The following is a 65,541-nucleotide window of genomic DNA, read 5'->3' as shown; positions in this document are numbered from 1 at the left end:
TTTATTGTGTAAAGTTGCATTGATATTTTTGTGAAATAAATAAATTGCCTAGCCATTTAAAAAGGTAAAATGCTTATGTTGGAAGAAAGTAATTTGGAAAAAGAAATTAATAAAAGCTTTCCTTTTGACTTTTGCTTTTGCATTTTAATTGTTGGAAAGAATTATTATTTTATTTTGGAAAAGAAATCAATTTGATTGCCTTTTAGTTTAAAATATTTAAATTTGATTGGATGAAAAAAACTTTAACCTAGAAGCTTGGGTTAAAAGATATTTTGGGGCTTCCATTCTGGGCATTCACGACAGGAGAAGAAGAGAATTTTTGGAGAGAAAATTCTAGAAAAAGCTTCCTGAAGGAGCTAGAAATTTGATCTGGCTGCAACACTGGAGTTTCCTCATCCCCTTTGCTTGCTAATTGCTTCAAGGTTGGAGGTTTCCTTCCTGTTTTGATTTTATTTTGTAATTTTCAATTTGCTTCCTGTGCATGGAAATTTGTTCAATCTTCCTGTAGATGTTTGTGGAATGAATGAAATGGAAGAATTAGTGTTTATTACTGCTGGTTTTGTGAAATCTATATCATATGGTTGTATTCAGGAAAGAAATGGTTCATTTCTCTATTTGCTATGTGTTTTGTTCTTGGAAATCAATTTGTTGATTTACCTCTTCTTTTGAAAGAAAGAATTTTAGATTGGGCTTGCTGGGTGCATCCTTGTTTCTATTATGTCTTTATTTGTCTATCTATTCTTTCTAGTATGTTTATTTCACTTTTTTCCTTGATGGTAAACTCTCCCTTGAAATTTTGGAAATTAGCATTGTATGTGTGTGCCTGTGAAATAATTCTGGAAGTGGAATGTTTGAAGTGGTAAGCTTTACCGGTTTGAAGTGGTAAGCTTTATCGGTTGAAGTGGTAAGCTTTACCGGTTTGAAGTGGTAAGCTTTACTGGTTGAAGTGGTAAGCTTTACCAGTTTGAAGTGGTAAGCTTTATCAGTTTACAGTGGTAAGCTTTACCGGTTTGAAGTGGTAACCATTACCGGTTTGAAGTGGTAAGCATTACTGGTTGAAGTGGTAAGTGTCACCAGTTTGAAGTGGTAAGTGTCACCGGTTTGAAGTGATAAGTGTTACTGGTTCAAAGTGGTAACTGTTACCGGTTCAAAGTGGTAGTATTACTGGTTGGTGGTGGCAGTGTTACCAGTGGTAGCAGCTCAACTGGTAAGTGGTGTCAGTTGTCCAGGTAGCAGCACAATGGCGGGTTGGTTTGACCCCCACTTGGTTTTGAGGTCTCACCGGCCTCCAAACTAGTTTGTGTTAAGAACTTAAATTTTATAATGGAATGTTAAAAGTGGTTTTGTGTGACGTAATGTGATTTTCATGTGATTTTTTTATTATGTGGTTAATAATTTTATCAATGGAAATCAAGGCATGAATTAGAGATTCAAATTAGTAGATTTGGATATATTCTGAAAATAATTTAAATGCTTGTTTGGAATTCATGTTATAACCAATTGAATGTTTAAATGTGGATTTCTTTTCCTGATGGAATATTGATTTGAGAATTTTATAATGTGACTGTCGCAAGAGTGTTATATTTAATTTCAATCAATGATGTCGCAAGTGCTTATGATGCTGATATTCTCAAGGATTGTCTGAGTGTGGATTTGATGTATTTAGCTATCCTTGCAAGTGTGTACTGTGATATTTTGGTTTGTGGTTTAGTCATCTTAGGGTGGTGTAATTGGTACCTTTGACCAAGTGATATATGTTGGCTCTGTTGTCTTAACCATGTAGTGTCTTTTCCTTATGGTTAGTCAAGAGTCAGTATGTCCTTGTTTGACCACTTGTTTTCTGATAGTGGTGTTATGGTTGTCTGCTTCGGCATAGGGTCTTCGGGGAGTGACCATGCTTGTGTAGTGTCCTTTGAGAGAGTGGCTTTCATTTGGGGGTTGCACCCAAAGTGGTAGGCATTACAACCCAGCGAAAGTCAAATAATAACTAGTAATCTAATGAAATGACTAGGTGGGTAGTATCATAACATTAATAAAGATAATTGTACCACGTGCATAGGTGAGTGCTAGTACAGGGCTCATAATGTTCTGAGAAGGCCTGGAATGGCAAACCAACCACCTTGTCTTCACGAAAGGTTGGTAGGGTCTGCATAAGACTTAGTTAGAGCCAGACAGTCGGTAGAGGTTACCAGGATAGTGAGCCGAGACCTATGGAGACTGTAGTAGGGTAACCATCTTAAGCTATGCAATGACACTCTCTCATTTCGTTCACTTGTGTTTTGTGATGTCACTTCACTGGTGTTTGTGAAGTTGAGTCACCTGGATTCTTGTGGAGTCTTATTGTGCTATCATGGAGTCGTATTGTTTAGTCGACCATGTCATGTTTATGCTTGTTTGAGGGTCCTCAGCCATCTCCTAGCATGGTGGGGTGATTCCTCTTGGGAATTACATGGTCGGGTGGTAGTGCCACTTCCCATCAGATGTTCAAATTTGTGCCTTCATGTGAGGATTGGCTTCGCAAGTGTTCCTGTGGTTTGTGACTCATGCTTCATCTCATGTTCTGAAGATTATTGGTATTTGTAGACCTATGTGGTCATTGTATCATTGTAATATTGATCTCATGTAACCTTGTAATTGGATGAGATCTATCCTTTATGTTTATTGAGAAGCTATGTATTGGAAGAGCAATGTAATCGTATGTTTGGATGTTTTTTTCAAGTTTCCTTGATGATGTTAGTAAATGCTTATTGAAGTGGAGATTATGTTGTATCCTTTCAATCTTTCTATGATGAATCTTTATTTGCTTATGGCTTCTTGTGATCATTGAGTCAATGATGCATATGTGGATTTATGATGTTGTGAAAATTATTCTTAAAGTTAGTTCTTCGGTTGTAACCCTTAAGGAATTCTGGTGTAGGTCTTCCACTTGTGTTATCGTGCATGTTGTGTAAATGCACTTATGATGTTTATACTTCAAAAAAAAAAAAATGTTTCACCCTTGTTGTGGGTTTTCCTTCGGGGTTCCTGGCAAAGCATTACATTTGGTATTAGAGCCCATGTTTCAACACTGGGTACTCTGGGTTTGTAGTGAGCCCATTTGCCTTGACCTTTTTGTGTAGGTCTTGTGGTGTGACTTCCTTGTGTCTTTCTCTGCCTTTGATCTGAATTTTTTTTCGTCTTGTGCAACGTTAGGTCATGGCTAGCAAAGCCAAGGGAGGTGGCCGCGTTGGTGGTCACACCAAAGGCAGGGGAGGAGGAAGGGGTCAAGGTTCTGACTGCCATAGTCCTTCTACACCACCCACTCATGCGAGTGTGGATATAGAGTAGTTGGTTCATCAGGAAGAACCGCCTTCAGTAGAGAAGGTTCTCGATAGGGAGGAGCTGTGTCAAATGTTTCAGGAGGTGCTAGCTAGACTAGGCCCCAGACCTGAGATGGATTAGCCCATCCATGGCCGGGTAGAGGAACCGCTTCAGCAGTTTCCAGAGAGAGAGAGAGAGAGAGATCTCCTACAAGGAGAGAGGTCCTAGTGGACCCAGATCCAGCTATCTTAGGGCACATGAGGGACTTGATGAGGTCCAATCCTCCCTTCTTTGATGGAAAAGGTACCGGTCTCGAGGTAGAGACCTGGCTTATCAGTTTAGACCGGTGTTTTGCTATGTATCCTTATAGTAGCAACACCAAGGTGAGATGCGCGATCATGCATCTTGAGAGCTTCGTATCTATCTGGTGGAAATTAGAGGAGGAGAGAATCGGTGTGAGCATTAACACCACATCTTGGGAGATATTTTTGGAGAGGTTCAGGCTATGATTCCTCTCACCCCCAGTGGAGGCAATTGCAAGCAGACGAGTTCTATGCTCTGTGCCAGTTTGGGTTGTCAGTGGATCAGTTTGAGCACAAGTTCTATGAGCTCAAATAGTATGCCGAGATCGGCAATGATGAGGCTATGCTGGTGCAACACTTCTTGAGGGGTCTTAATGACCGTATCAGTGGGGGAGTAAGAGTTTTTGAGCCTTCTTCAATAGAGGTAGCCGTGGCGAAAGCCAGGTTGGTAGAGCAGAACCTTAGCCGTGCTCATGGTGGCCAATCTGGAGTTCAGATTGGGAGTGATCCTTTCAATGGGTCTAGAGGTAGAGGGAATCAGTCCTAGACTGTTGCACCTTTTAGGGGTCCTCAGATGCCCACCAAGGGTGGACAACAGTAGCAGCAACCGCCAAGACCAAAGCAGCCTCAGGGCCATCAGGGTGGCATCCCTCAGTCCCAGAAGAGCAAGAGATGGCCGAGGGGTAGGTAGACCTTTCCAGGACAGTCTTCTCAGGGAGCATCTCAGGCCCCTAGTGGGCACAGCTTTCACCAGTCCAGTGGACCATCTGGGAGTAGAGGACTTGGCAATGGAGCTTGCTTTACTTGTGGTCAGCTTAGCCACAAGGCTGCCCAGTGTCCTCAACGTTCACATCAGTCGGTTAGTCAGAGGCCAGCCACATCAGAGCCGACAGTGGGGGTTGCAAGTAGATCCCATAGAGTTTTTACGGCGGTGGATGACCGCCAGGCTGAGCATCAGAGTATTGTGATTGAGACCACATGTGTGTTACGTGGAACCCCTATCTTTGTACTTTTTGATTCCGGTGCTTCAGATTCTTTTATTTCTTCTTCCATTGTGGAGTGGTGCAGGCTCATGTCAGCTAAGCAGGTAGATAGGTGGCAAGTAGAGTTGGCTACTAGTGTGTGGGTGTTTGTAGATGCCTTCATTCCTAGCTGTGAGTTGGACTTAGGGCCCTTTGTCACTTCAGTGGACCTTTGAGTCATTCCTTTGGGGTCCTATGGAGTTGTGTTGGGGATGGATTGGTTATCATCTCACAGTGCTCATGTGGATTGTCATCAAAATATAGTAGAGTCTGTAGATGACCATGGCAAGAGAGTGGGGATCATTGGAGTTCAGCGGTCGATATCCTTACGTATGATTTCTGCTATGCAACTTAGGCGGTGCATGCATCAAGGGTGTCAGCTTTTTGTAGTTTCTCTTGAGGATGTGGATGAGGGAGAGAGTCGAGAAATCGCTCTTGATGGTCACCCTATTCTTCAAGAGTATGCATATGTGTTTCCTTTGGATATTCCTAGTATGCCTCTGAAACGAGACATAGATTTTCACACTGACTTGGTTCCTGGAGCGGAACCTATTTCGAGAGCACCATATCAGATGACTACTCAGGAGTTGAGTGAGTTGAAGTTGCAAGTTGAGGAGTTGTTGGCCAAGGGATTCATTCACCCTAGTGTTTCTCCTTGGGGTGCACTGGTTATCTTCATCAAGAAGAAGGATGGTTCTCTTCAATTATGCATTGATTATCGACAGTTGAATAAGGTAACCATCCGGAACCGATATCCGTTGCCTCGGATTCATGATCTCTTTGATCAGGTGAAGGGAGCCAAGGTGTTCTCTAAGATAGACCTGAAGTATGGGTATCATCAGTTGCACATTCATGAGGCAGACATTCATAAGATGACATTTCGTACTCGTTATGGTCACTATGAGTTCACTGTGGTGCCATTTGGGCTGACGAATGCGCCTTCAGTGTTCATGATTCTTATGAATGGGGTTTTTCGCACCTACCTTGACCACTTTCTTCTTGTTTTTTTGGATGACATATTGATTTATTCTAGATCTAGGGAAGAGCATGAGGGTCACTTGTGTCAAGTATTGCAGTGCTTGAGGGAGAATCAGCTTTTTGCGAATTTGGCAAAGTGTGATTTCTTCTAGTCAAAGGTGGGCTATCTTGGTCATATAGTTTCGGGAGAAGGTGTATCCATGGATCCTTCTAAGATCCAAGCCATTGTTGATTGGCTAGTGCCAACCAATGTTTCTAAAGTTCATAGTTTCATGGGTTTGGTCGGATATTACCGTCGCTTTGTTCAAAGCTTTTCTCAGATAGGCCATCCGATTACTTCTCTTCAGAGGAAAGGGAAGAAGTTTGTTTGGACAAAGAAGTGCGAATTGGCTTTTCATACCTTGAAGGAACTCCTTGTTAGTGCTCCGATTTTGGCATTTCCTGACCCATCCAGAGATTTCATTGTATGCACAGATGCCTCTTTGGAAGGTATAGGTGCGGTGCTTATGTAGGATGGACGTGTGGTTGCCTATGAGTCTCGCAAAATCAAGGATCATGAGTTGAACTATCCAGTTCATGACTTGGAGTTGGCAACAGTAGTGTACACATTGGTTCGTTGGAGACATTTCCTGTTGGGGCTTCGGTTTGAGCTGCTAGTGATCACCGCAGTTGCAGTATATTTTCACACAACTGAACTTGAATGCTCGACAGCAAAGATGGATGGAACTCCTCTGTGAGTATGATTTTGAGGTTCGTTATATTTAGGGGAAAGAGAATGTGGTGGCAGATGCTTTGAGCCATAGGCGGCATGAGGTTGCAGCATTGTCCCTTGGTGTGGACTTGAGTGAGAGAATTCTAAGAGTTCTTCCTCAGGACATTTGGTATCAGGATGTTAGAGCCGTGGTGGAGTCTAGAAGACCATTTGAAGGTAGATTTTTTGGATATACTCTTGAGTCAGATGGTCTTCTTAGACATCTTGGATGGATCTATGTACCTCCATTGGAGGGCCTTCGTGTTTTGATCATGACTAAGGCCCATCATGCACCTTATTTGGCACACCCTGGTGTCAAGAAGATGCACGCAGATCTTAGATAGATATATCATTGGGCTGGTATGAAATGTGACATTGCTGATTTTGTGTCCAAGTGTTTGGAATGTCAGCGGGTAAAGGCGGAGCATCAGCACCCTGCAGGGCTTTTACAACCGAATTTGATACCGGATTGGAAATGGGATATCATTTCCATGGATTTCATAGTAGGGTAGCCTGTTTCTTCACGGTGTCATGATGCCATCATGGTCATTGTGGATAGATTGACCAAAGTTGCTCATTTTGTTCCTATTCGATCATCTTATACCACAGCAGTGGTGGCACAAGTCTTCTTAGAATACGTGGTGAGGTTGCATGGGATTCCAAGGCAGATCATTTATGATAGAGACCCTGTCTTTACTTTGGCCTTGTGGACCTCACTTCAGCATGCTTTGGGGACCCAGTTGAACTTCAGTTCGGCTTATCACCCAGAGACCGATGGTCAGACTGAGCGTGTGAATTAGGTCTTGGAGGACATGCTTCGCATGTATGTTATGGATCAGCAGTCACGCTGGGAGGAATATCTTTGCCTTGTGGAGTTTTCTTATAATAATGGATATCACAGCTCTATAGGTATGTCGCCCTTCCAGGCATTGTATGGTCATCCTTTCCGTACTCCTTTGAGTTGGGATCAGTTGGAGGATAGGGTGTGTTTAGGTCCGGATTTGCTTCGTGAGATGGAGTAGTAGGTTGAGCAGATTCATGGGCATTTGGTTGCTACCCAAGATAGGCAGAAGAAGTATGTCGATGCTCATAGAGTCGATCGCCATTCTTCAGTTGGTGACCATGTGTTCTTGAGAGTGCGTCCACGGAAGAGTCCAATCCATAATGGAAAGGGTTCTAAGTTGGCGCCTCATTTTGTATGCCCTTTTGAGATCCTTGAGAGGATAGGACCTATTTCCTACCATCTTGCCTTGTTGGCGAGTCTATCCCGCATCCATGATGTCTTTCATGTTTCTGTTCTTCGGCCTTATCATTGTGATGTGACCCATGTTCTTGATTGGAACGCTTTGCAGGTTGAGGACGGCAGCTATCCATGGAGCTTGTGCATATCATTCAGCATTGGGATTTGACCCTCAGGGGTTGCACCATCGAGCAGGTAAGGGTCCTATGGGACCCTAGAGATGAATCTTCTATGACTTGGGAAGATGCAGCGAAGATGAGAGAGCTTTATTCTTATCTGTTTTAGGCTTCCAGGAGTAAGCCTAGGCTTGGGGGGGAGGATGTAGTACCCCTCCTTGATCAGCCTCTTTTGTATGTTTTGAATTACTTCAGTGACTGTTATGTGGAACATTATTGTATTTTGATTCGAATATTATACGATGTTATTTCATGCTTTATCTGGATCTATGGTGTATGATTTTATGCAGTATTTCAGTGCTTATCATTAATGTTATTTTATGGATCATTATCATGTTGCGTGTTTGTAAGTGTATTGGGATGCGAGGGGATGATTTTCCTTCACTCACTCCGGTGAGACAAGGAATGTCACGATTCTCCTTCATCGGTGTGTTCACCGTGTCTATATATATATATATATATATATATATATATTGGTCTATATGCACATGTGGTTCTTTGGTGCAGGATATTGCAGGTACTAGTACTGGGAAGGTACGGGGTATTGACTCCACCTTGTTTCACAAGTCTGAGCATGCCTTATATATCCGATGGGAGTGGAGGAGATAGTTGTTGTACCCTAGCTTGACCGCAGTTACGCTCATGTGAGTGTTGTCAGTCGATTGTGTTTCCCCGTTTGGCTATTATGCGTGTCATGGTGCCTTGGTTTGGTCATTTAAGAGTCGTCATTTGATATGTCTTGGTTTTGCGTGTTTCCATTATTTAAATGGTTATTTAATTTAAATGGATGATGTCATCTTATGTTGGTATAATCATTTAATTAATATGCTTTGTGATTATTGTGTATTTAAATTAATGATTGCTAGATTAAATGGTTAAAAGGGCTTAATTTATTGTGTAAAGTTGCATTGATATTTTTGTGAAATAAATAAATTGCCTAGCCATTTAAAAAGGTAAAATGCTTATGTTGGAAGAAAGTAATTTGGAAAAAGAAATTAATAAAAAATTTCCTTTTGACTTTTGCTTTTTCATTTTAATTGTTGGAAAGAATTATTATTTTATTTTGGAAAAGAAATAAATCTGATTGCCTTTTAGTTTTAAAATATTTAAATTTGATTGGATGAAAAAAACTTTAACCTAGAAGCTTGGGTTAAAAGATATTTTGGGGCATCCATTCTGGGCATTCATGGTAGCAGAAGAAGAGAATTTTTGGAGAGAAAATTCTAGAAAAAGCTTCCTGAAGGAGCTGGAAATTTGATATGGCTGCAAGACTGGAGTTTCCTCATCCCCTTTGCTTGCTAATTGCTTTAAGGTTGGAGGTTTCCTTCTTGTTTTGAATTTATTTTGTAATTTTCAGTATGCTTCATGTGCATGGAAATTTGTTCAATATTCCTGTAGATGTTTGTGGAATGAATGAAATGGAAGAATTAGTGTTTATTATTGCTGGTTTTGTGAAATCTATATCATATGGTTGTATTCAAGAAAGAAATGGTTCATTTCTCTATCTGCTGTGTGTTTTGTTCTTGGAAATCAATTTGTTGATTTACCTCTTCTTTTGAAAGAAAGAATTTTAGATTGGGCTTGCTGGGTGCATCCTTGTTTCTATTATGTCTTTATTTGTCTATCTATTCTTTCCAGTATGTTTATTTCACCTTTTTCCTTGCTGGTAAACTCTCCCTTGAAATTTTGGAAATTGGCACTGTATGTGTGTCCCCGTGAAATAATTCTAGAAGTGGAATGTTTGAAGTGGCAAGCTTTACCAGTTTGAAGTGGTAAGCTTTACCAGATGAAGTGGTAAACTTTACCGGTTGAAGTGGTAAGCTTTACCAGTTTGAAGTGGTAAGCTTTACCAGTTGAAGTGGTAAGCTTTACTGGTTTGAAGTGGTAAGTTTTACCGGTTTGCAGTGGTAAGCTTTACCGGTTTTCAATGGTAACCATTACCGGTTTGAAGTGGTAACCATTACCGATTGAAGTGGTAAGTGTCACCAGTTTGAAGTGGTAAGTGTCACTAGTTCAAAGTGGTAAGTGTTACCGGTTCAAAGTGGTAACTGTTAACGGTTCGAAGTGGTAGTATTACCGATTGGTGGTGGCAGTGTTACTAGTGGTAGCAGCTCAACTGGTAAGTGGTGTCTGTTGTGTAGGTAGTAGCACAACAGCGGGTTGGTTTGACCCCCACTTGGTTTTGAGGTCTCACCGGCCTCCAAACCGGATTGTGTTAAGAACTTAAATTTTATAATGGAATGTTAAAAGTGGTTTTGTTTGACGTAATGTGATTTTCATGTGATTTTTTTATTATGTGGTTAATAATTTTATCAATGGAAATCAAGGCATGAATTAGAGATTCAAATTAGTAGATTTGGATATATTCTGAAAATAATTTAAATGCTTGTTTGGAATTCATGTTATAACCAATTGAATGTTTAAATGTGGATTTCTTTTCCTGATGGAATATTGATTTGAGAATTGAATAATGTGACTATCGCAAGAGTGTTATATTTGATTTCAATCAATGATGTCGCAAGTGCTTATGATGCTGATATTCTCAAGGATTGTCTGAGTGTGGATTTGATGTATTTAGCTATCCTTGCAAGTGTGTACTATGATATTTTGGTCTGTGGTTTAGTCATCCTAGGGTGGTGTAATTGGTACCTTTGACCAAGTGATATATGTTGGCTCTGTTGTCTTAACCATGTAGTGTCTTTTCCTTATGGTTAGTCAAGAGTCAGTATGTCCTTGTTTGACCACTTGTTTTCTGATAGTGGTGTTATGGTTGTCTTCTTCGGCATAGGGTCCTCGAGGAGTGACCATGCTTGTGTATTGTCCTTTGAGAGAGTGGCTTTCGTTTGGGGGTTGCACCCAAAGTGGTAGGCATTATGACCCAGCAAAAGTCAAATAATAACTAGTAATCTAATGAAATGACTAGGTGGGTAGTATCATAACATTAATTAAGATAATTGTACCTTGTGCACAGGTGAGTGCTAATACAGGGCTCATAATGTTCCGAGAAGGCCTGGAATGGCAAACCAACCACCTTGTCTTCACGAAAGGTTGGTAGGGTCTGCATAAGACTTAGTTAGAGCCAGACGGTAGGGAGAGGTTACCAGGATAGTGAGCTGGGACCTATGGAGACTGTATCAGGGTAACCATCTTAAGTTATGCAATGACACTCTCTCATTTGGTTCACTTGTGTTTTGTGATGTCACTTCACTGGTGTTTGTGAAGTTGAGTCACCGAGATTCTTGTGGAGTCTTATTCTGTTGTCATGGAGTCGTATTGTTTAGTCAACCATGTCATGTTTATGCTTATTTGAGGGTCCTCAGCTATCTCCTAGCATGGTGGGGTGATTCCTCTTGGGAATTACATGGTCAGGTGGTAGTGCCACTTCCCATCAGATGTTCAAATTTGTGCCTTCATGCAAGGATTGGCTTTGCAGGTGTTCCTGTGGTTCGTGACTCATGCTTCATCTCATGTTCTAGAGATTATTGGTATTTGTAGACCTATGTGGTCATTGTATCATTGTAATATTGATCTCATGTAACCTTGTAATTGGATGAGATCTATCCTTTATGTTTATTGAGAAGCTATGTATTGGAAGAGCAATGTAATCCTATGTTTGGATGTTTTTATCAAGTTTCCTTGATGATGTTAGTAAATCCTTATTGAAGTGGAGATTATGTTGTATCCTTTCAATCTTTCTATGATGAATCTTTATTTGCTTATGGCTTCTTGTGATCATTGAGTCAATGATGCATATGTGGATTTATGATGTTGTGAAAATTATTCTTGAAGTTAGTTCTTCGTTGGTAACCCTTAAGGAATTCTGGTGTAAGTCTTCCGCTTGTGTTATCGTGCATGTTGTGTAAATGCACTTATGATGTTTATACTTTAAAAAAAAAAAGAAAGTGTTTCACCCTTGTTGTGGGTTTTCCTTTAGGGTTCCTAATGGGGCATTACAATATGTGTGTATGTGTATGTATGTGTATGTATGTATATATGTATATATGTGTATACGTGTATATGTATATATATGTGTATGTGTATGTGTATATGTATATGTATATTTATATGTATATATATATATATATGTATATGTGTGTGTGTGTGTGTATATATATATATATATATATATATATATATATATATATATATATATATATATATATATATATATATATATATGTATGTATGTATGTATATGTATACGCATATGCATATGAATATGTATATGTATAGATACATATGTATATGTAATTATATGAACATGTGTATATGGTTCTATTTATAGACTATCTCGTATAGAATATTCACTTGGTTGAACTGGGCTAACATAAATATTTGGGTTTCATTTAGTTATCAAATATTTTTGATCTAGAATTTGACCAATTTCTTTTCTCGAAAAATCTCATTCATTTTCTTGTTTAGTATAAATGAAAAATACCTTCATAAGAATTTGATTGACATCTTGTTTATTATTTTTACTTATTTGCCACACCTTCATACATAGTGTATATTATGTATTAACTAGCATACCTATATTTTATAAATAAAATTTATGTAGATGACACTAAAAGATATCAAATTTAAAAATTATTTACCTTTAGCATAGATTAATTAATTTCATATGGTTAATATATATTAGATTTTAGTCTTATTTTAGAATATGAAATGATTTGCATGCAAAAAGATAAAGTTTCTTTTAATTATAGATTTAAAAACATAATTTTTTAAATTAGAAATTTCTTTTAAATCTAGATTTGAAAATATAAGTTTTAGAGTCTTATCTTAGAATATGAAATGATTTGCAGGAAAAAAGAAGAAGTTTATTTTAAATATAGATTTAAAAATATAAATGTTTTTTACATTTAATAAATAATAGTAATAATAGGAAGTTGCCTTTTAATTTAGATCTGGTTCTTTTATATAAATATAAATATATATATATATATATATATATATATATATATATATATATATATATATATATATATATATATATATATATATATATATGTTTCTTTAATTTAAATTTTAGTCTTTAACTTATTTTTAAATTATCCGCTATCTAGTCATAATAAATAATAATAATAGAAATTTGCTTTTTAAATTAGATTTTAGTCTTTAACTTTTTTTTAAATTATCCACTATATAGTCATTAAAATTACACAGATAAAATAGCTAAGTGGGTGCCATTGTAGTGTTACACCTCCCATTGTAATTAAGAATCCAAAAGCAATTTAAATTGGATTTCCGAATAGCAATATCTCTTTGTAAAGACACAAGAATTACAAACCACTGGTGTTTACCATTTGATCACAACCTCTAAGCCCTAAAGGGATAGTAAAATCCCACAAACTAAATAATATGAAAGAAATAGGAGCCATGATCAACCTATACAGTTTTAAGAATCTAAAGGATTTATGATGAATGATTAGGGGATAGGGACTCCAAATCTAAAATAGTCCATCTACAATTTTCTTAAGAAGCATATTTCATAAGATAATATGTCATAACAATTTGTTCGCAAGAAATATGAAAAATGAGATAGGATCAAACTTTCAAGAAAAGTGAAGAAACTACCACATAAAATATGCCAAATACTAATGCGAATAATTAGAAATCACTTTCTTCAAAAGAGAAGCCAAAATCATGGATTTTATCTCATAAAGTATTTTTCCAATCTAAGTCATAAGATTTCTCCAAATCCACAAGGATAGCACAATCTTGTTTCTAATTTCAAATATCAAACCTTATAGTAGAAGGAAAAATAAGTGAACCAAACCATTATGATCAGACCAAATACTACCAATCCTAGATTCAATAGGATTGTATCACTTTAAAATCACCTAATGATGGAAGACACCATTTACCAACTCAATTAATATTAAGAAAATATATATTCTATGAGCTAGAAGGATTAGATGGCACAAATATACCTTCTTCAAAATCAAAATATTTAAAGGAATTATGTCTTATGAAAATATCATTTAGTAATCAATGTTTCTTAGTCTTAAATATTCCACCAAGCATACCCAATAAGACTAATATCCTTTAAAAGAAAATGATTCTTCTTCAAGAACACTTTACAATGCATAAATATTGGACCAATATCATAGGCAACCAAGAAGAAAGAGGTAAAAGTTCAAGGGTTCTCCAAATGAGCTCTAAAATCAACATAGTAGAAGAATGAATAAAGTGTGGGTTCCAAAAATATGCTACCATTCCTTTGAAAATCCTTAGAATAAGGGTCGCAAAATAAAATATGAGACACACATCCCTCACTAACTCAATAGAGAATACATTTAGAAGGGCCTAATATTTCCTATTTCTAGTATTGTCTTATGTAAAATGTTTATTTTGTCAAAGTTATGAAAAAAATAAATTAGACATGGGTGAACAAAAATTTATTCCAAATATTTTTCCACCATCAAAAATCCACAAGCCCATCCCTTTCCTTTTCAAATGACTCGTACCTAATATAGTGCAAATAAACCCTTTTATAGACATAGAACCAGGTCAAATCATTGGCCTCCTGTAAAGAGCAACATGGTCAATCAAATAGGATAGAAGCAAGTCTAGCATGAGACTCCCAATCTCCTCCCACAGGGCAACAACTCTTGTCTTCGTAGTAAAAAAAGAATTCCCGTGAATAATAAGCCTTAAAATAATAAGCTTTAGACCAACCAACAACCGAAATGAACTTACTCAAAAGATTAAGAGATCTCTTTTATATAAATTGGACTTAAGGTAAGTGCATGGGTGTGAATAGCATCGATACATATATAATATGTGAATGTTAAATTTAAAAAGACATGACCTAATTATTTCTTTAATATGAAATATTAAATTTAATATAATATACCTTTAATTTTATAATGTATTGACATTAAGTACAAATTGATTATCTATAAATTCTATATTATAGTTATAGTGCATCCTAAGTGGGTCAATTGACAAGTTCCAGTCAACACTTCTAAATGACCACTTAAAAGCCAAAACAATAACTTTAATCTTTTAAATTCTGCCACGTACAAAATCTAGGTAGACAAATTCTCTGTCCACTTCCATGTCAACAGGTTGTTCCATGAACTATACGTCATCAACTCAACATTGCCTCTAACTTAGGGTAATACATGTATCGTTCAAAGTAGTTGATCACATAAACTATGAGTACCCATGATGGTGGCATCTCCTTGATTGCTTGTAGAATTAAGCCATTATATTTTGTACATCTGGCAGATTTAGGGGCAGTTGCGTACAACACAGCAAATAAAACTGTCGAAAATATTAGTTAAGCAAAAAGAATCCTATTCTGGACGAAAACATGAAAGCTAACTGCTATTCTTCTTAGATCTTTAAACTACAAGCTGCCTACTGGTACCAGAAATTCATTCGATTAGCCCTCACGAACAAAAATTCAGGATCAGTTTCGATGGCATCTAGATGCTTCTCGGCCATGTGCATATACACCACCATATTCCCATCTCCAAGGGGGCTCGCCTGCAACATTACATACCCTGCTGTTCCTCCCCATGGAAAATATGCACTTGAAAACGCAGGCTTTCCACATCCCAAGTCAAATTCATATAATGGGATCCTCACTCCGGATGACACCACCAGGGCAGACCCTTCCTCCCCATAAACTCTCGCTAATATCGCTGCTGGTCTCTTCTCCTCCACCCAATCCACGACGGACCTGAAATACTCACTGTTTGTTGAAGCACATATAACATTGCGTACGATTTCTGCTATCTCGCTTAATGGCTGCTCCAATATGTCCTCTGCATAACTCTCCTTGAAAGGAATTGCTATCGCGTTTCCGAAGTAGGAGGGAGGGAGGTTCAGGTATGCACGCCCGTCAATTGGAATGCCGATTCTAGTTGCTTCTGAACAACTCAAAGCCTGCGCGCGAGCAAAGACTTTCCAAATGTAGGCAGAGACTGCCTCCATCTTTGTTATGGGTTTGCCAACACGGGGTTTTGCTTCAGTTTTGTTAGCAAGAGCCTGCAATTGAAGAAGCGTAAGAGCATCCAAATGATAGATGCGCCCAATTTGGGGTTGAAGAGGGTGAGTGTGAGTGAGAGCAGAGAAAGGCAATGCCATGTAATGACTATCAATCTCAGGGAGTGCAGCGGCGTGGAGAGGTTGGCGGGGATTGATGAGTGAGCGTTGAAAACAAGGCGTAATGGAAAATGAAAGACCTCGAGCAGCCTCCGTCCATGCATTAAACAAAATACAGCTGCTTATTCCATCTACTATTCTGTGATCAAAACAACAACTCACTACAATTCCATCACACTTCATCCTCGTCACCTGCAAACAAATCATGCCCGATTAGCTTAATATGCTCATGCATTTTCTAAAACACTAGTTAATATGGATTTGGTCGACATAAGTTGTGATTAACTATGGACTTACCTGTACAGCTAGAACAGGAACAGAACGAGGGGATTCTCCTTGGAGAGGGTGCCTCGTAGGAGTCAGTTTAGCTACAGATAAACTTGGCTGAGAAAAATCGAGATCCTTAATGGAAGCGTCTGCTTCAGCTTCAATGAAGGGCACTCCTTGATTATTGCACTCTATCTCAGGCTCACCATTATGGCTGATGATAAACCTTCCGGCCACTGGATAAAACAATACTAATGTCTGAGAGAGCGCCTTCTTAATCGAGGTTGCCATCTCTTGGTATGTCTTGTCTTGCACTGCTTTGTGAACAAAAAAGTGCCCCGGACTAAGGGCGGGAACGGTGAGATCTATGTTGGAACCTTTTAGCGTGCAATCTTTTGTGGGTACAGGCGATTGCACGATGGTGGTTCGAACGATCTCTACGCTAAAGTCTTTCAACATCGCTTTCTCCCTGCTAATTATTAATGAGCACCCCTACTGTAATATCTAAATAATTCAAATGAGAGATTGAGGAATGAGTAGAATATATGACGACAGATGAATGGTTGGATGCCAGTGGTAGAACAAATGATATATATATAGTGATCCGCAGCTGCAGAGATGAAGAAGAAAAAGTGTTCGGTGGTGCTCGCCTCACATAAACAGCGGGTAGCACGCAAACTGATTTCTGAATCTAACGTCGAAATTACCAGTGACAAGGCGAACTTCAAAGTCAAAAATTTAAGTAAGTGTTTCCATCTTCTAAGATGGAAAACAAGGGGAAGGGATTCAATGGGCATTATGAGCCCAGTCAAAGAAAGGGTTCGCAAAAGTGTGACTTGACTGCCACTTTCTCGCATGATAAACCCTACTATAATATAATTGAAATCTCTCTGTCGGAATATGTGTTGAGACTTTTGTAGTCAATTAACATGCAACAGTGATTAATAAAGAATATTATTTTCAATATGTTTGATAGTTGATGATACAAATGTATATATTGTATGGTAAATTTGTAAGCGTCCAGTTCTATAAAAGATCAATGTTCTTTTTTATTGAATAAATGTAATAATAATAATACAAATAAGGGGCAGGAACAGGGTGTCATGAACGGAAAAAAAGATTATAAAGCGGCACATTTAACAAGAGGCAGTACAAGATTGAACCTTCAACAGAAAGCAAGAAACTGAATACAACCAAATTTGACCATTCTATATCTGCATATTAAAGATCAGTGTTAGTTTAATTCAGTCAAATAATTTTTTTACTTTAAATTAGTATATAAATAAAAATATTTATTAAAAAAATTTGTTTAATGATAAGATTATTGTGTAAATAGTATCATTTTTGTTATCTATTATTGATTAGAAGTTTGTTTTCTTAAATTTAATTTGATTGTTTAGTAGTCTTAATAGATGAAAATTTTAAAACCTAAGAAATAGTAGTTTACAATTTATTTGAAATCTCTTTGTGGATTCATTCTATCCTAATTATCAAATAAATAAAATTTGTTTTGAACACATTATTATAATTTTTGAAAAGTTAAATTTTACTATATGTGAGGTATGTATGTGATCGGTTTAATTTTATGAAAAAAGCTCCACCCACAAAATTTTGTAGTGAACTAGCTTCCAAACATGAATTATGATTATTCACCTGCTTAGAAATTTCATAGAAAAAAAGCATAAACATTTCATTTTTTTGAAATTTGGCAATAGTAGCTAATAAACATGTCAAAAAAAGAATTGATAAGTATTTTTACCATTTGGTCATCTCCATCTTTAATGATGTTGTAAGGAACTAGATTGGACATCTTAGTGAGGAGGCTATAATCTATCAACTTGATCCACTCTTGAATATTTTTTTCTCATTATTGGTGATATTGAATAAGGATGTAAGATAATTTTAATTATCTCTATTTTGGAATGGAAAATCCCAAACATCGTTAGAATCAATAATTCTTTGTACTATAAGGTATTATGAAATATCATACCAATCAATTAGAACCATTGATATCCACCATATAAATTAAATCTAAATGTTACGATTCTATGTAGGAGATCAATTATTATAATAGTTTTTTTAGATGTATTTAATGTACCCTTTAGCACACCAATAATTGTAGTAATGTCTTACAAATTAGATCATTTAACAAACAATATATTCTATTGTACACATAGGCTCTAATGGAAGAACCAAATTAGTGGCATAAAATGTAAACCTACACCAAAATAAGCTCCACTAGGGTTTATTAGCCCTTATGATGAATAGTATTAAGTTTGTGACTAAGCATGTTTTGCAATCTAATGCAATTTCCATTCTTTTCACTTTTAAGCTTTTCATCTACTTCTAAGAACTTGAATCATAGATAGTGTTTCTATTAAAAAATTTAACATAATATTTTATGCCTTTGGTACAATTTAGAAAAATATTAAGAATTGTTAGTTAGTGTGCTATGAGCTTGAAGAATAAAGAAAATGAAAGGTCAAAAATAGTAATGAATTTCTAAACAGTTATTCATTATAATATATTACCATTATAATAGAAATGGGTCCCAACATATCTTGAAAAAAATTTCAAACTATCCAGCCTCCAATCAAATATTTTGTAGAGATGATGAAAGTTAGCACATCCTTTAGACAGCAAGTGTAATAATAAAAATACAATGTTATACAATAATAGCATCTATGAGCTACATATAAGAATCATATGTGTTTGTGATAACCACTATTAAATAAATCATAATGTTATTTATGATTGATATGTATCATATTAAGATTTTAAATATGTTTATTCATATGATCTGAGCATGACTATAATAGAACTCATCTTGTATATCTACTTTATTCCTATCACATCTGTAACCCTTAAAAAAGTCTCAAAAAGAGATATAAATAACTATTTGGACATCCAAAATTTATGGATCCAAGAAATTTATAATTAAATAATAACGTCTTAAACCCATTATAGCTGGGTGAATCAATTTAGTACCACATTTGAAAATATCAACTCTAAAAGTTCATTTATTATAAATTTAAAAGGGTGTAATAATTAAATGATTATTTAAAAGATACACCTATTTGCTAAATCATAATGCTAGGTCTTAGGATAGGACATGCACTAAAAAGGTCCTAATGACTTCACTAATATTAGCCATATGTAGACCCTTATGTTATTGTAGTTTTATTCTTTGGGAAGGGGTTGAATTCTCTTCCTTTTCTTGTAATTATTTGAGTTCAACAATTTGATCCTAAAACTGTTGATCCTAGACCATAATTGAAAATACTTAAAATGTTTCTTTTTTCTATTTTGACAATTTATTTTTCTTTATTACTTAATATTGGAAGTTGTTAAATAAAATTATGATAATTTGAAATGTGTGTAAAAGTTAATAAAATAGAAAGGATTAATAAGAGCTATTTTTTGTAGAAAGTTTACAACTATGATTTAAGAGTAAAAAAATAGCTATATTTTTATAAGTGATTGGATTTAAACAACACACACCAAGTGTGGACCCACTTTTAAAAATATAATCTTTTATTGGTGGTCTATCTCTATCATTACATCTATTTTCAAATATTTTCCTAAAATTAAATGTGAGCTCTTTTTTATCTAAATATTGTTAATATAATGACACGATACATTGTGAAATGCAATTTGTGTTGTATTAAATTATTAATCTTGAAGAAGGAATGAAGGACTTACTTCTTTTTTTTCCACATTTGCTACCTCATTATAGATGTTCACTCAAGAATTAATAAATTATGAAATATTAGCTGCACATGATTATTTATTTTTTCATGTTTTAAGTTGTAAGAAAACTAATTGACATGCATGAAAAATGTGGCACATGTAGAAGATACATGAATTGTTCAACATCATACATCATGTAGGTATAATATATTTAATTATAATTAAAGTATTCAAGAAAGGAAGGGAATAAATAAACCACAAATTTTAGGATTGCCTACTGCCTTTGTTATAGTAGTAAGATCATTCTATGATTATGGTGAAGATCATACGATGTATTCTATAATTTGATGAATAGATCATTGTTATATGACACAATTATTATTTATCTTTTCCAACATTGGTAAATGTCACTTGTTGGAAGGAATAGGAATGACCATTTAAAATTTTTACCACTCTTATTTTCTCTCCATTTCTTTATGACCAATGATAAAAGTGATGCCTACAACATTATGTAAATAACATTATGTAAAATTTAATTTATTGTTGTAATTGTATAAGTAATTTTTTATAAATGTTTATTTATTTTCTTTATGCTATCTATTCAAATATTTATATTTGTACATCTATTATCAGTTATGAGAAAAATAGGAAAAAAAATATTCTCTTTTTATCCTAACCTATAAAAGATTAATATTACAATTTTGTTAAATATTAAATTGAGCCATGGATAAAGAACAAAATAGTGGTAGTTTACAAGATTATGGATTTGATGGAAAGGCACCTCCTCTTTGGTATGAATCTTAAACTAGATATACCAAGATATTATGATAGGTTTAAGTGAGACTTCCTCTTTAAAGTCTTAAAGAAATTGGAGTTCTAGGAGCCCTAAATTAGCCTTATAAGAGAATATGTGACCACAATTAAGTAAGTTTGTCCTTTTAAATTGGATTCTTAGGGGATTATTTGAAGACGAGGGTGGTGTTATATAAGGGGACCCCCTATCTCCATACTTATTTATATTGTTGGTTGAGTTTCTAGGTAGGAACATTATTAAGCTTATTGTTGGTGGAGCCCTTAAAGGTGTCAAGATTGCCTCCACATGTTTCCTCCTTCACCTCTACAATAATTATTGATGGTACCATCCTTTGCAACATTGATTATGTGGTGGAGGCTAGGACGTGGAAGAAATGCCTATCTAACCATGTTGAGGTCTCAAGGTGATGTATCAATTATGGTAAAAGAAAGGTCTGCCTCTTCAACACCAATGCTTATTTAAGGAAGAAAATTCAAGATATTCAAGGTTGTTAATGTGTTGAAATCCCTATAGTTTACTTTGGGCTCCCCCTCATTGTGAAAAATTGTTCCCCCACCTAGAACTCTATTGCAAAGTGTCTCTGAAAGAAACTTCCTAGAAGGAAAGGAAAACTATAAACAGAGGTAAATTAAAACTCCTCAATGCCTCTCTCAAATTTATCCCAATCTACTTCCTCTCCCTTTCAAACTATTTGTCTACAATGCTAAAACATTTGAAAAATTTCAGAGAAACTTCCTATGTTCTAGCATTGAGGAATGAAAAAGATTGGCTTTGGTAAGTTGGGATAAAGTTTGCATCCCTAAAAAATAGGGTGGGCTAGGGATTGGGAAAATCCACCACCTAAATAAATTATTGATGTTAAAGATGGTTTGGTACCTAATGCAAAATAAAAAGATTGGTATACTATAATGAGTGTTAAATATCTCAACCATAAAATATTTCATTGGGTGTTTTCTTAACCAGGCTTCTCATGTGGCTCATGTATTTAGAGCAACATTCTCAAAACTTAGGACTCATCGAAAGACTCCTATAATACCTCTAAAGGATCCCACTCTTCTCACCCTACCACTGAAAGAGAGAATAGGCCTAGATTCCCCAAAGACCTCGAACTTGAAGATCATTACTTTAAACTGGACCAAGAATTTCTAGATGATATCTTGTCAATTTCCAAAAATGGCGTTGTGGATTTTTTTAGGGTTTTAAATTGGGTTTTCCATGAAATAAAAGACATCAATTTAAAGAATAGGGCGGTGTCCAACAAATTGGATGAATTGATAGAAAAAGGGTAGCCTCAGAATGCTAAAGGGGCAGTGTGGATTGAAGAAGAGAAGTTGTCGATGGTAGACTATCTCCAAAGAATAGTGGAACTAATGGAAAAAATGAAAAAGGAAAATGAGAAAAAGACCATGCAACTTGAAGGGGAAATCGGTAAAAATAGGGAAACAATGAACGCCCTTATGAAGAAAAGCCATAAAATTGTGAAGAACTTTGCGGCCACTATGAATACATTGGTGGATAAGATGGACAAGTCCCAACAGGGTTCCCTGATTGTGGACCTCAATGCTAACAGAGAAAAAGGACAGAAAGAGGAGTCTTGTCCCTCTAAGAGAACCTTAGCCACCTTAAGAGAAAGGCGAAGTCCTCCACTCAGGATTTCTAAGACCTAAATAAGGAAGTGCAAGAGATTAACATCCTTGAAACTGAGATTGCTGAGACTTTAAAGTATTTAGGTTAATGTGTTTCTGGTTTTAGCTGTTGGTTGTCTTTTGGTTAGGTTTGCTATCTTTTTGTCTATTTGACAACCTTTCCATTTATGTGGACTTTATATGCTTATTTTATTGTAGCCTGTAACTCGGTGTTTTTGGGTCCCTATAAAACCTATTTTTTCCTTAATAAAAAACATTCTCAAAACTCAAATTCTAATCTTCTCAAACTTCGAATGGAAGTTGGGAAATGGTCATCTCATCCATATTTAGGAAGATAGTTTATTGATTGACCAACCTCTCATCATCCACCAAACTTAAAAGGATCTTCATGACCTAGAGATAAAGGTTTTTTCAACCATTTTCTGTCAAACTACTTGTTGAATGACAGTTGTTGGAAGAATCATCAAATGTGCTACTATGATCAAGGTAACTTATTCCAAAAATATTTGAGGCTCCAAAAAGATCTTCAAAGGATCATGTTCCCTCTCTTCCCTAAAGTGGATCATTTATTTTGTGCCAAGTGTCCTAAGGGAAAATTTCTTGTCAATTTTTTCTACAATATGGTAATAATGGGCACAACCATAGTGTTATCTAGATGAGAGTTAGGAACCGTCAAATCCATAAAAGATTTTTTTTCTAGTGGATGACTATACATAAAAAAATTATAACACAGGACAATCTCATCAAGTGTGGCTTCCAATTACCAAATAGATGTGCCCTTTGCATAATGGATAAAGAAACGGTCTTCCATATTCTGTCACAATTCTTAAAATAATTTATAAAATCAAATTAAGTATTTTATATAACCACAATCATAAAAGTAATTGTAGGATACTTAGATCTAGAGTAAAATAATTTATATTCTTATTTTCTATGATTTATTTTGTGTCAAAAATTTTGGTGTAGTTATTGCATAAATATTACTTGTCTTACTTCTAAGACACCTACACTTTCTTTTGTTAATGAAATGTACTTTCATACAAATAAGTTAGCTGAGAGAAGTGATATATATATAGCTTTGGAGTGGTTTGGTTGGAGATGATATGTGGGAGAAAAGCAATTGATCCAGATCTATGTGAAGAATAACAAAGCCTTTTGAAATGGGTGAGCCTTTATATAAATCACATTTAAAATCTACCAAGTTTTATTTCAATTAACTTGTATCCTTTCCAATATAGGTAGATTCAATAAACTATGCGTGTATGCTTTTTATGTTCTTTTGTCAATTAATGCTACATGTCAATGGGAATGTTATGGTGGTGCATTGACAACAATCATAGATGAAAATTTGTGCATGTTTGATGTCGACGTGAAATCTCTTTGTCATATATTTAGTCTACCACTTAAATGCACTCAAAATGAAGTATCCAAGAGGCCGACAATAACTCACATACTAAAGCAAATGAAAGAATCCATAAATATAATTTTTTTAATATGAAATATATGAAAACTCCATTTCATTAAATTTTAAGAAATTATAGTAATATATTTATGTTCCCTTTTTCTTTAACTTTATTGTTATATTTAGTGATATGTATTTTATATTAAATATTTATATTGAAGAAAACAATAAAAAAAATAACAATACAAAGTGTAAATTATAATCTAATTGATCAAAGTCATGGTAAAAAATTCTTGAACTTTACCTAAATTAATTTGTTTCTATCTCTCATGTTGTAGAAATTGGTAACATGTTTTTTACTAATAAAACAATTTGTATAACCTAAGTAGTAATGAATATAAAGAAAAAGAATTCAATTTAATTATTTTGTTAAGTTCTAATTAAGTAAATTGAGATAGAGTCTGAAAGTTTACATAACAGCCAACTAGGTGGAACAGAGGGATCTCATGAGTACTGAGACAACCAATAATTGAAAAATCCCATGTATTTTTTTAAAAGAGAGGCTTTTGATAGAAACCAAAAACCAATTAATTGAAGAGAGAAACTCATGAGAGGTGAGATTGAAAAGAAGGAGAAGAAGAAGAGAGAGGGAGCTTTTGACTTAAGCTGGGAACCAATAGGAGACAAGGGACCCAACCTTGAACAACAAAAATATATTTCACTTATCCCAAAAGAGTAAGGGGAGAACGAGAAGGACCTTTTCTCCTTTGATGAACAACCATGCAAGCAATACTATCGTCCAACCCCCGAATAGTAGGAGAAACTAGAGTTGATCCCACAACTAGAGGTTCAACAACAACTAGAGTGGAGCCAACAAGAGAACAAGGCAAATTAGTGACCACCGAAGAAAGAAAATGCAAATACTTGGAATATTTCTATGTTTAGTTTGATTTAAAATTGATAGTGTAAAGTTATATGCATGCCTATGTACAAATAACAAAATATTTATTTACAATTAAATGAACACATATGCATACTTACATTTCTAAATTTATTTATGCACAAATTATTATTTTTGTTGATTTTGGCTAACAAATGTTTTTGCTTGCGATTTAGTTATGGACAAACATTTTCTTATAGATTATCATGTATTTATTTGATAGCAATACATCATACATTAATTTTGTTAATGTAAACTATAACCTTGTACATTTGATCTTCATCTTGGTCATTATTGTTACTCTTGCCACCCATTTTCTAAGGAATGGAATTTGCATCACATGTTATTTAAAGTTGGATGTAAAAGTGCAAAGAATTTCTCAATTGTATAAAGAAATTCATTACTTGAATATAAAGTTACAATCAAACTAGGATGAATGGTGGCCATGAAAAATTCTCCACACATGATCATCTAAGAGGCATCCAAGCACATTGATGTATCATATGTGTAGATAACAAGTTGTTGAAGAAGACACCTATGTGTAGAGGAGGGTCTCTAAGTCATAAAGAAGAAACTGAAACCTTGAGAAAAACATATATATGAATTCAATTTAAGGTAAGCATATATATGTGAATGGATAAAATATACAGAATAAGTAGAGGTTCAAATTAGGAAAATAATATGACTTGATAATTCTATAATGTGACATATTAGACTTGAGATAATACCCATGTAATTTATAATGTAACATATTAAACTTGTGTAAAACTTATTTAAAATACACTTTGTCATGTGGTCAACCAAAATGTTTATCTAGAAGTCCATTCATATGGATCTGTGACTATCTTTTAGATTCGTCAATATCGATAAAAGATTTTGGAAATTTTTACCATTGGTTGGAAAGCATGATAATTGTAACCATCAATGCACAAGTTGCAATCAGTTTTGACCACTTAACAGTCCATATCTATAAAGTGACTCGCATCTTGCGTCAGATATGAAAACAAGATTGTACTTTTTAAAAACTTACCATACCCAAAATTAGGGCATGTGCTATTTCTATAAAATTACTCACATCTTAACTCAGATACCAAGACATGATTTTAATGTTGAAAACTTACAGAGCCAAAATTAGGTTTGTGTATAAATGACCACTTGGAGCCCGTATTTATTAATTGTGTGTGAGTAATATATCCTCCCCCTTAAACCAAAAAATTTGTTTCATTAGTTATCAACTCGACGTTGTCTCTAGATTGGGGTACTGTATGTCTCATGTAAACTGGTTGATGGCATAAATTATCATTAATTATTCTTAGAAGTAAGCCATTATATTTCTGCTATTTGAGTGATTTGGAGCGAGTTACCAAATTTATTACAAAACAGTGGATAAAAACTGTCGAAAACATTAGTTTAGCAGCAAGAATCCTACTGTGGAAGAAACGCGAAAGCCTACTACAGTTACTGTTGGATCTTTATACTATAAAGTCCCTAGCACTACCAGAAATTCATTCGACTGACTCTCACGAACAAAAACTCAGGATCAGTTTCAATGGCGTCTAAGTCCTTCTTAACCATGTGCATATACACCACCATATTCACATCTCCCAGGGGGCTCGCCTGCAACATCACATACCCTGCTGTTCCTCCCCATGGAAAATATACACTTGAAAACGTGGGCTTACCACAACCGAAGTCAAATTGATACAATGGAGTCCTCACTCCCGACGACACCACCACGGCAGACCCTTCCTCCCCATAAACTCTCGCTAACATCGCTGCTGGTCTCTTTTCCTCCACCCAATCCACAAAGGACATGAAATACTCACTGTTTGCAGAACCAGTTATAACGTTGCGTACAATTTTTGCTATCTTGCTTAATGGCTGCACTAATATGTGCTCTGCATAACTCTCCTTGAAAGGAATTGCTATCACATTTCCGAAGTAGGAAGGAGGGAGGTTCAGGTATGCACGTCCGTCGATCGGGATACCGATTCTGGTTGGTTCTGAAGAGGTTAAAGCTTGGGCGCGAGCAAAAAGTTTCCAAATATAGGAAGAGACTGCTTCCATCTTTGTTATGGGTTTCCCAACACGGGGTTTTCCTTGAGATTGGTTAGCCAGAGCCTGTAATTGGAGAAGCGTGAGAGCATCCAAATGATAGATGCGCCCAATTTGGGGTGCAGGAGGATCAGTGCGATCGAGAGCAGAGAAAGGCAGTGCCATGTAATGCTTATCAATGGCACCAGTGTTGAGAGGGTACCGAGGATTGAGGAGTGAGCGTTCAAAGCAAGGCGTGATAAAAGAAGATGAGAGACCTTGAGCAGCCTCTGTCCATGCTTGAAAGAAAATAGTGCTGCTTATTCCATCTACTATTCTGTGATCAAAACAACAACCCACTACAATTCCTCCACACTTCATCCTCGTCACCTGCAAACAAATCATGGTCGCTTAGCTTCTTAAAATGCTCACTGATATTCTACAACACTAGTTAATTTTTGTTCTATATCCTATAGATGGAATTGGCGGACATTTATTGTGAGTAATTATGTATTTACCTGTACAGCTAAAACACGAACGCAACGGGGGATTCTCCTTGGAGAGGGTGCCTCGTGGGAGTCAATTTGGCAACAGATAAACTTGGCTGAGAAAAATCCAGATCTTTAATGCCAGCGTCCGATTCAGCTTCAATGAAGGGCACTCCTTGATTATTACAGTCTATCTCAGGCTCACCATTATGGCTGATGATAAACCTTCCAGCAACTGGATAAAACAGTACTAGTGTCTCAGAGAGCGCCTTCTTGATCGGGCTTGTCATCTCTTGGTATGTCTTATCTTGCACTCGTTTGTAAACAAAGAAGTGCCCCGGACTAATGGCAGGAACAGTGAGATCTATGTTGGAGCCTTTGAGCATGCATTCTTTTGTGGGTACAGGCGATTTTACGATGGAGGTTCGTACGATCTCCACGCTAAATCCCATCAACATTTCTTTCTCCATGCTAATTACTAAGCACCACACCTACTATAATATCAAAATAGTTCAAATGAGAGGTTCAGGAATAAGCAGAATATATGAAGAGGGACTAATGATTGGTGTAATGGATGATACCACACATTCATATATATATAGTAGTCTGCAGGATCAAAGATAAAAAAAAAAGACTTTTCATTATCTTCTCTAAAAAGATGCTATCATGATTTCTGATTGCATTTTCCGCTTTGAAACGGAAAACAAGCCCACGGAATTCCAATGGCTTTAGGTAATGAGTCCAGTTAAAAACTATGTTCGGTTTCGTCGAAGGAGGATTGTCACGTGGCCAATATCAGATGTGGCAAGACTTTATCACTACTACATAGAGGGGGCATTTGAGGCGTTTATTTAAGACAATATATTATTATTGTCTTAAATACACGTTTTAAGTTTAACTTATACTTTTTATTGTTTAATTGTCTTAAATTAAGACAATAGAAAAAAAATTTCCCTAAAATAAAACGTAATTTTCCCTCTTTACTTCTAACTCACTCATCAACGCATCTGTCTCTCCTCACCCGACGGTAGGGGCATTAGTCTCTGCTCGCCTGACGGTAGGGCAATAGGCGGGAAATGAATTTTTGGTATGTAATTTCATTTTTTTTTCCATTGTCTCATTTTCTTGCTCATTGTAGGGTTTTGTAAATGTTGTCACAGAATGCGAATGTCTTCTCTTCTTCTGCTCCTCGAAAGACATTTGTTGTGTCGACTCCCAGTGAGCCCAGGAAGATTGCCATGTATTCACCGGCTTTCTTTGCGGCCTGTGCAATGGGAGGCATTCTCAGTTGTGGTCTCACTCACACTGGCGTACCCTTCTTGATCTTGTCAAATGTAATATGCAGGTAGATGCTTAAATTTTGAGTCTTTTGGATGGGAATGTGTTGTTCATATTAATATCTTGCAAGTGCAGATATCAAATTCTTCTTTTTTCATTTGAGGAGGTTTTGAGATCTATTAGAATTTAGTATTTCATCTGAGCAGGTTGCAAATCAGTTCTTTTGATTATTGGTATTTTCTGATGTTCTGTCGGTGGAGATTCAAACTGATTTTTAATTCTATACTTGGTTTGGAGGTTGAGATCTATTTTAAGTCAATCTTTTCATGCTGTGTATGTACACCAATTTCTAGTTTATGGGTAATTTATTCTTATTTTTTTGTTGAGGAATTCAGATTGATTTGTTTCATGCATATGCATATGCGATTGAGATCCCTGTCAATTAAATTTTTCATTTGGGTGGGGACATAAGCCAGAGTGTTTCCTATGATTATTTATAAATCATTTGTTGATATCAATTTTTTCTTAAGGGTATTTGATAAGCTTTGAAATCTCTGTCGAAATCTATATATGGTTGTTTGGGTATGCTTTTGAGATCTATGCTTATTTTATTTGTCACCTGGGTGGGTATGTTCAATTTTTGTTCTTTCTTATGAGCTTTTGGTGTCTCGGTATTTGCATTTGGTAAGTCGTTGAGATATTTGTCTATTCAAAATTTTATTGGTGTGGGGATTTAAATAAGTTTTTTCCTTACGGGTTTCTATAAATCTTCAATTTTATTCATAATTCTGCTATGAGAACTTGGGTATGCGCTTTTGGTTAGGTCATTTAGATACATAATTTGATTTTCCAAAAGAGTGGGGATTAAATCTATTTCTTCTTCATTTGTCAAGTCTCTGGTTCTCTGTTAAATCTGAATCTGGGATTTTTGAAATCTAATAAATATTGGATCAATGATCTGTTTAATAATACTTTTTTTTTTCACATTGCAGTTTCTCAATATGGATTTGTTTATATGACTATGAGACTGTGCAAGATACCTTAAATTCTGTTAAGCATTCCTGGACATCCTGGTGAAGAATCATGTCATTTGATACAATTAATCTTAAATAACTCATTCCTTTTTCAGGGCTTCTATTTCCAGTTATTTTTACATGATCTTGCAAATTATGGAACCAAAAAGTAATTTGGGCCGAACATATCCATGAATCTCATCAAGGTGGGTATCAATGGCCATTCTAGAACAAGTGAACAATGGAAGCAGATGGGAGATGCAAAGAAAAAGGTAGTAGTTAATTCAGAAATAAAGTGAATTAAGGAGCTTATAGGGAATAGTACTTATTCACTGTCCTTTGTTGCTTTCTGGAGTTGGTTTTGATAGCCCTTTCGGATCCAAACCTCTCATTCACTGTCCTTATCACCTTTAGGACAGTCATTTGATCATTGTCATACTTTTCTTGTGGGTGATTGACTGTTATATCAGAGAATGAAATCTTTCTTATGGTGAGATAACCTTTGATCTCTGTCATGATCCAATGTTGTCCTTTGTGAATTTGAATCTGCCTTTATACCTATCTTTGATAATGAAGCCTGCATATACCATTCCTTTTTCATTCAACTTTGGCGCTTGGAGTGTTCTAATGATTGTATCTTTGCACTTGTCAAGATTGTGACTATATCTGTCTAAACTCCCCATGCTTTGTGTCACCGCATCTTTGAGTTTGGTCTTTTATTTTTGATGTCATATGATACTGTACTTTGGATGCATGCCATTCTCTTCTATGGGCATTGTCCTTTGAATATATCACAATTTTACTGTCAAATAAAGCTTTCTTTGCTTTGCAATATACTCACATCTCCGCTCGACATGGTCTATCTTCATTGGTATCAAAAGCTACAAATATGAATTGAGGGTATCATATGGGACAATATTTGTTAGTTATTTCGTTTGGTATTTTTGTCTTCACAAAGGAAAGAGAGCATGTGCGTTTGGTATTTAATTTTTTTTCGACTTAAAAATACATATTATTCGCAGAAGATTGTCAACACTTTTATACCATTCTATTTAATTAATTTTCAAGTCAACTGAGCTTGGTCATAGCTTACATCGTAGAAATATTAAAAAAGCGCACTCTGCAGAGTTGTCTCAGTCAGATGTGATTCAATTTGTCACATTCTCAAAGTCAATAGATTACCATCAAGCTTACGTTCAGGAGTTTCCATGATTATCACACCTTCGTTTTTCATTCGTCTAATTGACAATTTTTATCAGACATCCACCATTTTATAGTCAGTCCAAGGACCATGAGGCTTTATGGTTCCCAATCAACATATTCAACCAAGAAGTATAGCAGACATGGGATCCTTTTGGCCTTTGATGAACAAAAGAGATTTTATGACTGCTATCTTGTACCTCTGTTGTACTGCATTGTGGTGCTATGACTATGATTTTTATGAGGCTGCACATTTAAAGAAATGGCACGTTGTTTGATCTTTTGCTATTTAGGATAGTCACAAACTTGGTATGATATTTTCACTGTTAAAGTTACTCACTCTTTGAATTCATTGATAGTTCTTGGGACTGCACAGTGAATGTAGACTATGTTCTTGGTTGGTGTAAGGCTCTCTGATTCATAAAACTCCCATCACTACCATTAACCAGTTTGACAGTTTTTGTTGCTTTTGACCAGAATCAAGGTCTACTCTGTGTCTGAATTTGCTGTTCATTTGAGTTTTTCTCAAGCCTGTGACTGTCCTGCTGTTGGCATGCATGTCTCTAAGACTCCCTTGTATAAGGTTGTGTCTGTCAATAATGCTGCAATAATCCCTTATGGTTATTCTTCATCTTGCTAGCCTTGTTTTGAAGGCTCTGAGCAGTTTGTTTAGGAGGATCTTGTGGCCATTTGCCCCTTGAAATTCTTACAAAATTGTCCATGGTTGGACTGTGATTCTTCTCCTTAATCATATAAGGTTGTTCTATTCATTATTTCTCTAGGTTTACCCCATGGCTGCCATGAAGCTTCCTTAGAACTACCAAACTGCTCATATTCACTGTTTTTTTAAGATCTTATGGAACTTTAAACTCTTCTAAAAGCAAAAAATTACACGTTGTGATCACTCATGGTGCCATTCAATGCTATGACTAATCTCAAAAGTAGAAGATACAAAACTTCCATTTACACAAGAGATTGAACTTTTCTTTAAAATAGTAAAGCGAGGGTTAGAAAAGAGAAGAAATAGACCTTTTTAAAAGTAGAATAAACATGTTCCTGCATGAACCCCTTTGGAACATTTCTTTCTACGTGAAAACTCCTCATTATTAGGTTTTTTTTTTCCCTCTGATGCATCTACTGAAACTCTTCTTGAACTGTTGTAACTGCACAATAAAGCTTTGAGAACTTTGCACAAATCCTTGCATGACTTATAAAGACTACTTTTTGATGATCTCATTGGCAGTGTGATTGAGTTGTTGGAATATCTGCATGAGGCATGGGATCAGCTATATGTTTGCATGGAGTCTTCAATATATTTCTTCCTGCAACCTAAGAAACCCTTGTCTCCACATGAAAGATCATGATAGAGAGGAAAACTTCTTGTAAAGCTCGATATAAGAAAACCTAAAATTGCAATGTGAGAGTTGAAAATCTAAACTAGTAGAGCCCTCCAGAACTCCCTTTTAAACTTTAAACATCATTTCCTTCAAAGTGCGTTGATTTTTTTTTAACAATATAAAGCTTTCCTTTAAAGGATTTCACAATGTATGGAAACAAAATGAAATTAGTTTGCCCTCTTTTAATGATCTTAAACTGCCAAACTTTACTTAGATGAAACCATAAGACTCAGCTCAAACTATTTTAAACCAAGATGGGTAAAAATAAGTAACAATTATGACTGTCTTTTTGAGTGTTATGCAGGTACAAACTCAATTAGTCAAAAAAGATTTTTTTAGAAAAATATTCATTCAATCTACATATTATTTCAATTCTGATTTTCCTTTGTGTTTTTCCATTGCCATTATTATTTCTAAACTTTCAAAATATAAGAGCAAAGTAAAATTTAGCATAAGCTTATCATGAAATTTCAAACATTTCATAAACATTATTACTACTTCTAACCTGTACTACTCAGCCAGTAATTATGTTTTTGATATTTTTACATTAGCATGTATGTAGTAGTAGATGTTAACATTCAATGTCTTGTTGTTATCTTGTTAGTCAGTTTACATCCAACTAGTTTAGCATCACCCTTTGCAGGTCAATGATTTGAGTGTAAAGAATAAATTAAACTAGTTAGGGGATGCTAGAAGATTTCTTATATGCTTTGAAGACTTTGTTTATCATCCATTTTAGGGAGCAAGAGGCTTGTTTCGTTTGAATGGATACATCGGTCCATTTTAAGACATTCAGTTATGGATACGTTCTTTCTTTCCTCAATTATTCATGACTGATGAATGTTGATATGATTTCAGTGTATAGACTGTTTATTCAATTTCTCATTTATTTTAGTAATTTCTTATTGGAGTTTGGGACAATCGTGTATTTGTATATAGCGTCCTATTCTCATGGCAACTCATCCAGAAATTGCTGGTACTCACAATTCATTTTGTTATCCCCATTGCATTAAATAATACTCTTTTGAGGCAAAGCTTGTTTGAGCTTTCTTTTTTATTGTCGTGATTCATTAAAATAAATTTGTATAAATATTATTTGTTTTATGACAGCTGAGCCACTTAAAAGTTAAACTAATGGAAGAGAGGTGCTAATTAATAAGGGCATTGTAGATCCATCAATGTGACAAAAAGTATGCTACCCATCAGCCTGTCTTTCAAATTGTCTTTTGGAATATCTTTCTGTTTTCTTGAAAGACAAAAAAGGTTCAATTACTAAACTAAAGTCGAACATAGGTTATAAAGAAATACATATATATCTTTTTTGCAGATATGATTGTCTGTAGTTAATTTTTTCAGGGTTTGAAGCATCTGATTTTGTGTTTGACTTTGTTAGATTATACTTTCTGGAAAAGTTTTAGGAAGCTTGTAAATTGTCAACTATACACATTCCAGACAATTATATGTGGCGTAACAAACTTTTATGGAGATTGCAAGTTGGCAATTAATCTGAGGAAAGCATTCTTTGCTAAATACTTGGGAGGGGCATGGCAGTTCTAGAGTTTACATTATGTGGCTTAGAAAGAAATCTTTGTGGGGAAAGCAGAAAATCATGGCATTTGAATGGTAAGAAAGATGCTAACAAGAATGCTTCCATTTTTGCTATCAAGCCTCAAGATACATAAACAATAGGCATTTCTACTATTTCAGCATTTGATAGTGCTAGCCCTAATAAAATGCTAACTATTACTTGGCTGGAACTTGGCAATACAGAATTAACCTGCGCTAATAAGATGCACAGAGCACATGAAAGGTGTAGACACAAAACAGTTTTCTTACAACACCAATTTAGAATTCAGGTGATAAAAATGCTTAAACTCTACCTCTGAGAACGTCCTGGTCCCTGGATGCCCCGTCCATCTTAACGATATTTATAATCATGAGCGAGGGGTTATGTCCAATCAACAGATACATTGTGGTGCGAATCTTGTGTCAACCTTTAGAGGATCTGAAGTTGACTTTCCCTTATAGGTATGCTAAGCCTCAACCTTATTCTGTTAAATATGAAGATTGTTTCTACGTTCTAGCACTTTTTATGTCATCAAAGACAAAAACAATAGTGCCCTGCCGATAGTTTGAATGAGTTTTACAGCTTGAGACTTGAATTGTTTACCCTCTTTTAGGAACTAAGTTGTTTTTTCAATCATGTTTATGTAAGGCAAATACTTGGATTCGTAGACCATCGTCAGCTCTGTGCTTGCTAATGATTACTCGTAATGGTCTGGAAATTCTTTGTTGGGAAAAATATTGCCTAAAGATTATTATAGTGATGCAAGAGTAATGCAATCATTTAATAATAAAGGCATCCAAGGAACATATACTTGTTGGATGTGTTAAATTGAGGCTTACCAATGTGGAATAATTAAGCCTGGGGACTCAGAAAGCTACTAACGACAGTGAGAGTGCTGCTCTCTTGGGTGGAGATCCAAGGAGTAATTGCCAGATGTAAAAACTATGACTTTGGGCTGAGATTAAACTCATGTCCAGCTAAACTCCTGCACTAATTAAACTGGTCAGAAAATGGGGCGGATCATTGCCCATCATCAACTGAAACATTAGTAACTTTGACCTGGAAGGCTTTGATTTTAAACATTCATATTTTATATGCTTCATGCAGTAATCTTGTTGAATGCTAGTCTTTGTGATACATAGTATAATTATAATTTATTAATAAGGTCTTCTAATATGAATTTCTGGATGAAAGTGACCGAGGATCTGAAAAAGCTTAATCTCGCAGTAATAAATTCCCTTTTGGGTGGAGAGTGGAGGAAGAATGATGAATGTCGGTTGCATCAAATTCCATCTTGGGTGGGATTGCTCATCTTGATCGACATGCGAATACCAATTTAACTTGTGATGAGAGCTTTGGTTGGACATTGTCCTTTCATACATCTAAACTAATACTCTGGTGCGAATATTTTGTCAGCCAACTTCTCATGCAGCTATATGAATACACCCATCATCCAGTTTTAGTGGCATGGAAATACTTTATTCCTTTACAGCAGTAAGCCCAGCTGGCCTTTGGTTGTTATACTTTATATTAATTCAAATGGCATAGATTTTTAATCTAGCCACCTGAATTTTGGAATGTTTGCTCCAGTGCAGGTTACAGTTAACAGTTCCTAACATCTTCGAGTGTCTACAAGCACAGCCAGAGGAGAACATAAACTGTGGTTGTGGAATCTGGTTTTACACCTGCCAATTGCATTTGCTTGGAAGTCTCTAAAGCTTTTTCAACAAGTCCATTTTGTGCACATCTTACAATCATTGCAGTCCTTGAGACCACATTTATTTCAGGGATACCATTGTGCCCTGTCTTCTTCCACATTTTGCAAGCATGTCTTCCAGAACAGTTGCAACTGCAGCATATGACAAAAATCTTCTATCCTTTATGCTTTGATGGATGTCCATACCTTGTTTCAGAGCTCCCATTTGGCATGAACAGAGAGGATTTTAGCAAAGGTTGTGAAATTTGGCTTTACACCTATCAAGTGCACTTTCTTGAAAGTTTCTAAAGCCTTTTCAAACAGCTCAAGGAACAGCAAGATCAACATGTAAATTTGGCTCGTATAAAGTTGGAAATTGTTGAAAAGGAAGAGAAGCATGTATTACAAAGTGATTTCAGATGCCAAAATATAAATGAATCAATGCTGGCACAGCATATAGAAGACTTGGCAATTATAAACCTAAATTTTGTATCATCATACTTGTTTAATGAATACTTGTCAATTTATTCACTCTCAAGCTCTTCCTTAAGAACATGAGTTCTTGGTTGTTTCTTAAATAATTATCAATTTTTTATAGCAAAGCAAGCTTATTTTCTTGGATGAAATTATAGTTTGTTATGGTATTTTGTTCATTGTTTTGTAAGAAATTAAATATAATTATTTTGAATATTGTATTGCTATTTGGAAACATTTTGGTTGAAAACTACACAAAAAATATTTAAAATAAGTTGTTTATTTTTTTTGTACTTTTAGGTTGAAAACTACACAACAAATATTTAAAATAAATTTATTTTATTTTAATAAATTTTTTTATATTGTCTCTAGAGAGACAATAGTTGAGATCTTAAGACATATTGTCTCTCAATCCCAACTATTGTCTCTCTAGAGACAATATGTCTTTAAATCCCAACTATCGTCTCTAAAGAGACAAATGTGAAATTGTCTCTACAAAGACAAAAAAAATTACGTTTTATATTGTCTTTATAGAGACAATATTTTAAGACGATAATTTGAGACACTCGGTTAAAGATGATATTTAAGACAATAAGAAACTTTTTTTTGTCTCAAGTTAAGACAATTTGCTCAAATATTGTCTTAAATATTGTCTTAAAAAACCCCCCAATGTAGTAGATCTTCACAGAAAGGATTTGTTTGACTATTACTTCAGGGTAGTTGGATTGATTATTTGCATTATATGATCATTTCTATCAAAATTATTTTTGCATGAAGTCCTCTCTCTAAACTACTAACTCTACATTGCACAAAAGTTATCGAGAGATGAGAACTATTTTGTTCATAATAACTATGGGGTTTCATAGATGCTTTATCCTACCACAAATCACATGAAAAATCATTTGAAAAAAGAAAAATTATGTTTTTATTTAATGATATTTTTTAAATTAATATTTTGTGAAATTTAGATGTTGCTTATCATTACACTATTTAGTTAATTTCTCATTAGTATGATAAGTTGATTAATTACATTGTATAAATCATTCGAATAAGGTAATATTTGATGCAAATATTTATAGTAAATTCATGTTTTTTGTTGGCAATAATCTTGAAAATATTTGTCGTAATTTTATCGATCATTTTATAGTACTCATGCACTATTATTGTCATAACCATTTGAAAATATGTAAAGTAAGATTTTGTTTTGTATCTACAAATATATTTAAATTTTCTTTTTAAGCCTCATGCTATTACATTCTTTTCATCTTTGTTATTTTCTTATCCTTATTATAAATTTGACATCTTATTCTATTTTGGTTGAATCTTGTAATAACAGTCATAATGTCTTGTGTAAAATGTACATATCTTCCAGATACGTATATTATGGGCACACTCAGTCTTTATATTTTAACATTAAAATGTGTGCTAATATGTAACCATTAATATGAGTGAATTATTTTTCCTATGTGGTGATAAAAAACTAAATCTTTATTCTTGTTTATAGGGAATACATAGTCACATTGTACTCTTCTGCTATATAGTGAAAAAATTCGATGAACAATTTTTATTTTTATTTTTTTCATTTAACCATGTTTCTATATGTATAGTACAACCTAGAAAATCGTGTTTTGAATTTAGTTAGATCATGTGTATTAAAAATGATTACTTCATCAATATAATTGAAATGGTGTGACATGTTCAAATGGTTTTTATGAAGGCAAAATGGTCAAACACGCATTTTATTTCTAATTGTACATGTCTATTGACAAAGCTAGTTTTTTTGGTCTTTGATAAGTTGCACAAGCTTGATCATGACATTGGATTGCTAACTTGACACCATTCTACACACATTTGACATAAATCTCATATTTTATTGGTTAGTTGATTTGTGTATAGACATATCCAATGGATTAAAATGGCATGAACCAATGGTAAGCTTCCATGTGATTCTAGCTTTCATATGCTATGTCTACCCAAAGTTGTTCTTCTAAAGATATATTCTCTGCAATTGATTTATAACAATATTTTCCAATTTAGATGTGTATGTACAAGCAATTTGATTTAAAGATAGTTATTTATGATAGAATTAAGATATAATGTGGCAAGACGACACTAGGATGGCAAACCTATCTATCCATTGTCAAATTTCACAAATGCTTTTTATGTCCATGATTGTAATGGAAGTGGACAATGTGCTTGTTTATGATTGGAATGGGTAAAACTCAAGAGCCATCTATATGATTCCTCCATTTCACCTAGGCTTCATGGCAATATAATTTTTAAGATGTATACAATCAATATTTGTTTTTTATTACTTAAGCAGGGAAAGGGTCCTGATCCCTCACAAAGATAAAACATCAAGTAGCAACAAAACAACAACTAACATCACATAGCTAGGAGCCCAACAAAATTCATGAAACTAACTACCTATCAAGTAATCAAAAACACTTAAACCAGAAACCCAACCTTCTCCAAAGAGGCTATCCACCCAAAATAATAGCATATAATCATAGACATTTGTATAGAAAACATATAAGAATACAATCAACTTATGTTAGCACATGGATGGCTCTAATTGTTCTAAAGACTAATGCATAGGAGTTCTAAGGAAGACACTAATGCAACGACTACTATGTGGCATGACGTCTTGGGGTGGTGAAGATGGTGGGCGAGTTCAAAATATATTATAATACCACTTATTAAAACAAGTCAACTATGACATGTCTAGTTCCCATTAAGAATAAGAATACTAATATAATAAGATATCTTGGATTTTCATTTCCTTCTCTTTTCTCCCTTGGAGTATAGCACCTATAATGTAAAAAAGAGAATTTGGGATACAAGCAACACAAGTACTTGATTTCTACTCGTGGACGGATAAAGTATATAACAAAAGAGGGTGGTTTTTTCTATCTAAAATGAGAAGATGTCAAATGGTAGCTCTCTTTCTCCATTGTAGACTATGAATGGTTCAAATGATAGGTTGAAGAAAATATGAAGATAGATGAATGTGTGGATGTGTATGGTAGTCCAAAGATAGAAGAAGACAAACAAAAACATTACAAAGTCTTACTCTTGTGCTCGCCTGACATAAGCATCCAGTCACTCAAAATTACGTCAAAATTACAACTCGCCCACAACTTCCTCGTTTTTCCCTCTTAAAATGGCAAACAAGGCCAAGGCATTCAAAGGACATTAATGACTCCACTCAAAGACACTGTTAGCAAATGATTATGCTTCCTTTCTACAGTATAGATAATGTGAGATGTTGAATTCTAACAAAGACTTTTTGGCTTTCAATTCATTTGTTATTGAATTGCATGTGTGAATTGATTTATCTCTATTTGCGGCTGACAAACTCTAGATAATTTTAATCGACACCAGATGTACTTTTTAAAATATGATACGTTTGAAATCTCTATATGATTTAACATGTCATTTTCCTTGTAGTAGTAAGTCTCTACTTTGGTGAGAGTTGTTGTTATGGCTGACAAACTCTAGATAATTTTAATCGACACCAAATGTCATTTTTAAAATATGATACGCTTGAAATCTCTATATGATTTAACATGTCATTTTCCTTGTAGTATTAAGTCTCTACTTTGGTGAGAGTTGTTGTTATGGTTAATATCCTTCAAATCTGTGTTATCTTTTATAATATAAATTAAGGAATGTTGAAATATTAGGATAGGCAAGAAATTTGTGTTAGTTTAATAATAGATAAAATAAGGCAAAAAAATTGTTTAATTATATATTTTTTAATGATAGTATTGTTGTTTCAATGTTTTTTATTTCTTATTGGTTTTGATTAAGGATAAACAGGTTTTGAGGGGACCTGAAACCCCATACAACAGGTTTTGAAGGGATCTGAAACCCTCAAATTTTACCAGGATTTGGAACCCACAATACCACGCTTCTAAAAGGTGAGATCATCAGAAAACCAGTAGCCAAATCACAAACAAGGCGGAAAACCACCCCAAAAACAAGAAAAAGGGTTTTACAGAGGCTCCCTTAACCTACACACAACACCATGGGTGTTTCTAGACACCCATACACCCATAACCTTTAAATAAGTCAGATTACAATAGGTTGGCATACAAACACAATATGGACACAAGGGGTTTTGAAAGGCTCCCCTAACCTTCATCATGGGTTTTTAACTGGCACCCAAAACCAGCACAAAAGGGTTTTCCAAGGCTCCCTCAACCTGCAACAAAAAACTCTAGATGCCTAAGGAAAACCAGTCCTTAACCAAAAACAAAGACAACTACTAGCCGAACTGGACCCTTGAAAACTAGCAGCAACCTACCTGCCTATGGAATTAATCAGGCTCCCACAATCTAAAATTAAAAAACCATCTGATTGGTTCCAAACGGAAATAGGAGGGATTTGAGAGGGTCCCTCAACCCACAAAAAAATATGGGAAGTAAGGACATAGAGGACCCAGACCTTGCCATGAAGAGACACATGAGAGAAATGAAAGACAACTTCAACCAACAACACAAGCAACAACACCATCTAAAAGGCCTCCTCACACCATCTCCCCACCTCAATAGGGAAGAGGTCCACCTCAATAAGACAAGAGAGAAGGCGGAACATCAGCCCCGAGAACCCTCTAGCAACAAGCTGAAACCCAATTGCTCCCAACCACTGAATCTCCACCTCTATAGGAGAAAGGGCCACCTCAGACAGGCAAGGAGAAGAACAACCCAGAAGCCCAAAGATTTCAATCATAGCCCAACACAGAGAAAGTCCCTCCACCTCAATAGGAGGACAAACCAAATCAGAGAAAAAAAACCCAAGACACTCGATCTCCCAAAAAGAAAACCTTAGCAGCACTAGATTCGGCCTCAAGGGCACAAGGCATCCCAAAGAGAGAAGGAAAACCCAACACGCACAAAAGAAGAGACTAGAAAAACCACCTGGGTCCCAAACAAGAGGAACCACCACTGCACCCAAGGAGGGAAGATCCATCAAAACAACATCAACCTCAGCAACACCATGCTCAGAGACCCCAAGCTGACATCATGATCGACAACACCTAATACCCCTAGAGAAGAAACCCCCTCCACCACCATCACACGACAAAGCAAAGACAAGCATGGAAAAAACATCATCTTGCCTGAGGTCAAACCCACACACTACAAAAAGAGGCCAAACACTCAAATCCAACTTGAAAGAGGCCTCCACACCCACAAATCCACCATGCAGGCCCATGAAAACCCTGTAACCGCCTGCCAAGAATAATGAATCCATGCCAACCACTTCACCACGCCCAGCCTTGACACTCACCATATTGCAGAATACAGGACAATATGCAGAATGACGAGAAAATATCAAACCCACACTAGTTTAATTTTTTTGAGTTGATTTTCAATAGATAAAGAATTTTAAAAAAAATTAGTAGTTTTCAGTTTGTTCTAAATTTCTTCACAATTTTCCTCTTACACAAATATATAATATTCAATTGTCTTAACTTAATGACTAGTGCTTTACTATCTTTATAGATCCTTCTAGCTATATAGACAAAATTAGTATCTAAAACAGGTTAAAATAAAGCATTTGACGAGGATTTAATTGTTGAATACATGAATACATTTGTATTTTTATAATCAATTAATGATTTTTCATTTGAAATTGTGTGCCACTATATTTTTTCATATATTTGCACACCGAAAGACAACCATATATATTATTTAAACAAAATAAAAGAAAAATAATTGTGAATAGTCATACAAATAAAATTGACTCATTTGCATTTCCATAGTATATGTTTGAATGATTCAATTTTACATGTGAAAGCATATGATGGGTGCCTAATAGTGAGAACATTCCCCCAACCACATGAATTTGTAGAGAAGTAGCTTCTAATATTCAAATTTCATAGAGATGAGTAGGAAAATTTTAATTTGGAGTTTGAGGCCTTTTATTTTTATTTTTAATTAATCCATTGATTAATGTTTAGGATAAGAATTAGTAGTTAGTAAACATATGTGCAATATTTATTAATGTGATTACTTTGTCTAGCCGATTATTGAGTCAGATGTGCAATATTTTCTAATGTGATTTTCATTCTAACAAAGCACCCATAAAATTTATCTCTTGTAATGATCAAATTAGTTCTAACTTTCAATGAATTTCTCAACACAACTTAGAATTCATGTTTTAGAGAGAATATTTGATCTAGAAATAATGTTGATAGAAATGATAAAAAAAATCTATTAAATTGAATAATATTGTAATAAAATATTGAGGTAGATGAATGAAATATTCAAGTTCATATTTTTTTTTGTATTTTATTACTATTTAATATTGAAAAATAAATTTGTATTTAGTTTACTATTTCGTTTATGCACTAAAATAATGAATAATACTATAATGAGGTTGCTAACCTTGAGCATAATACAAGTCTTTGAAAATAGTGTTTGTGCTCTATCAAGAAAAGAAAACTACAATGAGGTATTTGCTGGAGAACATTACATTTGTTAATTAGTTTTTAGTTACTTTAGATTAATAAATAAAATAATGTTAATAATTGGATAGTCAATTGTTAGAAGCTATGAAAGTTTTGTACGGGATATGCAAGACTATAAAAAGTCTACTATGCAGCAATATAATATCATCCCAATTGAATCAATTGAATATCAATTTCAATATGAAAACTTTGTTATGATTTTCCTCTTTTGGGCTCTCATATGGTATCAGAGAGTGATGTACACTCTTGTGCATGTCCGTGAAGAAGATAGAAGATAGTATGACCCCGAATCAAGGTTTTCTTTGAGGAGAATGTCTATATAATATGGTCTAGTGTGTGAGACATCCAATGATACAATTATCATTGTGTAGTTCGTAATTTTGAAGAATAAGAATCCATTGATTGCAGCAATAATGGTTCGGAGGAGATACATTTCCCTGCATGGTTAAGTTGTAGAGCATGGATAATTGTCTCATGGTTGGATATTAATGGTGTATGCATCTAATTCATTTGTTAGCCTTGTTTGAATGTCCTCTTATAATACATCTACAGTATTCACATTCCACCATTCGCTTGCACATCACAACTAACATTGTGTGTGTTGAAAATAGTGTGAAAAGGTCCATATTTCCACTACCATAATCAAATTCTATGTGAAATGAGTGAAGGAGATTCTTAAGATAGAGGAAGGTGGTGATCAGAATAAAATTTGAAAGTATTATTATATATTTTCTTAGTTTTTCTATATGTTAGTAAATGGCATTTTTGAAGGCCTTCAGGGCATTTTTAGCCCCTGCAACTAGTGTGCATTTTCTTTCAAATCCTTGTCTACATCTCTTGGAGACCTTTCCAATGAGATCAACAGCTTTTAATTTCGAGTCCCGTGCAGAAAGTTATGTCTAGTTGAAGTTAGGATAAAATTTTATATAGTTTTTTGAAAATTTCGTAGTTTTTAGATTTTATTATGCAATGAATAAATGTGACTATTCGACTTCGATTCTCAAGAGGTTCTTGTGACCCCTGGAATCTCATGAACTACTATATTTTTGATTTTCGAATGGAATAGATCACTTTTTGGCTTGCTTCAATTCTGTCTTATTTTATTCATCCACAACACCGCAGGTTCTCACTTAGGTGTTGTCATCCGAATCCATAATTAAAATCAGGTGATGAAGAGCTTTTTTGTTTTTACAAAGGGCAAGAGCCAATAATAATATTTATATTAATAAATATTAGAATTTACGTATACATATAGAGAAAAACAAGGAGGAGAAGAAGAGTCATACCCTCCACCTAATTGAAGCTACCCCTTAAAAAAAGTTCCCTCATAGCTTTTGAAAAATTAACAAGAAATTCTAAATCGAGGAGATACCAAGACCCATTAGAACTGAAGCTAGTCTTGATGCCACAACACCCAGGGAAGCGAATTTCTTTGCCCATAACCAGTCAGCTCCACATCGACTGGATAGGCCAGTCCACCTCCATACACGAGATGGTGAACACCTCAGGCAAAAATAAAAGCTAATTATTACCCTGCGGGAGAATGACATGAGCATTACCCTGCATATTGATACATAAAGCCATGAAGTGGGATAACATAAAGCAGAGCAGCTAAGGGAAAAGAGTTTGAGATCTATGGTGTTAATAGAGGCCATCAACACATGCAACATTAATTCCAATTCCCTATAATCATACAAACAATCCATTCTTAGACACAGACTTCATTTGAAAAATCTAGGTGGCCACCCCTCAAACATACTTTCCACAAAACCAGTCATGTCATAGAGGATGCTAGATCATGTGAAAACTCATAACCTTTAATTTGAAGCAGCTCATGCGCACACTGGCCAAATGTGAATGACACCCACCATGTCTTGGGAAAGAAAACAACCGCCAAAATATGTGAAGGTGATGAAGAGTTGGATAGACGTAGATAAGCCAACTTTAGGTGTTCTGTGATATTTTTTTGAATAAATGAGTTTTATAATGTAAAGGTGTTAAAAAATGTTGCAAAAGAAGTCATAAAGGGTGAACTGTACTAAATCAAACATCTACTATCTTCTGGGAAGATCGTCTGAATTATAATAAAATTCATTTTCAAACCATGCTTTCGAGCTCTTGGGTTCTCATGTTGGTGTGAATATTGGCAATTGAAGGAGTCGATGTTGCTTCTTAAAATTAGAAAAAGTTAAACTCTGGCATTGCAAAAGGAAGGTATCTAAAAAATTTGGCGGTTTCTTTGCTTGTGTGTAAATTCTCTTCTCAATTGGATTTTAGAGAATCATAGTTTCCCATCTTCTAAAATTGGGAAAGAGATAACCTATTGGTATTTTACAATACTCAACCCTAAACCTAAATCTATATAAACAAAACTTTCCCACCGCTTGAAAGATTTTTGCACTAGATTATTAGCATACAAAGGTTGTAGCTTCTTGTTTTGTGTTATTTTGGTGGAGTCTTCCAGTGTACTATGTAAGATGTATATTTGGATGTGGAAGTGGTTGCCTCATGGTCAAACAAGAGAACTTTCTAATGGCCTTAATCAAGAAACTGTGCAAGCTAAGTAGGAAGCTCTTTCAGGTGAAAAACCAAAAAGTAGTTAAATCTCACCTTGCAATGATGACATCGATGAAATATTTGTACTTTAGAGAGTAGAGAAATGAGATATTGAAGGTTGCAGGAAAATGGAGGTAGGAGGACACCTATCATCCTAAGCTAGCTTCTCACTCAGTGGTGATTTATTGAATGGGAAGCACCTTTCACATTTGTGTCCCTAAAAAAAGAGGAAACTTGGCATTATGTGTCCATTGAAGAAGCAAGGGGGGCTAGGTTTCTTGTGGGTGCACTTAGTATATTCACATTTGGTTGGTGATTTGTATAGCAGTTGAGGAGACAACAGAAACACTTGGGAGATGTGGAATTTTAGAGGAAATGAGCCTGATTGTGCATGGAGGATGGGAACAATTTTATGTTCTCTCATGTTGTGCAAATGGTTGCAAGTTCTACAATCAGAAGATCTATTGATGTAGTCAGTTTGGCGAGTGAGGAGGATTGGTGAAAACACATCATCAAAGTCTCTCGAAGGGTTGTGTTGAACCCTTGCAATGTTCCATTCTTGTTTTAATTAATGTAAAAGGCAAGGAATGTGGGAGAATATTACATTGGTCAGTTAGTTTTTAGTTAGTTTAGATTATTAAATAAAATAATGCTAGTAATTGGATATTTAGCTGTTAGATTCCCATATGTAGGTTTTGGAAGTTTTGTATTATAAATGAAAGGCTATAAAAAGCCTATTACACAACAGTGTAATATCATCCCAATTGAATCAACTGAATATCAATTTCAATATTAAAACTTGGATCTAGTTTTTCCCTTTTGTGCTCTCAGTATTAACCATCATGTACTAAGAAAAGAAAATAATATCAATAAACTTTTATGTATGCCATATATACTAATAACCAAATTCTTCCTTCTTCCTCCTAATAATAAGATACCAATTTAAAAGGAAAATTCAACATAGGTATTACACATATTAAAATATAGGGTAAACAATGATTAACAAAATATGTTGTAGTATTTTCCATAAGAAGTAATGTTCCTTGGCTAATCCTAGTTTGGTTTAGGTTTGCCTCTATTTCCACTAATAGTTCTTACCTTAGATTATATATGCATGAAAATATACTAGCTGATTCTAAATTTAGGCCATTTACTCCTCTAATAAGCATGTTCAAGGTCACATGAAATATATTTTTAAAAAATACTAGAATCTTTGGTCACTTACACAAGATTTGTTCTCAACCATGTGATGGACTTAAATGGTTTTAGTTGATGATTGAGATATTCAATTCCTTAGTATAGAATATTAAAAATTCTCTACAAAAACTGATTTCATAATTCTTGTGGCATTTCATATATTGATTTATTTATTTTCTAGATAAACTATTGCATTAGCGCAACACCCATCTATAATAGGAAATAAAAGGTACATAATAGTTTGACATAACATGTTCTACCCTTCCATTTTGAGAAACTCTTATCAATATAAGTATCACTAAACCTGCTCCATCATATCCTCCATGCTACAAAATCAAAGGTTTTACATGGATGTCATTGTATCTTTCACTGTATTAGTAAAATGGTGAGATGAACTAGGACCTATCTATGTGTAAAAATATGTGGAATTAACTAATCAAAGGCATAAACACACATCAATGAGACATTGTATCAAGGAGACCAATTAATAAACAAAACCAATCAATACTCTCCAATGGCATCCCATTGTCCTCTATCTTCAAGTACCTTGTAGATTTGGAGATGTGGCTCTCAACAACGTAGATCTCAAGATGACAACCTGAAGAATGAGTAGCTATTTGATATAAATGAAATGCATGATTACTATGCCATGATTAAATGAACAAGATGCTACAATTATACTATATGAAATGCTATTATGCTGGTATGCTAAATGAGAATGGTAGAATTGTAAAATTAAAGATCACTAATGTAAGATTAAAAAATCAGCCAAGGGAGAGGGAATGGATGCAAATTGAGACCATTTATAGATTTTCCAAGGCAAGAGGTGAGGTGGCAGGATTCAATGGTTGAGATTTAGCCTTAAGAGATGAACGGTGAGAGATGAAGAGGTTAGAGGGAATCAAGGAGACATGACACTTGTCATCTTTAGGAAAAGTGACATAGAGGAATTTCTAAGAGGGCCACACTTGTCCCACAAGTGAACAAGTGGCATAGAGGAAGAGGACGTGAGGCAATGATGCCATGTGTCCTCAAGAGAGGGTAACCAACCTATAGGAGGTTAGGATAAGGAAGTTGGAGAGGATAGGGTTAGTTAAAACTAAAGTTAGATTTGGTGGGTTAGGTTAGAAAGGGGTTAGGTTAGGTGGTTGAGGATTAGGAGTCATGTGACAATTTGAATTAAAAATGCAATTTTAATGGGAAGAAATAATTAAATAAAATAAATTATTAAATTTATTTATTTAATTAGAGAAAATGGAAGAAATGAATTATGATAGGAAGAATTAAAGAAATGAACTATATAAATAAATATTTCAATTTATTACTAATTAATTAAATAAATTTGTATTTAATGAATTCTCTCCAGGGCAATTTTTTAGTGTATATATTGTGTCCCTCTTTGAAGCAATGTGTTAGGGATACATTGGTTCAAAGAAAAATTCACTCGATGCCCAGTTGCTCTACATACTGATAAAAGTGTCATTTTTTTCCCTTGATAACACTGATTGTTGAGTGCTGATGTGTGTATGCCTCCTCAGGAGATGAATCAAATATTTTTTCAACTTTTAGGATTTTTTGTTGATTTTTAAAATTTTTATGATTTTTCAAAAAAAATTAATTTTTTTAACTAATTCATCTCTCGATAGAAATGATGAATTATGTTGTCGATTAATTAGATTGATCAAGTGGAAAAATACACCCTACTTAATTACCCTCCTTTTTAACCCCTTAAAAGGGTAAAAAGTGAAAAAGATTGCTCATTTGAATTCATTTGTGCATTGCGTTTGAATAAAAAATATCTCAAGCAAGATCGTGATCCCATACCATACTCATTGATTCAAGTGAGTTAGGCGATACCAACAACCTACCGCATATGGGACCCCGGTATGTACCTCAAAAAACCTCTTTCTGTTAAATTTTTAAAAAAAATTGCAATTTTTTCATGATTGAAACACAAAATATTTCGATTTAGCACATTTGAATTTAGTTTTAGCGCATCTAATTACTATTCTAGTGCATGTCTAGGCCATAATTTTAGTGCATAGGAGTGTTATGTATGTGCATAGATAGGGTTTTGTAGCGCATCTATGGATTTGGCACATATGTGTCATGTTTTAGTGCATTGATAGACTGTTTTAACGCATAGGAAAGATTAGTGCATAGAAGCACTATTTTAGCGCATAGATAATTTTTATAGCGCATTAAGTATTTTACCACATAAAAATACTATTTTAGCACATCAACATTAGAACGATGTAAAATTTGATTTTTCTCCTTGATTTTTAAATTTTTTGATTGCAACAACTTTTGTCATGTTGATTTTTGATAAAATAAATGATGATTGATTTTATGATGAATGAGAATCAATGATAGATGCTCAATGAGATTGATTGAAATCTCACCTGAGTTGATTATATTGATAGAGAAACCGATTGATCAAATGTTGATTTGCGATATGTTATGAATGTAGGAGAATTTAGGAGTACTATAGTCTCGAGAGTGATACCCAAAGACTTGGAGATTGATTTGCCATATGGTGCAGGACAATTTAGATATCATTGCTAGATGCAGATTGTCTTCTTTGGTTGAGATGCCCCAGTATAGGATTAATAGGGGATTACTGACTACATTGACAGAGAGGTAGCATAGCGACACCAACATTTTGCACTTGGCTACTGGTGAGATGATAGTCACTCCTGAGGATACCTATCAGATCCTGAAGATTCTTGTGGTCAGAGATTTGGTCCCATATGATCACACCGAGGAGGGAGGTATAGAGGCTTTGAGGTAGATTTTCGATGATGATGAGATTAGCGGTTATGAGATCCCATGGCAAGAGATGGTGGATTTTTACAAGCCATTGCCATCTATGTTATTTGGTTTTGTTGGAGATTTCCTATGTCCCAACCATAGGTTGAAGGGACTCTAAGTCAGTTGGGGATGCATTCTCAAGAGCATGATTACAGAGGGTAATTGATATGTGTGGGGTGTTGGCAACAACAATGAAAGAAAAATGAGAGGGGGAAAGTGAATCAATTTTCACCAAACTAAACAAATTAAGCACAATCTCAGATCTGATGAACTGCAACAAGAATAAAGATAAAGACAATAACAGCAACACATATAACACCATTATTTTTGACGTGGAAAACTCGGTTAAGGGAAAAACCACAATGGGAACCTACCCACAATAAGATGATACTCTACAATAGTATGTGTAAATATTACAATGGGGAATGCACATGCATTCAAGCACACTTCCTAGAGCTCACTGCTCAAAATATGATGACCCAAAAGGCTCCAACCCTCGGGGAAGGTTCACTACCTTACAATAATATTTGGACTACAATCTGAATTACATGAACTGCAAAGATAACATCTGCTCATGCCTGATGACAGTTCCAATTAAGCTCATTTGTCTGCCATCAATGAAACTTCTCATTGTAGAAGTTACAACCATCTACACAACATGAGAGAACATGAAGGTTGTCCCACCCTCCATGCAAAATGAGACACATTTCCTTCAAAGTTCCATATCTCCTCTGAGTGTGTCTAATGCCTCCTCTAGTTCTACACATGAGACACCTTTCCTTCAAAAGTTTACATCTCCTCCAAATGTATATAATTTCTCCTCAACTACTATACAAATCACCAACCAAATGTGAATACACCAATTAAATCCACAAGAAAACTAGCTCCCTCTTTCTTCTTGAAAGGACACATAGTGCCAAGCCCCCTCTTTTCTTTAAGGACATAAATGTGAAAGGTTCTTCCCATGGAATAAACCATCCCTAAGAGAGAAGCTAGCTTGGGAGATAGGTGTCCTCCTACCTCTATTTGATTCCAACCTCCAATATGTTATCTTCTCTACTCTCTAAAACACAAATATTTCATCAATGTCATCATCATGAGGTGAGTTTTCACTACTTCTCACTTTTCACCTGGAAGAGCTTCTTTCTTAGCTTGGCACATTTTCTTGATGAAGACCATTGGCTTCCTCTTCAAATCTCGTTGGAACCTTCTTCTAAAATAATCATGAAAGAGCTTAACAAGATCATCCTAAAACATAATGAGTTCAATACCTTTGAAAGTAAACTTCTTGAAAGTTCTCTTCTTTGACTACGCAACAGCCACATCCACATCCAAATATATATCTACCATAGTATAATAGAGGACTCCACCAAATTAAGATGAAACAAGAAGCTACAATATTTAATACGATAATAATCCAGTGCAAGAATCTTTCAAGTGGTAGGAAATTTTTGTTGAAATGGATTGATGGAATTTTTCTTGGAGTGGATGGATGGATCATACAATATGTAGAGAACTAAATGAATTGAAATAGAACTCAATTTTGCACAATAGAATTTTTTTTTCATTGATCACAATACAAATACGTTGATTACATGGCAAATACATATTGCAAACACAAAGATGTATTTGCAAAGGACCAACTTATGCTACAACATACAAAGCAAGTGTTATTGATTGGTCAAGAAATAAATTACAATCGCTTATGTTTAATTATAATACCCAAAGATAGTTTACATTACAAACTTGTACTATATGAAACTGAGAAGATAAGAAAATAATAAATATCAAAAACATACAAGGTGTCAACAAAAGAGACATCCAAAATGTGGACGAAAGCTTTTTCTTTAAATGAACAACTTGACAATTTGCTAATATTTGATGGCTAAAATTAATGTCTACCAGCAAGTTTTGTTTATATAGGTTTAGGTTTATGGTTGAGTGTTGTAAACCACCAATAGGAAATCTCTTTCTCAATTTGACAAGATGGGAAACTGTGATTATCTACAATCCAATTGAAAAGAGAATTTATACACATACACAAGGAAAGAAATCACCAAATTTTTCGAATGCCTCTCTTTTGCAATGTGAGATTTTAACTTTTTTTAATTTCAAGTAGCAATATTTACTTCTCTTATTGCCAATCTTCACACCAACATGAGAATTCATCTTCTTGAAACCATGGTTTGAAAATGAATTTTATTATAGTTTAGGAATTCTACCCAAACTAGAAGATAGTAGATGTTCAATTCAACAGATTTCACTCTATATGCCTTCTTTTGCAACCTTTTTTAACACCTTTACATGGCCAGCCTTAAACCACACATAATAAGAAACATGTATTAAGCCTAGAGAATGCTAGTTCACTCTGAGTGTTTAACACTTTTAAGCCTAGAAGTGTTTACTTAGTGTGACCACACACCTTAAGCAACATATTAGCCCTAGAAAATGTCAGTCAACTCTAAGTGTTTAACACTTTTAAGCCTACAAGTGTAAGCTTAGTGTGTGTTATTTAAGTCATTCCCCTTTACATTACAATACTTGTTCATTCAAAAAAAAAATCACAAAAAACCAAAAGTTGGCTTATCTACATCTTTCCAACTCTTCATCACCTTCCTCTATCTTAGGAATCTCCTTCACTCACTTCACATAGAATTTGATTATGGCAATGGAAATATAGATCTTTTCACACAATTTTCAACACACACAATGTTGTGATGTGCAAGAGAATGGTAGAATGCGAATATTGTAGATGTATTATAAGAGGGAATTTAAATAGGGCTAACAAATGATTCAGATATATACACCATTAATAGCTAGCCAAGAGACTTGTATCCATTCTCTACGACTTAATAATGCAGGAAAATGTATCTCCTATGAACCTTCAATGTTGCAATCAATGAATTCTTATTCTTCATAATTGTGAACCATACAATGATAATTGTATCATTGGAAGTCTCACATACCAGACCATATTATACTAGCGCACATGCATAGGAGTATAGGTCGAGCTCTGATACGCATATAAGAGCGCAAAAGGGGAAAAAGAGAACAAAATTTTAATATTGAAATTGATATTCAATTGATTCAATTGGGATGATAATGCATTGATATATATTAGAGTTTTTATAGTTTTTCTTTTCCTATACAAAACTTTCAAAACCTACTTACGAGAAAAACTCCTAACAACTAACTATTCAATTATTATTATTTTATTTATTAATATAAACTAATTAAAAATTAATTGACAAATGTAATGTTTTTCAACAAATATCTCATTGTAGTTTTCTTTTCTTGGCAGGACACAAACACTATTTTCAAAGACTTGGATTATGCTCGAGGTGAGCAACCTCATTATAATATTATGCATTATTTCAGTGCATCAACGAAATAGTAAATTAAATATAAATTTATTTTTCAATATTAAATAGAAGCAAAATATATAAAACAAACATGAACTTGAATATTTAATTCATTTACATCAATATTTTGTTACAATATTATTGAATTTATTACAATATTTTCATCATTTCTATTAACATTATTTATGGATCAAATATTTTCCATAAAACATGAATTCTAAGTTGTGCTAAGAAATTTATTGAAAGTTAGAACTAATTTGATCATTACAAGAGAGGGATTTTATGGTTGCTTTGTTAGAATAAAAATCACATTAAAAAATTTCGCACATATGATTCAATAATCACCTAAAAAGGCTTATTGTTTCATAATAGAGGGGTTTAGGAAATCACCCTGAACAATATTCCAACCAAAAAACACTTTCTCTAGCAACATGCCAGCCAAGGAAACAAAAAACAAACAACAAGTTTTGAAAGGCTTCTCACAACTTACCTAAAGCACCTCCTTTTACAAAAAAATGCTCCAAAAAAAGATGAGACCACAAAGGTCTCAGAAGCAACAAGTTTTGGAAGGAACCCAACAACCCCAAAAGGATGAAACACCTAGCCACACCAGAGAAGAATAAAGAAGAGCAGTCATGGAGTGGACTAGGAACCAACCCACAAAAGAAATCGTAGGAAGACAATGGATGGTCACACCCACAAAAGGATATGAAAATCACAGTAAAACCTTCCCTGGGAATTGGGCATTCCAATAGGTGACCAATATCTCTCTCTGTAGATGTTCATTTACTTGTCAAACCAGGGGACGTATACTTTAAATGGCGCAGCAAAATATATGTACTAGGAACTCATTTTGGTCAAATCTTAGCAGAAATACATACTGGAAAGAAATTCTACCTACGCTACAGGAAGGTAATGCAAAGCTCTTTAACTCAACTATGATTTGATTAAAACAGAAATCATGATAACTACAACTGAAACACAAACTATGAACTGGCCTTATGCTGCAGGAACAGGCACAGTGATGGATTCCTTGTGCTGCAGGAGCAATGTAAAGCTGAGTTTGTATAAAAACTTTAAAGATGAAAGCAAACTGAAGCTTAACAGGAAAGAACAACTAACTAACTAGCTACAGATACCTACTAAGTGGGCCCCCTTAGCAAGCATCTCCTGATTACGCAGATGCTAAACTCAGAACTTCATTGAACTTTATTCATAAAAACAGAATGATAAAGATTGTTTTGTTCATATGGAAACTAACAACAAACTCTGTCTCTCGTTAAACAAATTATGTCTTTCATTATCATATTGATTCTTACATGATATCTACTACTCTGATTCTATCTTATTCTAACTCTCCTCTCTCCTTTTTTCGCACAGGAGGAGAACTTTATTTATAAACAAGATAGCAACTAACTAACTAACTCCATCAAGGAAAGACGTGGCAGTAAAATATATCCCCGAATCAAGGAACAAACTCCATAAATGAATTTATGCATTCAACCCGATCCAGAGAGAATCTAGCGCTCCACTCTTTCCAGATTAACTGTCATTAAAATTCTTTCCCATGGTTTCGGTCAAAGAGTCCTCGCTGGAGCTCCCTCGAAGTCGTGCAGGAAATGGACTTTACTGCAAGGCCAAGATCAGCTGCGCTTGACTCGATCATTCTTCAACAACCTACGAAACAAAAGGTAACAGGCAACAGAAAAAGGCGTATGGCACATACATGATATCTATTCATTAATCACACATTTAAATCTACTTCATCATTCAAAAACTGTATACGATATACCAGTCATTTTAGGGAGTCAACGGGGCAATAAATGCAATCAAGTCAACACAATGAGCTGCAGGAATATAAAAGTATCTTGCTACAGGATATCCCAAAAAGGTTTCAACAAATTCTGAACATCCATGAAATAACAAAAGTAAAGGCATTTAAAAGTTTATCATAACATCCAAATTATGAGCATATTTTAAGCTCATCAATGGACAACAAGGAAGAACTAGTCCAAGAAGAAAATGGCTTCCCTTGAAGAAAGTTTGACACTATCAAGGAAGAAAGTAAGAAGGTAGCAGAGCCCTCTCTAATTAGATGATCACAAGGTAACCAGCCATTAGCATGAAACCACATCCAACCCACTCTTGACCACATCAAAGCTCCTTCAAAGGAAAAACCATGTTCTCCTAAACAACGAACTAATCCCAAAAAGAGTCCTCAACCATCCCCCACATCTGAACCCACCAAAGGTGAAGCAAACACCAGCCCAAAACTCTTAACACCTTCAAATGATGGGGGGAGAAGAGAGAAAATTCAAAGATATTTGAAGGTGACAACATCCTCCATCAGTAGTAGCAATCCAACACCAAAGTAGACACATAGAAAATAGAGCTATCCCTAGTTAAACACCCGCAAAGTAACCAACACTTGGAACCTATCCAAAGTCCACCCACATCAGCATAAAGAGAGCTACCACTAGGAATCATGTCACCATCCAAAAGAACAAGCAAACAAATCCCACAAACACCCATTGAAGAGAGAAACCTTAGCTAGCACCACAGCTTCAAAAGTCACCTCTATAGGGTCTCCGAAAGGAGTAAAATAACAAACACATTCACCTTCCAAGTAGAATGGGGGAGCTAAAAGACAAGATCTCTGAGTGGGAGACAAGGCTAGCACACCCAAGAGACCCATAACACCAAAGGACACCCCCTTGCCTAGCATAAAAGTCCCCCTCCAGAGGGCCATAAAAACATAGCAAAGGAGCCCAAAATAGACAATCACAAAGTTTATGTAGGAGGAACCTAGCAGCAAGGGCCACAACCTACTTCACAGTATCAACAATCATCGATTTGAACCACCAAGAATGAGCAGCTGCATTGGCGAGCAACAATGACACCCACACCCTTGGGAGCTTCACGGTTCCGCAGAACAAAGTGACGGGAAGACACCAGATGTAGAGAGGGTCGGGAAGGCACCATGAACAAGTAGGAATCTCCACAAGAACCCCACAGAAGAGAGGAATCGCTTAGCCATGGTGGTAAGATACAATGATGTGGAAAGAGGGGTAAGGACCAAGACAACCCCAAACAACCAATAAACAATACCACACCTTAATTCAACAATGACAGTAGTGAAGAAACCCTCACGAAACACAATAAGAACCATCCATGTGTTAACAAATGTCGATAGTACACATCTTATAAATACCGCGTTCAAGCTGAGCTGAAATGGAGGATTCATATAGATGGCTCTTGAGTTTTATCCATTCCAATCGTAAATAAACACATAGTCTACTTGCATTGCAATTATGGATATAAAAAGCATATTTGATCCTAAGCAATGGATAGTTAGGTTTGCCATCTGTGTGTTCTTGTCATATTATATCTTTAATCTACCACAAATGATTATCTTTAAATTGTATTGCTTACACATACACATCTAATTTGGAAAATATTGCTATAAGTCAATTGAAGAGAGCATACCCTTAAAACAACAACTTTCACTAGACATAGCATATGCAAGCTAGAATCATATGGAAGCTTGCTATTCGTCCATGTCATTTCAACCCATTTGAAATGTTTATGCACAAACCAATTAATGAATACAAATATGATATTTATGTCAAATGTGTTTAGAAGGATGTCAAATTAGCAATACTGAAATCATGATCAAGTTTGTGTAGCTTACCAAAGATCAAACAACCTAACTTTATCAATAGACTTGTACAATTAGAAATAGAATGCTCATTGAATGAAGATGTTTTGGTTTGTTTCATTTTTTTACCATATTTATAAAACATATTTTCTAATATACAATGTTCAACTAAACTTAAAGCACTAAGCCACATGAAATTCTACGATTGACTCTTCATTGATGTGAAGACATGTGGAGGTATCCATGCTTGATCATAGAGTAATGAATTATTAACATCTTATTGAAGTGTTTAATTGTTTAGGTTGCACTATACATAAAGAAACATGGTTGAATGAAAAAAAAAAACAAGAAAAAAGGGAAAAATAAATGTTTGTTTTATCAACCTTTTACACTACAACATAACATAATGAGTATAAGGTAACTACAATAGACAATTTCAAGAATGATACCAACAATAAAAATAAATATTTACATTGAAAGATGTTTACACTAAATGCCCCTCTAATGATTTAAAAAAATAAAGTTTTTTCACTTGATTCGTGGTGGAATAAAGCATCTATAAAACCCCACAAGTATTATGAACAAACTAGTTCTCATCTCTCGATAATTTGAATGCAATCTAAATTTAGTACTTTAGAGAGAGGATTTTATGTAGAAAAGAGTCTTGAAAGAAATGATGAAATAATACAAATTTTATGAATCAAAATTACCACTCAAGTAACAATAATGTCACATCAGACATTGCCCACTTCAGACTTTCCTCCATTGAGGGAAGCGAACATAGTTTTGTCTGGACTCAATAATGCCATTGGAATTTCTTGGGCTTGTTTTCCGTTTCAAAACGGGAAATGCAATCAGAATTCCTGGTAGCGTCTGTTTAGAGAAGACTATGAAATGTTTTTTTGGTTTTTTGATCTTTGATCCTGCAGACTACTATATATATGTATGTGTGGTATCATCCATTACACCAAGCATTAGTCACTCTTCATATATTCTGCTTATTCCAGAACGTCTCATTTGAACTATTTTGATATTATAGTAGGTGTGGTGCTTAGTAATTAGCATGGAGAAAGAAATGTTTATGGATTTTAGCGTGGAGATCATAAGAACCTCCATCATTAAATCGCCTGTACCCACAAAAGAATGCACGCTCAAGGGCTCCAACATAGATCTCACTGTTCCTGCCATTAGTCCGGGGCACTTCTTTGTTTACAAACGAGTGCAAGATAAGACATACCAAGAGATGGCAAGCTCGACCAAGAAGGCACTCTCTGAGACACTAATACTGTTTTATCCCGTGGCTGGAAGGTTCATCACCAGCCATAATGGTGAGCCTGAGATAGAGTGGTAAAATCAAGGAGTGCCCTTCATTGAAGCTGAAGCGGGTGCAGCCATTAAGGATCTTGATTTCTCTCAGCCAAGTTTTAGTGCTGCCAAATTGACTCCTAAGAGGCACCCTCTCCAAGGAGAATCCCCTCATTGTATTCCTGTTCTTGCTGTACAGGTAAGTAAGTAGTTACTCACAACTTACGTCCTGCAATTCCATATTGGATACAGAACAAAATTAAATAGTATTGTTGAATATTAGTGAGAATATTAAGAAGCTAAGCGACCATGATTTTTTGCAGGTGACGAGGATGAAGTGTGGAGGAATTGTAGTGGGTTGTTGTTTTGATCACAGAATAGTAGATGGAATAAGCAGCACTATTTTCTTTCAAGCATGGACGGAGGCCGCTCAAGGTCTCTCATCTTCTATTATCACGCCTTGCTTTGACCGCTCACTCATCAATCCTCGACACCCTCTCAACACCGGTGCCATTGATAGCCATTACATGGCACTGCCTTTCTCTGCTCTCTATCGCACTGATCCTCCTCCACCCCAAATTGGGCGCATCTATCATTTGGATGCTCCTACGCTTCTCCAATTACAGGCTCTGGCTAACCAAAGTCAACAAAATCCCCCTGTTGGCAAACCCATAACAAAGATGGAAGCAGTCTCTTCCTATATCTGGAAACTTTTTGCTCGAGCCCAAGCTTTGACTTCTTCAGAACCAATCAGAATTGGTATCGCGATTGACGGGCGTGCATATCTGAACCTCCCTCCTTCCTACTTCGGAAACGTGATAGCAATTCCTTTCAAGGAGAGTTATGCAGAGCACATATTAGAGCAACCATTAAGCAAGATAGCAGAAATCGTACGTAACGTTATAAGTGCTTCAGCAAACAGTGAATACTTCAGGTCCGTCGTGGATTGGGTGGAGGAGAAGAGACCAGCAGCGATGTTAGTGAGAGTTTATGGGGAGGAAGGGTCTGCCGTGGTGGTGTCGTCGGGAGTGAGGATTCCATTGTATCAATTTGACTTGGGATGTGGTAAGCCTACGTTTTCAAGTGTATATTTTCCATGGGGAGGAACAGCAGGTTATGTGATGTTGCAGGCGAGTCCCCTGGGAGATGGGAATATGGTGGTTTATATGCACATGGCTGAGAAGGACTTAGATGCTATTGAAACTGGTCCTGAGTTTTTTTTTGTGAGGGTCAGTCAGATGAATTTCTGGTAGTACTAGGGAGTTTATAGTATAAAGATCCCCGAAGGATTTGTTAGCCTAGGAGAAAATAAAAATCTGGAATCTCTGTTAGCAGCAGATAGAAAAAAGAATGGAAAGAATGGCAATCTGAATATAATTTGTATTCCAATAAAAAAACTGTACATCCAAAATAAAATAAACAAGCAGATATAAAGAGGAGGCAAAAACAGTTGTAAACTGTTATACAAAACTGCCAGAACAGAAAAACCTAATAAATAAACTAATGAAAAATTAATCTAAATAAAACTAAACCCGTGAAGAGAAATAAACCCGTGAAGAGATATTAACATCCCCCCCTTAAACTGAAGGGGTTAAGCCAAGCATTTCTCTGAACATCTCAAACTTTTCTCTGCCCAAAGTCTTGGTAAGAATATCTGCTGGTTGATCTGCAGTGGGGCAATATTTAAGGTATATGGTGCCATCTTTCACATAATGCCGAATCAAATGAAACTTTGTATTGATGTGCTTGGTGCGATCATGAAATACTGGATTTTTAGCCATTTTGATAGCAGATTGATTGTCAATAAAGAGTGGAGTTGATGAAATCTGTGGTGTCTGAAAGTCTTCAAGAATTCTTCGAAACCATAAGATTTCCCGAGTTGCTTCAAAGGCGGCCATATATTCAGCTTCGGAAGAAGAGGTAGCTGGAACAGATTGCTTTTTAGATCTCCAAGAGATGAGAGCAGATCCAAGATACATTAAATACCCGGATGTAGATTTTCCATCTGTAGAATCACCTGCATAATCGGAATCGGAATAGCCAACCAAAGAAAATTGGTTTGTCTTCGAGTATTTGAGCCCATAGTTCTGAGTACCTTGCAAATAGCAAAGAATGCGCTTGGCAGCTAACCAATGAGTTTCTCTAGGTTGTTGCATAAACCTTGAAAGAACTCCAACAGCAAAAGAAATATCCGGATGGGTAGTTGTAGCATAAATCAAACTACCAACAAGTTTCCTATAGATAGTTGCATCAACCAATGCCGAAGGGTCATCTGAAGAGAGCTTAAGATTTTGCTCCATAGGAGTACTAAGGGGTTTACAATCAGCCATGCTAAACTTATGCAAAAGTTCACCAATATATTTTTGTTGGGTGATAAATATAAAATGAGGTGTTTGAGTTACCTCAATACCCAAATAGTAATGAAGATGGCCCAAATCAGTCATATCAAAACCTTGCTTCAGTTGTTCTTTCACATTTTGAATATTATTCTCATCGGGACCAGTGATAAATAAATCATCCACATAAACAATAAGATAGACAATAATCTTATCAAGTTTTTTAACAAAAAGTGTGGCATCATCAAATCCAAAATGCTGGAAATTCAACTTTAAAAGATACTCGGTAAGTTTTTCATACCAGGCTCGAGGAGCTTGTTTCAAACCATATAATGATTTGACAAGCTTGCATACCTGATGTTCTTTTCCATTGACTGCATACCCATCTGGTTGAGTCATATAAACTGATTCTTTGAGATCACCATTTAAGAATGCCGTTTTAACATCCATTTGGTGAATTTTCCACCCATATTGTGCTGCAAGGGCCAACAAAGCATGAATGGTGGTCCATTTTGCAGTAGGTGCAAAGGTTTCATCATAATCTATCCCCTCCTTTTGAGCATAACCTTTGGCAACAAGTCGGGCTTTGTGTTTGTCAAGTGTACCATCTGCTTTATATTTATTCTTGAAAATCCACTTGCAGCCAATAGCTTTACAACCAAGTGGAGGATCAACCAACTGCCATGTGCCATTTTTCAAAAGAGCATCATACTCATCTTGCATAGCTTTCCTCCATACTGTAATATTTTTGGCTTCATTATAGGATGACGGTTCAGAGTCAATTATGAGATTGAGTTCACCAATGGCCTCCAAGTTATCTGCACTATTGGTTTGAGCTTGGAGCCTTGCTTTGTAAGAGCTTCTTGTACCTATTTTACCTATTTCATCAGGTCTTAAATCTTTCAATGTTTGTTGGACTTGTTTTGCCCATTTATGAGAAGACCTTGGTTGCACAAAAGATGTGACCATTGCATTACTAGATGTTGTATCAGTGGTTAATAGTTCAGAGAGTTCAAGCTCATCATGATGGGCTTCTTCTTGGTCATTTATTGATGGAGCAACGTGAATTATATCACTTGGAGATATAGATTCTATATGTGGAATCTCACAAGAGTTTTCTATCAAAGGAGACAAATTTGTAATTGTATCAAGCTGTTTGAATTTACATTCATCATTTTCAGCATTGTTGGAGGTTTCAACAAATACAACATCACATGTAATAAAGAAAGTTTTGTTGACTTCATCATACAACCGATATGCTTTGGAAGATTCTGAATAACCAAGAGAAATACACTTAATACTGTGATGTTGTAACTTACTTCTTTTGTCCTTGGGAATTAAAGCATAGCAAGTGGAACCAAAAATGCGAAGATGTCGAACAGAAGGAGGATATCCAAACCACACTTCATATGGAATAGATTGATGCAATGCAGATGATGGAGATCTATTACGAAGATAAACTGCAGTTCTTGCTGCTTCAGCCCAAAAATGTAATTTTATTCCTTTAAAATATAACATTGCACGGACCATATTCATGATAGTTCTATTCATTCGTTCAACAACACCGTTTTGTTGAGGAGTACCTGGAACAGTAAGATGATGTTGCATCCCATTTTGACGTAGATAGTCCTCAAAAACTAGAGAAGTAAATTCTCCACCATTATCTGTTCGAAGAGTACCAATTTGAGATTGAGCTTGTTTTTCAATCATAACACGAAACCTTTTAAAAATTTCAAAAGCTTCTGATTTTTGCTGCAAGAAATAAATCCAAGTCATGCGACTGTAATCATCAATAAACAACATGAAATACTTAGATCCTCCCACAGAATTTATTGGTAAAGGCCCACATAAATCAGAATGAATAAGCTGCAATTTTCTTTGTGCTCTCCAAGTGGAGCGAGGAAAAGAATTTCTATGTTGCTTGGCAAGAATACATGCTTCACATTTTTCAATTGTTTTAGGCAAAACAGGTAAGCCATCAACACCATGCTTTTACAAGATATGAATGTTATCATAACCAATATGCCCAAGTCTTGCATGCCATAAAAGAACAGGAGATAGACTACCTTCTTCAGTAAGATATGCAAAAATTTTAGAAAAAGAAGTGCCATTTAGTTTTAATAATCTCCCATCCTCACATCCAGTGAATACAATTTGATTATTTGATTGTTTTCTAACAACAACTTGCCCATCTTTTAACAGAATAGAGTAGCCTTGTTGTCGAATCAATACTAGTGATAACAAATTACGTTGCAATTGAGGAATAAACAATACATCATGGAGCACAAAGTCTGGAAGATTAGGCAACTTAAATCGAATAGTTCCTTTTCCAATAGGTTTGAGACTTGATTTATCAGCTAAATAAATTGGACCACATGCACTTTCATGAAATTCCTCAAAGTAATCACGCCAAAATGTCATATGTTGTGTGGCTCCAGTATCTAAGATCCAAGAATCATACCATGAGGAATTAGATGCAAAGTCAAAAACAGAAAGCACATATTGATCACCATCACTATCACAAGCAAATTGGGCTGCTCCTGGAATTTTATCATCTGAATGTTTATCATCATTATAAACTTTTATTTTATCTTTTTGCTTAAAAGTATTTTCTTTAAAACTTTCTATCTTATCCCATGACAACTTGCATTCATGTGCTTCATGACTTCCTTTTCTACCACATCTTTTACAATATAAATGTTGCCTATCATTTTGATTATCATTTTTCCTCCATTGACCTCTACCTTTGCCTCTATCATTATAACCTCCTCTTGAAGAGCTCTTATTTAGAGGTTTTTCTTGGTGAGCAAAACAAACATTTTCATTAGTATTATCTATTTTCCTTCCAAAAGCTTTTTCACGTTCAGCCAACTTTTCAACCAATAAAGCAAAATTAATGGTTTTCAATTGGTTACTTGCTTGAAGGGACTCTAGATAAGTAGAATGTGTTGGAAGGAGTGCCTTAATAAAAGCAATGAGATAAATATCAACTTTCCCACCAGCAGCATTAACATCTTGTTTTATGGCTCTAATTTCAAAAGCCAAACTCATAACATCACCATTTTTTAATTCAAGATTGAACAATTTTAATTGTAACTGAATAAATTCTAATTCTGAATGAGAATCAAATAAATTTTTTTAATTTGTCAAGGGCTTCCCAAGCAAATTTGCATCCCTGTATATGACGATATAAATCTCCATTAACTGAAGCTCTTATCAAAGCCAAGGCTTTTGAATTTTTATAATTCCAAATTTCTCTTTCTTTAACGTCTGTTGGTTCTATAGGTTGGGTATCTCCATCACATATTTTATACCATAAATCATTAAAAATTAATGTATTTTCCACTTTTCTATGCCATTCCAACCAAGTATCTTTTCCAGTTAATATTTCCCCAATCAATGAAACAATGGACTGCATTGTAAAATGAAAATAAATGTATATAGAATTTGTAGAGTATGCAAATTTTATAGGATTGCTCAAAATCTCTTGCCAAACTTTACCAAATATAACAAGATATAAAATTCTTGTACAAATAAATAAATTGATTTCACCTGAATCGATTTTTTTTTTAGTTTCTGTATTTTGATTCTGTAGAAAGCTGCAATCTTCAAATGCTTCACATAAAAATATACTCCAAACTCCAAAGCTCTGATACCACTGTTAGCCTAGGAGAAAATAACAATCTGGAATCTTTGTTAGCAACAGATAGAAAAAAGAATGGAAAGAATGGCAATCTGAATATAATTTGTATTCCAATAAAAAAACTGTACATCCAAAATAAAATAAACAAGCAGATATAAAGAGGAGGCAAAAACAGTTGTAAACTGTTATACAAAACTGCCGGAACAGAAAAACCTAATAAATAAACTAATGAAAAATTAATCTAAATAAAACTAAACCCGTGAAGAGATATAAACCCGTGAAGAGATATTAACAGGATTGTAGTAGGCTATCGCGTTTCCTCCACGGTAGGATTCTTGATGCTAAACTATTGTTTTTGACAGTTTTTATCCACTATTTTGTAATAAATTTGGTAACTCGCTCTAAATCACTCTGATTGCATAAATATAATGGCTTACTTGTAAGAATAATTAATAATAATTTATGCCATCAACCAGTTCATGAGACATAGAGTACCCCAATCTAGAGGTAACGTCGAGTTAATAACTAATGAAACAACCTTTTTGGTTTAAGGGAGAGGATCTATTACTCACACACATTTTATAAATATGGGCTGTAAGTGTTCATTTATAAACAAACACCTTAGTTTTGGCTCTGTAAGTTTTTTAAATAGTACAATCATGTTTTCATATCTGAGTTAAGATGTGAGTAGTTTTATAGAAATTGTCTATTAAGTGGTCATTTGTAAACTCGTTCATATCTGACTTAAGATGTGAGTCACTTTATAGATATGGGCTGTTAAGTGATCAAAGCTATTGAAACTTGTGTATTGATGGTTCCAATTAATGGTAAAAAATTTCAAAATCATCTGATATTCACAAATCTACATGAATGGACTTTTAGATAAATATCCCTGGCTGAGCACATGACAAAGTGTATTTTAAATGACTTTTACACAAGTTTAATATGTCACATTATAGAACTATTAAGTCAGATTACTTTTTTCATTTGAACATACTTGTCATGTATATTCTATCCATTCACACATATATGCTTATCTTAAATTTAATTTATATATACATTTTTCTCAAGGTTTGAGTTTCTTCTTTATGACTTTGAGACACTCTTCTACACATAGTTGTCTTTTTCAACATATTAAAACTATAATCTACATATAGATTACTTCAATGTGCTTGAATGCCTTTTAAATCAACATATGTGGAGAATTTTTTATTTCCATTATTCATCCTGCTTTGATTGTAACTTTACATTGAGGTAATGAATGTCTTAATACAAATTATAATTTACACTTTTTTTAATTGTTTTTTATTACTTTTTTCAATATAAATATTTTAAATAAAATATAAATCACTAAATATATTTCTATAATTTCTTAAACTTTGATCAAATGAAGTTTTTTATATTTTATATAGAAAACTGAATTATATCCATGGCTTTTTATATTTTCTTTGGTATGTGAGTTATGGTCGGCCTCTTGGATGCTTCATTTTGAATGCATTTAAGTGACAAAATAAATATAGGATATAAAGATTTCATGTGAATCTTAGGCATGCACAACTTTTTGGCTATATGGTTGTGAATAGACCATCATAATTACCTTTCCCCTTGACATGTAGCATAAGATGACAAAAGAAAATAAAAATCAAACATATAATTTTATTAAATCTACCTATATTACAGATGATATAAGTTAATTAAAATAAAAATTTAATAGATTTTAAGTGTGGTTTAAATAAAGGTTCACCCACTTCAAAAGGCTTAGTTCTTCTTCACATAGCTCTAAATGAAATGCTTTCCTCTCAAATACAATCTCTAAGAAAAACACTCCAAAGATATATGCATCACTTCTCTTTAAGTAGATTTCATTAATAAAAGAAAGTGTACATGTTAGAAGTAACACAAATATTGTTTACACAATAACTAGACCAAATTTTTTGAAATAAATAAATCATAGAAACTAAGAATATAAATCATTTTATTTTGGATTTACGTGTCTCATTATTCCTTTTAGAGTCGTCCTTATATAAAAAAAATCATTTGATTATATAAATTATTTTAAGAAATGTAACAGAATGAGGGGACCATTTCTTTATCCATTATGCAAAGGGCGCATCTATTTGGTAATTAGAAGCAACACTTGATGAGATTGTTCTATATTAGAATTTTCTTATGCATAGTTATCCACTAGAGAAAAATTATTTCACAAAGGAATTGATGGTTTGAAACACTTCCCCAGATAACGCTATGGTTGTTCCCTTTAGTAGTAGATTGTAAGAAATTTTGATAGAAATTTTTTCCTAAGTTCACTTGGCCCAAAAGAAATGATCCACTGTGAGGAAGAGAGAGAACCAACCCCTTTGAAGATCTTGTTGGAGTAAAAAATATTTTTGGAGTAACTAATCTTG

General features: G+C 34.9%; 3 protein-coding genes and 1 long non-coding RNA gene across 5 annotated transcripts; 2 read left to right on the top strand and 2 right to left on the bottom strand.

The window, feature by feature from the left end:
* Positions 1-14,751: 14,751 nt before the first annotated feature.
* Positions 14,752-16,709, bottom strand: LOC131875618 (coniferyl alcohol acyltransferase-like). Its single transcript, XM_059220202.1, has 2 exons — positions 16,185-16,709; positions 14,752-16,079 (listed from the first exon to the last, which is right to left on the bottom strand). The coding sequence occupies exons 1-2, from the start codon at positions 16,611-16,613 to the stop codon at positions 15,138-15,140; spliced, it is 1,371 nt and encodes a 456-aa protein (XP_059076185.1). The 5' UTR covers positions 16,614-16,709; the 3' UTR covers positions 14,752-15,137.
* Positions 16,710-26,140: 9,431 nt separating this feature from the next.
* Positions 26,141-27,085, bottom strand: LOC131875867 (coniferyl alcohol acyltransferase-like). Its single transcript, XM_059220567.1, has one exon. The coding sequence runs from the start codon at positions 27,083-27,085 to the stop codon at positions 26,141-26,143; it is 945 nt and encodes a 314-aa protein (XP_059076550.1).
* A 1,079-nt stretch (positions 27,086-28,164) lies between these two features.
* Positions 28,165-35,920, top strand: LOC131055076 (uncharacterized). Of its 2 annotated transcripts, XR_009372593.1 has the most exons (5): positions 28,165-28,225; positions 28,329-28,513; positions 34,818-34,921; positions 35,040-35,117; positions 35,214-35,920. It is a non-coding gene; the product is annotated as an uncharacterized LOC131055076 (long non-coding RNA). The 2 variants fall into 2 exon arrangements; XR_009372594.1 differs by having other exon boundaries at positions 28,221-28,513; positions 34,851-34,921.
* Positions 35,921-56,915: 20,995 nt separating this feature from the next.
* On the top strand, positions 56,916-58,410 carry LOC131875866 (coniferyl alcohol acyltransferase-like). Its single transcript, XM_059220566.1, has 3 exons — positions 56,916-57,180; positions 57,229-57,356; positions 57,481-58,410. Exons 1-3 carry the CDS (start codon positions 56,916-56,918, stop codon positions 58,408-58,410), a joined length of 1,323 nt encoding a protein of 440 aa, XP_059076549.1.
* Positions 58,411-65,541: the final 7,131 nt, after the last annotated feature.

This window comes from Cryptomeria japonica, chromosome 5, assembly GCF_030272615.1.
Source record: "Cryptomeria japonica chromosome 5, Sugi_1.0, whole genome shotgun sequence".
Classification (NCBI taxonomy): Eukaryota; Viridiplantae; Streptophyta; class Pinopsida; order Cupressales; family Cupressaceae; genus Cryptomeria; species Cryptomeria japonica.
The sequence above is the reverse complement of the archived record's forward strand: the minus strand, read 5'-3'. Positions and strand labels throughout refer to the sequence as shown.

Excerpts from the sequence above, each read along its gene's own strand:
- LOC131875618 (XM_059220202.1), bottom strand. The coding sequence starts at position 16,613 with ATGTTGAAAGACTTTAGCGTAGAGATCGTTCGAACCACCATCGTGCAA. Across the intron at positions 16,080-16,184 it reads TTCCTGTTCTAGCTGTACAG|GTGACGAGGATGAAGTGTGA; the intron begins GTAAGTCCATAG and ends ATTTGTTTGCAG.
- LOC131875867 (XM_059220567.1), bottom strand. The coding sequence starts at position 27,085 with ATGATTTGTTTGCAGGTGACGAGGATGAAGTGTGGAGGAATTGTAGTG.
- LOC131875866 (XM_059220566.1), top strand. The coding sequence starts at position 56,916 with ATGGAGAAAGAAATGTTTATGGATTTTAGCGTGGAGATCATAAGAACC. Across the intron at positions 57,181-57,228 it reads GTTCATCACCAGCCATAATG|CTGAAGCGGGTGCAGCCATT; the intron begins GTGAGCCTGAGA and ends CCTTCATTGAAG. Across the intron at positions 57,357-57,480 it reads TTCCTGTTCTTGCTGTACAG|GTGACGAGGATGAAGTGTGG; the intron begins GTAAGTAAGTAG and ends GATTTTTTGCAG.